Source organism: Procambarus clarkii, chromosome 10 (assembly GCF_040958095.1).
Source record: "Procambarus clarkii isolate CNS0578487 chromosome 10, FALCON_Pclarkii_2.0, whole genome shotgun sequence".
Lineage (NCBI taxonomy): Eukaryota > Metazoa > Arthropoda > Malacostraca > Decapoda > Cambaridae > Procambarus > Procambarus clarkii.
The window spans coordinates 4,279,921-4,352,009 of record NC_091159.1 but is presented as its reverse complement, the minus strand read 5'-3'; positions in this window follow the sequence as shown (position 1 = coordinate 4,352,009).

The following is a 72,089-nucleotide window of genomic DNA, read 5'->3' as shown; positions in this document are numbered from 1 at the left end:
GCATATGTTGGGTATAAAATGTCGTAATTTCAAACCGCGAATACGTGCATAGAGCCAGAATTTTGTTCCAAAATATGGCTCAGGCCTCGAAATTGAGATGTTTGGGATATTTTGATAACTGCACGGGGGATTGAGACAAATGTGACCAAACGCCGATTTCAGTACTTGGCATATGTTTGGTATAAAAAAGTGGTAATTTCGAACTGCGAATAAGTGTAGAGAGCCAGAATTTGGCTCCAAAATATGGCTCAGGCCTCAAAATTGGGATATTTGGGATATTTCGAAAACTGCAGGTGAGTTTGTGCGAAATGTGACTCACTGCCGCTTTCAGGACTTGGCATATGTTGGGTATAAAATGTCGTAATTTCAAACCGCGAATACGTGCATAGAGCCAGAATTTGGCTCCAAAATATTGCTCAGGCCTCGAAATTGGGATGTTTGAGATATTTTGAAAACTGCAGGGAGGGTTTGGGACAAATGTGACCAAACGCCGCTTTCAGTACTTGGCATATGTTGAGCATAAAAAAGTCGTAATTTCAAACTGCGAATACGTGCATAAAGCTAGAATTTGGCTCCAAAATATTGTTCAGGCCTCGAAATTGGGATATTTGGGATATTTGGAAAACTGCAGGGGAGTTTGTGCAAAATGTGACTTACAGCCGCTTTCAGGTCTTGGCATATGTTGGGTATAATATATCGTAATTTCAAACCGCGAATACGTGCATAGAGCCAGAATTTGGCTCCCAAACATGGCTCAAGCCTCGAAGTTGGGATGTTTGGGATATTTTGAAAACTGCAGGGAGGTTTGGGACAAATGTGACCAAATGCCGCTTTTAGTACTTGGCATATGTTGGGTATATAAATTCGTAATTTCAACCTGCGAATACGTGCAGAGAGCCAGAATTTGGCTCCAAAATATGGCTCAGGCCTCGAAATTGGGATGTTTGGGATATTTTTAAAACTGCAAGGGGGGTTTGTGCGAAATGTGACTCACTGCCGCTTTCAGGACTTGGCATATGTTGGGTATAAAATGTTGTAATTTCAAACCGCGAATACGTGCATAGAGCCAGAATTTGGCTCCAAAATATTGCTCAGGCCTCAAAATTGGGATGTTTGAGATATTTTGAAAACTGCAGGGAGGGTTTGGGACAAATGTGACAAAACGCCGCTTTCAGTACTTGGCATATGTTGGGCATAAAAAAGTCGTAATTTCGAACTGCGAATACGTGCAGAGAGCCAGAATTTGGCTCCAAAATATGGCTCAGGCCTCAAAATTGGGATGTTTGGGATATTTTGAAAACTGCAGGGAGGTTTTGGGACAAATGTGACCAAACGCCGCTTACAGTACTTGGCTTATTTTGGGCATAAAAAAGTCGTAATTTCAAACTGCGAATACGTGCAGAAAGCTAGAATTTGGCTCCAAAATATTGTTCAGGCTTCGAAATTGGGATATTTGGGATATTTCGAAAACTGCAGGGGAGTTTGTGCGAAATGTGACTCACTGCCGCTTTCAGGACTTGGCATATGTTGGGTATAAAATGTCGTAATTTCAAACCGCGAATACGTTTATAGAGCCAGAATTTGGCTACAAAATATTGCTCAGGCCTCGAAATTGGGATGTTTGGGATATTTTGAAAACTGCAGGGGGGGTTTGGAACAAATGTGACCAAACACCGCTTTCAGTACTTTGCATATGTTGGGTATAAAAAAGTCGTAATTTCAAACTGCGAATACGTACATAGAGCCAAAATTTGGCTCCAAAATATGGCTCAGGCCTCGAAATTGGGATGTTTGGGATATTTTTAAAACTACAGGGGGGATTTGGGACAAATGTGACCAAACTCCGCTTTCAGTACTTGGCATATATTGGGTATAAAAAAGTTGTTATTTCAAACTGCGAATACGTGCAGAGAGCCAGAATTTGGCTCCAAAATATGGCTCAGGCCTCGAAATTGGGATATTTAGAATATTTTGAAAACTGCAGGGGGGATTGAGACAAATGAGACCAAACGCCACTTTCAGTACTTGGCATATGTTGGGTATAAAAAAGTTGTAATTTCAAACTGCGAATACGTGCAGAGAGCCAGAATTTGGCTCCATAATAAGGCTCAGGCCTCAAAATTGGGATATTTGGGATATTTCGAAAACTGCAGGTGAGTTTGTGCGAAATGTGACTCACGGCCGCTTTCAGGACTTGGCATATGTTGGGTATAAAATGTTGTAATTTCAAACCGCGAATACGTGCATAGAGCCAGAATTTGGCTACAAAATATTGCTCAGGCCTCAAAATTGGGATGTTTGAGATATTTTGAAAATTGCAGGGGGGGGGGGGATTGGGACAAATGTGACCAAAGGCGATTTCAGTACTTGACATATGTTGGGTATAAAATGTCGTAATTTCAAACCGCGAATACGTGCATAGAGCCAGAATTTGGCTCCAAAATATAGCTCGGTCCTCAAAATTGGGATATTTGGGATATTTCGAAAACTGCAGGGGAGTTTGTGCGAAATGTGACTCACTGCCGCTTACAGGACTTGGCATATGTTGGGTATAAAATGTCGTAATTTCAAACCGCGAAAACGTGCATAGAACCAGAATTTGGCTCCAAAATATGGCTCAGGCCTCGAAATTGGGATGTTTGGGATATTTTGAAAACTGCAGGGGGGGGGGTTTTGGACAAATGTGACCAAACGCCGCGTTTAGTACTTTGCATATGTTGGGTATAAAAAAGTCGTAATTTCAAACTGCGAATTCGTGCAGAGAGCCAGAATTTGGCTCCAAAATATGGCTCAGGCCTCGAAATTGGGATGTTTGGGATATTTTTAAAACTGGAAGGGGGGTTTGTGCGAATTGTGACTCACTGCCGCTTTCAGGACTCTGCATATGTTGGGTATAAAATGTTGTAATTTCAAACCGCGAATACGTGTATAGAGCAAGAATTTGGCTCCAAAATATTGCTCAGGCCTCCAAATTGGGATGTTTGAGATATTTTGAAAACTGCAGGGGAGGTTTGGGACAAATGTGACAAAACGCCGCTTTCAGTACCTGGCATATGTTGGGCATAAAAAAGTCGTAATTTCAAACTGTGAATACGTGCAGAGAGCCAGAGTTTGGCTCCAAAATATGGCTCAGGCCTCGAAATTGGGATGTTTGGGATATTTTGAAAACTGCAGAGGGGATTTAGACAAATGTGACCAAACGCCGCTTTCAGTACTTGGCATATGTTGGGTATAAAAAAGTGGTAATTTCAAACTGCGAATACGTTTAGAGAGCCAGAATTTGGCTCCAAAATATGGCTCAGGCCTCAAAATTGGGATATTTGGGATATTTCGAAAACTGCAGGTGAGTTTGTGCGAAATGTGACTCACTGCCGCTTTCAGGACTTGGCATATGTTGGGTATAAAATGTCGTAATTTCAAACCGCGAATACGTGCAAAGAGCCAGAATTTGGCTCCAAAATATTGATCAGGCCTCGAAATTGTGATGTTTAAGATATTTTGAAAACTGCAGGGAGGGTTTTGGACAAATGTGACCAAACGCCGCTTTCAGTACTTGGCATATGTTGGGCATAAAAAAGTCGTAATTTCAAACTGCGAATACGTGTAGAGAGCCATAAATTGGCTCCAATATATGGCTCATTCCTCGATATTGGGATGTTTGGGATATTTTGAAAACTGCAGGGAGGTTTGGGATAAATTTGACCAAATGCCACTTTCAGTACTTGGCATATGTTGGGTATAAAAAGTCGTAATTTCAAACTTCGAATACGTGCAGAGAGCCAGAATTTGGCTCCAAAATATAGCTCAGGCCTCAAAATTGGGATATTTGGGATATTTCGAAAACTGCAGGGGAGTTTGTGCAAAATGTGACTCACTGCTGCTTTCAGGACTTGGCATATGTTGGGTATAAAATATCGTAATTTCAAACCGCGAATACGTGCATAGAGCCAGAATTTGGCTCCAAAATATGGCTCAGGCCTCGAAATTGGGATGTTTGGGATATTTTGAAAACTGCAGGGGGGGTTTTGGACAAATGTGACCAAACGCCGCGTTTAGTACTTTGCATATGTTGGGTATAAAAAAGTCGTAATTTCAAACTGCGAATACGTGCAGAGAGCCAGAATTTGGCTCCAAAATATGGCTCAGGCCTCGAAATTGGGATATTTGGGATATTTCGAAACATGCAGGGGAGTTTGTGCGAAATTTGACTCACTGCCGCTATCAAAACTTGGCATATGTTGGGTATAAAATGTCGTAATTTCAAACCGCGAATACGTGCAAAGAACCAGAATTTGGCTCCAAAATATGGCTCAGGCCTCGAAATTGGGATGTTTAGGATATTTTTAAACCTGCAGGAGGGGTTTGGGACAAATGTGACCAAACTCAGCTTTCAGTACTTGGCATATGTTGAGTATAAAAAAGTGGTAATTTCAAACTGCAAATACGTGCAGAGATCCCGAATTTGGCTCCAAAATATGGCTCAGGCCTCAAAATTGGGATATTTGCGTTATTTCGAAAGCTGCAGATAAGTTTGTGCGAAATGTGACTCACTGCCGATTTCAGGACTTGGCATATGTTGGGTATAAAATGTCGTAATTTCAAACTGCGAATACGTGCATAGAGCCAGAATTTGGCTCCAAAATATTGCTCAGGCCTCGAAATTGGGATGTTTGATATATTTTGAAAACTGCAGGGAGGGATTTGTGACAAATGTGACCAATTGCCGCTTTCAGTACTTAGCATATGTTTTGCATAAAAAAGTCGTAATTTCAAACTGCGAATACGTGCAAAGAGCCAGAATTTGGCTCCAAAATATAGCTCAGGCCTCAAAATTGGGATATTTGGGATATTTCGAAAACTGCCGGGGAGTTTGTGCGAAATGTGAATCACTGCCGCTTTCAGGACTTGGCATATGTTGGGTATAAAATGTCGTAATTTCAAACCGCGAATACGTGCATAGAGCCAGAATTTTGCTCCAAAATATGGCTCAGGCCTCGAAATTGAGATGTTTGGGATATTTTGAAAACTGCAAGGGGGATTGGGACAAATGTGACCAAAGCCGCTTTCAGTACTTAGCATATGTTGGGCATCAAAAAGTCGTAATTTCAAACTGCGAATACGTGCAGAAAGCTAGAATTTGGCTCCAAAATATTGTTCAGGCCCTCGAAATTGGAATATTTGGGATATTTAGAAAACTGCAGGGGAGTTTGTGCGAAATGTGACTCACTGCCGCTTTCAGGACTTGGCATATGTTGGGTATAAAATGTCGTAATTTTAAACCGCGAATACGTGCATAGAGCCAGAATTTGGCTCCAAAATATTGCTCGGGCCTCGAAATTGGGATGTTTGAGATATTTTGAAAACTACAAGGGGGGGTTTGGGACAAATGTGACCAAACGCCGCTTTCAGTACTTGGCATATGTTGGGCATAAAAAAGTCGTAATTTCAAACTGCGAATATGTGCAGGAAGCTAGAATTTGGCTCCAAAATATTGTTCAGGCCTCGAAATGGGGATATTTGGGATATTTAGAAAACTGCAGGCGAGTTTGTGCGAAATGTGACTCACTGCCGCTTTCAGGAGATGGCATATGTTGGGTATAAAATATCGTAATTTCAAACCGCGAATACGTGCAGAGAGCCAGAATTTGGCTCCAAAATATTGCTCAGGCCTCGAAATTGGGATGTTTGGGATATTTTGAAAACTGCAAAGGGGATTGACACAAATGTGACCAAACGCCGCTTTCAGTACTTAGCATATGTTGGGCATAAAAAAGTCGTAATTTCAAACTGCGAATACGTGCAGAAAGATGGAATTTGGCTCCAAAATATTGTTCAGGCCTCGAAATTGGGATATTTGGGATATTTAGAAAACTGCAGGGGAGTTTGTGCAAAATGTGATTCACTGCCGCTTTCAGGACTTGGCATATGTTGGGTATAATATATCGTAATTTCAAACCGAGAAAACGTGCATAGAGCCAGAATTTGGCTCTAAAATATGGCTCAGGCCTCGAAATTGGGATGTTTGGGATATTTTGAAAACTGCAGGGAGGTTTGGGACAAATGTGACGAAACGCGGCTTTCAGTACTTAGCATATGTTGGGCATAAAAAAGTCGTAATTTCAAACTGCGAATACGTGCAGAGAGCCAGAATTTGGCTCCGAAATATTGCTCAGGCCTCGAAATTGGGATGTTTGGGATATTTTGAAAACTGCAGGGGGGATTGAGACAAATGTGACCAAACGCCGCTTTCAGTACTTAGCATATGTTGGGCATAAAAAAGTCGTAATTTCAAACTGCGAATACGTGCAGAAAGCTAGAATTTGGCTCCAAAATTTGGTTCAGGCCTCGAAATTGGGATATTTGTGATATTTAGAAAACTGCAGGGGAGTTTGTACAAAATGTGACTCACTGCCGCTTTCAGGACTTGGCATATGTTGGGTATAATATATCGTAATTTCAAACCGCGAAAACGTGCATAGAGCCTGAAGTTGGCTCCAAAATATTGCTCAGGCCTCGAAATTGGGATGTTTGAGATATTTTGAAAACTGCAAGGGGGGTTTGGGACAAATGTGACCAAACGCCGCTTTCAGTACTTGGCATATGATGGGCATAAAAAAGTCGTAATTTCAAACTGCGTATATGAGCAGAATGCTAGAATTTGGCTCCAAAATATTGTTCAGGCCTCGAAATTGGGATATTTTGGATATTTAGAAAACTGCAGTGGAGTTTGTGCAAAATGTGACTCACTGCCGCTTTCAGGACTTGGCATATGTTGGGTATAAAAGCTAGAATTTGGCTCCAAAATATTGTTCAGGCCTCGAAATTGGGATATTTGGGATATTTAGAAAACTGCAGGCGAGTTTGTGCGAAATGTGATTCACTGCCGCTTTCAGGAGATGGCATATGTTGGGTATAAAATATCGTAATTTCAAACCGCGAATACGTGCATAGAGCCAGAATTTGGCTCCAAAATATTGCTCAGGCCTCGAAATTGGGATGTTAGAGATATTTTGAAAACTGCAGGGGGGGGGGGTGTTTGGGACAAATGTGACCAAACGCTGCTTTCAGTACTTAGCATTGTTGGGCATAAAAAAGTCGTAATTTCAAACTGCGAATACGTGCAGAAAGCTAGAATTTGGCTCCAAAATATTGTTCAGGCCTCGAAATTGGGATATTTTGGATATTTAGAAAACTGCAGGGGAGTTTGTGCAAAATGTGACTCACTGCCGCTTTCAGGAGATGGCATATGTTGGGTATAAAATATCGTAATTTCAAACCGCGAATACGTGCATAGAGCCAGAATTTGGCTCCAAAATATTGCTCAGGCCTCGAAATTGGGATGTTTGAGATATTTTGAAAACTGCAAGGGGGGGTTTGGGACAAATGTGACCAAACGCCGCTTTCAGTACTTGGCATATGTTGGGCATAAAAAAGTCGTAATTTCAAACTGCGAATATGTGCAGGAAGCTAGAATTTGGCTCCAAAATATTGTTCAGGCCTCGAAATTGGGATATTTGGGATATTTAGAAAACTGCAGGCGAGTTTGTGCGAAATGTGACTCACTGCCGCTTTCAGGAGATGGCATATGTTGGGTATAAAATATCGTAATTTCAAACCGCGAATACGTGCATAGAGCCAGAATTTGGCTCCAAAATATTGCTCAGGCCTCGAAATTGGGATGTTTGAGATATTTTGAAAACTGCAAGGGGGGGGGGGTGTTTGGGACAAATGTGACCAAACGCTGCTTTCAGTACTTAGCATATGTTTGGCATAAAAAAGTCGTAATTTCAAACTGCGAATACGTACAGAGAGCCAGAATTTGGCTCTAAAATATTGCTCAGGCCTCGAAATTGGGATGTTTGGGATATTTTGAAAACTGCAGGGGGGATTGAGACAAATGTGACCAAACGCCGCTTTCAGCGCTTGGCATATGTTGGGTATAATATATCGTAATTTCAAACCGCGAAAACGTGCATAGCGCCTGAAGTTGGCTCCAAAATATTGCTCAGGCTTCGAAATTGGGATGTTTGAGATATTTTGAAAACTGCAAGGGGGGTTTGGGACAAATGTGACCAAACGCCGCTTTAAGTACTTGGCATATGTTGGGCATAAAAAAGTCGTAATTTCAAACTGCGTATATGAGCAGAAAGCTAGAATTTGGCTCCAAAATATTGTTCAGGCCTCGAAATTGGGATATTTTGGATATTTAGAAAACTGCAGTGGAGTTTGTGCAAAATGTGACTCACTGCCGCTTCCAGGACTTGGCATATGTTGGGTATAAAATATCGTAATTTCAAAACGCGAATACGTGCATAGAGCCAGAATTTGGCTCCAAAATATGGCTCAGGCCTCGAAATTGGGATGTTTGGGATATTTTGAAAACTGCAGGGAGGTTTGGGACATGTGACCAAATGCCACTTTCAGTACTTGCTATATGATGGGTATAAAAAGTCGTAATTTCAAACTTCGAATACGTGCAGAGAGCCAGAATTTGGCTCCAAAATATAGCTCAGGCCTCAAAATTGGGATATTTGGGATATTTCAAAAACTGCAGGGGAGTTTGTGCGAAATGTGAATCACTGCCGCTTTCAGGACTTGGCATATGTTGGGTATAAAATGTCGTAATTTCAAACCGCGAATACGTGCATAGAGCCAGAATTTTGCTCCAAAATATGGCTCAGGCCTCGAAATTGAGATGTTTGGGATATTTTGAAAACTGCAAGGGGGATTGGGACAAATGTGACCAAAGCCGCTTTTAAAACTTAGCATATGTTTTGCATAAAAAAGTCGTAATTTCAAACTGCGAATACGTGCAGAAAGCTAGAATTTGGCTCCAAAATATAGCTCAGGCCTCAAAATTGGGATATTTGGGATATTTCGAAAACTGCAGGGGAGTTTGTGCGAAATGTGAATCACTGCCGCTTTCAGGACATGGCATATGTTGGGTATAAAATGTCGTAATTTCAAACCGCGAATACGTGCATAGAGCCAGAATTTTGCTCCAAAATATGGCTCAGGCCTCGAAATTGAGATGTTTGGGATATTTTGAAAACTGCAAGGTGGATTGGGACAAATGTGACCAAAGCCGCTTTCAGTACTTAGCATATGTTGGGCTTAAAAAAGTCGTTATTTCAAACTGCGAATACGTGCAGAAAGCTAGAATTTGGCTCCAAAATATTGTTCAGGCCTCGAAATTGGGATATTTGGGATATTTAGAAAACTGCAGGCGAGTTTCTGCAAAATGTGACTCACTGCCGCTTTCAGGAGATGGCATATGTTGGGTATAAAATATCGTAATTTCAAACCGCGAATACGTGCATAGAGCCAGAATTTGGCTCCAAAATAATGCTCAGGCCTCGAAATTGGGATGTTTGGGATATTTTGAAAGCTGCAGGGGGGGGGGGGGTTGGGACAAATGTGACCAAACGCCGCTTTCAGTACTTAGCATATGTTGGGCATAAAAAAGTCGTAATTTCAAACAACGAATACTTGCAGAAAGCTACAATTTGGCTCCAAAATATTGTTCAGGCCTCGAAATTGGGATATTTGGGATATTTAGAAAACTGCAGGGGAGTTTGTGCAAAATGTGACTAACTGCCGCTTTCAGGACTTGGCATATGTTGGGTATAATATATCGTAATTTCAAACCGCGAAAACGTGCATAGAGCCAGAATTTGGCTCCAAAATATGGTTCATGCCTCGAAATTGGGATGTTTGGGATATTTTGAAAGCTGCAGGGAGGTTTGGGACAAATGTGATGAAACGCCGCTTTCAGTACTTGGCATATGTTGGGTATATAAATTCGTAATTTCAAACTGCGAATACGTGCAGAAAGCCAGAATTTGGCTCCAAAATATAGCTCACTCCTCGATATTGTGATGTTTGGGATATTTTGAAAACTGCTGTGAGGTTTGGGACAAATGCAACCAAACGCCGCTTTCAGTACTTGGCATATGTTGGGTTTAAAAAAGTGGAAATTTCAAACTGCGAATACGTGCAGAGAGCCAAAATTTGGCTCCAAAATATTTTTTCTCAGGCCTCGAAATTGGGATGTTTGGGATATTTCGAACACTGCAGGGTAGTTTGTGCGAAATGTGACTCACTGCCGCTTACAGGACTTGGCATATGTTGGGTATAAAATGTCGTAATTTCAAACCGCGAATACGTGCATAGAGCCAGAATTTGGCTCCAAAATATGGGTCAGGCCTCGAAATTGGGATGTTTGAGATATTTTGAAAACTGCAGGGGGGGTTTGGGACAAATGTGACCAAACTCCGCTTTCAGTACTTGGCATATATTGGGTATAAAAAAGTCGTAATTTCAAACTGCAAATACGTGCAGAGAGCCAGAGTTTGGCTCCAAAATATTTTTTCTCAGGCCTCGAAATTGGGATGTTTGGGATATTTCGAACACTGCAGGGGAGTTTGTGCAAAATGTGACTCACTGCCGCTTTCAGTACTTGGCATATGTTGGGTATAAAAATCGTAATATCAAACTGCGAATACGTGCAGAGAGCCAGTATTTGGCTCCAAAATATGGCTCAGGCCTCGATATTGTGATGTTTGGGATATTTTGAAATCTGCTGTGATGTTTGGGACAAATGCAACCAAACGCCGCTTTCAGTACTTGGCATATGTTGGGTTTAAAAAAGTGGAAATTTCAAACTGCGAATACGTGCAGAGAGCCAAAATTTGGCTCCAAAATATGGCTCAGGCCTCAAAATTTTGATATTTTTGGGATATTTCGAAAACTGCAGGTGAGTTTGAGCGAAATGTGACTCACTGCCGCTTTCAGGACTTGGCATATGTTGGGTATAAAATATCGTAATTTTAAACCGCGGATACGTGCATAGAGCCAGAATTTGGCTCCAAAATATTGCTCAGGCCTCAAAATTGGGATGTTTGAGATATTTTGAAAACTTCAGGGAGGCTTGGGACAAATGTGACCCATCGCCGCTTTCAGTACTTGGCATATGTTGGGCATAAAAAAGTCGTAATTTCAAACTGCGAATATGAGCAGAAAGCTAGAATTTGGCTCCAAAATATTGTTCAGGCCTCGAAATTGGGATATTTTAGATATTTAGAAAACTGCAGGGGAGTTTGTGCAAAATGTGACTCACTGCCGCTTTCAGGACTTGGCATATGTTGGGTATAAAATATCGTAATTTCAATACGCGAATACGTGCATAGAGCCAGAATTTGGCTCTAAAATATGGCTCAGGCCTCGAAATTGGGATGTTTTGGATATTTTGAAAACAGCAGGGAGGTTTGGGACAAATGTAACCAAACGCCGCTTTCAGTACTTGGCATAAGTTGGGAATAAAAAAATCGTAATTTCAAAGTGCGAATACGTGCAGAGAGCCAGAATTTTTCTCCAAAATATTGGTCAGGCCTCGATATTGTGATGTTTGGGATATTTTGAAAACTGCAGGGAGGCTTGGGACAAATGTAACCAAACGCTGCTTTCAGTACTTGGCATAAGTTGGGTATAAAAAAGTCGTAATTTCAAAGTGCGAATACGTGCAGAGAGCCAGAATTTGGCTCCAAAATATTGGTCAGGCCTCGAAATTGGGATGTTTGGGATATTTTGAAAATTGCAGGGGGGGTTTGGGACAAATGTGACCAAACGCAGCTCTCAGTACTCGGCATATGTTGGGCATAAAAAAGTCGTAATTTCAAACTGCGAATACGTGCAGAGAGCCAGAGCTTGGCTACAAAATATGGCTCAGGCCTCCAAATTGGGATGTATGGGATAATTCGAAAACTGCAGGGGAGTTTGTGCGAAATGTGACTCACTGCCTCTTTCAGGACCTGGCATATGTTGGGTATAAAATGTCGTAATTTCAAACCGCGAATACGTGCATAGAGCCAGAATTTGGCTCTAAAATATTGCTCAGGCCTCGAAATTGGGATGTTTGGGATATTTTTAAAATTGCAGGGGGGGGTTTGGGACAAATGTGACCAAATGCCGCTCTCAGTACTTGGCATTTGTTGGGCATAAAAAAGTCGTAATATCAAACTGCGAATACGTGCAGAGAGCCAGAATTTGGCTTCAAAATATGTCTCAGGCCTCGATATTGTGATGTTTGGGATATTTTGAAAACTGCAGGGAGGTTAGGGACAAATGTAACCAAACGCCGCTTTCAGTACTTGGCATATTTTGGGTATAAAAAAATCGTATTCTCAAACTGCGAATACGTGCAGAGAGCCAGAATTTTGCTCCAAAATATGGCTCAGGCCTCGAAATTGGGATATTTGGGATATTTCGAAAACTGTAAGGGAGTTTGTGCAAAATTTGACTCACTGCCGCTTTCAGGACTTGGCATATGTTAGGTATAAAAAGTCGTAAATTTCAAACTGCGAATACGTGCATAGAGCCAGAATTTGGCTCCAAAATATGGCTCAGGCCTCGAAATTGGGATGTTTGGGATATTTCGAAAACTGCAGGGGAGTTTGTGCAAAATGTGACTCACTGCCAATTTCAGTACTTGGCATATGTTGGGTATAAAATGTCATAATTTCAAACCGCGAATACGTGCAAAGAGCCAGAATTTGGCTCCAAAATATGGCTAAGGCCTCGAAATTGGGATGTTTGGGACATTTTGAAAACTGCAGGGGGGGTTTGGGACAAATGTGACTAAACGCCGCTTTCAGTACTTTGCATATGTTGGGTATAAAAAAGTGGTAATTTCAAACTGTCAATACGTGCAGAGAGCCAGAGTTTGGCTCCAAAATATGGTTCACGCCTCGAAATTGGGATGTTTGGGACATTTTGAAAACTGCAGGGGGGGTTTGGGACAAATGTGACTAAACGCCGCTTTCAGTACTTTGCATATGTTGGGTATAAAAAAGTGGTAATTTCAAACTGTCAATACGTGCAGAGAGCCAGAGTTTGGCTCCAAAATATGGTTCACGCCTCGAAATTGGGATGTTTGGGATATTTCGAACACTGCAGGGTAGTTTGTGCGAAATGTGACTCACTGCCGCTTACAGGACTTGGCATATGTTGGGTATAAAATGTCGTAATTTCAAACCGCGAATACGTGCATAGAGCCAGAATTTGGCTCCAAAATATGGGTCAGGCCTCGAAATTGGGATGTTTGGGATATTTTGAAAACTGCAGGGGGGGGGGGGGGGTTCGGGAGAAATGTGACCAAACGCCGCGTTCAGTACTTGGCATATGTTGGGTATAAAAAGTCGTAATTTCAAACTTCGAATACGTGCAGAGAGCCAGAATTTGGCTCCAAAATATTGCTCAGGCCTCGAAATTGGGATATTTGGGATATTTCGAAAACTGCAGGGGAGTTTGTGCGAAATGTGACTCACTGCCGCTTTCAGGACTTGGCATATGTTGGGTATAAAATGTCGTAATTTCAAACCGCGAATACGTGCATAGAGCCAGAATTTGGCTCCAAAATATGGCTCAGGCCTCGAAATTGGGATGTTTGGGATATTTCGAAAACTGCAGGGGAGTTTGTGCAAAATGTGACTCACTGCCAATTTCAGTACTTGGCATATGTTGGGTATAAAATGTCATAATTTTAAACCGCGAATACGTGCAAAGAGCCAGAATTTGGCTCCAAAATATGGCTAAGGCCTCGAAATTGGGATGTTTGGGACATTTTGAAAACTGCAGGGGGGGTTTGGGACAAATGTGACTAAACGCCGCTTTCAGTACTTTGCATATGTTGGGTATAAAAAAGTGGTAATTTCAAACTGTCAATACGTGCAGAGAGCCAGAGTTTGGCTCCAAAATATGGTTCACGCCTCGAAATTGGGATGTTTGGGATATTTCGAAAACTGCATGGGAGTTTGTGCAAAATGTGACTCACTGCCTCTTTTAGTACTTGGCATATGTTGGGTATAAAAATCGTAATATTAAACTGCGAATACGTTCAGAGAGCCAGAATTTGGCTCCAAAATATGACTCAGGCCTCGATATTGTGATATTTGGGATATTTTGAAAACTGCAGGGAGGTTTGGGACAAATGTAACCAAACGCTGCTTTCAGTACTTGGCATAAGTTGGGTATAAAAAAGACGTAATTTCAAAGTGTGAATACGTGCAGAGAGCCAGAATTTGGCTCCAAAATATGGGTCAGGCCTCGAAATCGCGATATTTGGTATATTTTGAAAATTGCAGGGGGGGTTTGGGACAAATGTGACCAAACTCCGCTCTCAGTACTTGGCATATGTTGGGCATAAAAAAGTCGTAATTTCAAACTGCGAATACGTGCAGAGAGGTAGAGCTTGGCTACAAAATATGGCTCAGGCCTCCAAATTGGGATGTATGGGATATTTCGAAAACTGCAGGGGAGTTTGTGCGAAATGTGACTGCCTCTTTCAGGACTTGGCATATGTTGGGTATAAAATGTCGTAATTTCAAACCTCGAATACGTGCATAGAGCCAGAATTTGGCTCTAAAATATGGCTCAGGCCTCGAAATTGGGATGTTTGGGATATTTCGAAAACTGCAGGGAGGTTTGGGACAAATGTGACAAAACGCCACTTTCAGTACTTGGCATATGTTGGGTATATAAATTCGTAATTTCAAACTGCGAATACGTGACGAGAGCCAGAATTTGCCTCCAAAATATGGCTCATGTCTCGAAATTGGGATGTTTGGTATATTTTGAAAACTGCAGGGAGGTTAGGGACAAATGTAACCAAACGCCGCTTTCAGTACTTGGCATATTTTGGGTATAAAAAAATCGTATTCTCAAACTGCGAATACGTGCAGAGAGCCAGAATTTTGCTCCAAAATATGGCTCAGGCCTCGAAATTGGGATATTTGGGATATTTCGAAAACTGTAAGGGAGTTTGTGCAAAATTTGACTCACTGCCGCTTTCAGGACTTGGCATATGTTAGGTATAAAAAGTCGTAAATTTCAAACTGCGAATACGTGCATAGAGCCAGAATTTGGCTCCAAAATATTGCTCAGGCCTCGAAATTGGCATGTTTGGGATATTTTGAAAACTGCAGGGGGGGGGGGGGGGTTTGGGAGAAATGTGACCAAACGCCGCGTTCAGTACTTGGCATATGTTGGGTATAAAAAGTCGTAATTTCAAACTTCGAATACGTGCAGAGAGCCAGAATTTGGCTCCAAAATATTGCTCAGGCCTCGAAATTGGGATATTTGGGATATTTCGAAAACTGTAAGGGAGTTTGTGCAAAATTTGACTCACTGCCGCTTTAAGGACTTGGCATGTGTTAGGTATAAAAATTCGTAATTTCAAACTGCGAATACGTGCATAGAGCCAGAATTTGGCTCCAAAATATGGCTCCGGCCTCGAAAGTGGGATGTTTGGGATATTTTGAAAACTGCAGGGGAGTTTGAGCAAAATGTGACTCACTGCCAATTTCAGTACTTGGCATATGTTGGGTATAAAATGTCATAATTTCAAACCGCGAATACGTGCAAAGAGCCAGAATTTGGCTCCAAAATATGGCTAAGGCCTCGAAATTGGGATGTTTGGGACATTTTGAAAACTGCAGGGGGGGTTTGGGACAAATGTGACTAAACGCCGCTTTCAGTACTTAGCATATGTTGGGTATTAAAAAATCGTAATTTCAAACTGCGAATACGTGCAGAGAGCCAGAATTTGGCTCCAAAATATGGCTCTGGCCTCGAAATTGGGATATTTGGGATATTTCGAAAACTCCAGGGGAGTTTGTGCGAAATGTGACTCACTACCGCTTTTAAGACTTGGCATATGTTGGGTATAAAATGTCGTAATTTCAAACTGCGGATACGTGCATAGAGCCAGAATTTGGCTCCAAAATATGACTCAGGCCTCGAAATTGGGATGTTTAGGATATTTTGAAAACTGTAGGGGGGTTTGAGACAAATGTGACCAAACGCCGCTTTCAGTAGTTTTCATATGTTGGGTATAAAAAAGTGGTAATTTCAAACTGCCAATACGTGCAGAGAGCCAGAGTTTGGCTCCAAAATATGGTTCACGCCTCGAAATTGGGATGTTTGGGATATTTCGAAAACTGCATGGGAGTTTGTGCAAAATGTGACTCACTGCCTCTTTTAGTACTTGGCATATGTTGGGTATAAAAATCGTAATATTAAACTGCGAATACGTTCAGAGAGCCAGAATTTGGCTCCAAAATATGACTCAGGCCTCGATATTGTGATATTTGGGATATTTTGAAAACTGCAGGGAGGTTTGGGACAAATGTAACCAAACGCTGCTTTCAGTACTTGGCATAAGTTGGGTATAAAAAAGACGTAATTTCAAAGCGCGAATACGTGCAGAGAGCCAGAATTTGGCTCCAAAATATGGCTCAGGCCTCGAAATTGCGATATTTGGTATATTTTGAAAATTGCAGGGGGGGTTTGGGACAAATGTGACCAAACTCCGCTCTCAGTACTTGGCATATGTTGGGCATAAAAAAGTCGTAATTTCATACTGCGAATACGTGCAGAGAGGTAGAGCTTGGCTCCAAAATATGGCTCAGGCCTCAAAATTGGGATATTTAGGATATTTAGAAAACTGCAGGGGAGTTTGTGCGAAATGTGACTGACTGCCGCTTTCAGGACTTGGCATATGTTGGGTATAAAATGTCGTAATTTCAAACCGCGAATACGTGCATAGAGCCAGAATTTGGCTCCAAAATATGGCTCAGGCCTCGAAATTGGGATGTTTGGGATATTTTGAAAACTGCAGGGGGGGTTTGGGACAAATGTTACCAAACGCCGCTTTCAGTACTTGGCATATGTTGGGTATAAAAATTGTAATATCAAACTGCGAATACGTGCAGAGATATGGCATACGTCCAAAATATGGCTCAGGCCTCGATATTGTGATGTTTGGGATATTTTGAAAACTGCAGGGAGGTTTGGGACAAATGTAACCAAACGCCGCTTTCAGTACTTTGCATATGTTGGGTATAAAGAATTCGTAATTTCAAACTGTGAATACGTGCAGAGAGCCAGAATTTGGCTCCAAAATAGGGCTCAGGCCTCGAACTTGGGATATTTGGGATATTTCGAAAACTGCAGGGAAATTTGTGCGAAATGTGACTCACTGCCGCTTTCAGTACTTGGCATATGTTGGGTATAAAATTCGTAATATCAAACTGCGAATACGTGCAGAGAGCCAGAATTTGGCTTCAAAATATGTCTCAGGCCTCGATATTGTGATGTTTGGGATATTTTGAAAACTGCAGGGAGGTTAGGGACAAATGTAACCAAACGCCGCTTTCAGTACTTGGCATATTTTGGGTATAAAAAAATCGTATTTTCAAACTGAGAATACGTGCAGAGAGCCAGAATTTTGCTCCAAAATATGGCTCAGGCCTCGAAATTGGGATATTTGGGATATTTCGAAAACTGTAAGGGAGTTTGTGCAAAATTTGACTCACTGCCGCTTTCAGGACTTGGCATGTGTTAGGTATAAAAATTCGTAATTTCAAACTGCGAATACGTGCATAGAGCCAGAATTTGGCTCCAAAATATGGCTCCGGCCTCGAAAGTGGGATGTTTGGGATATTTTGAAAACTGCAGGGGAGTTTGAGCAAAATGTGACTCACTGCCACTTTCAGTACTTGGCATATGTTGGGTATAAAAAGTCGTAATTTCAAATTGCGAATACGTGCAGAGAGCCAGAATTTGGCTCCAAAATATGGCTCAGGCCTCAAAATTGGGATATTAGGGATATTTCGAAAACTGCAGGGGAGTTTGTTCGAAATGTGACTCACTGCCGCTCTCAGGACTTAGCATATGTTGGGTATATAAATTCGTAATTTCAAACTGCGAATACATGCAGAGAGCCAGAATTTGGCTCCAAAATATGGCTCATGCCTCGAAATTGGGATGTTTGGGATATTTTGAAAACTGCAGGTAGGTGTGGGACAAATGTCACCAAACGCCACTTTCAGTACTTGGCATATGTTGGGTATAAAAGTCGTAATTTCAATCTTCGAATACGTGCAGAGAGCCAGAATTTGGCTCCAAAATATGGCTAAGGCCTCAAAATTGGGATATTTGGGATATTTCGAAAACTGGAGGGGAGTTTGTGCGAAATGTGACTCACTGCCGCTTTCAGGACTTGGCATATGTTGGGTATAAAATTCGTAATATCAAACTGGGAATACGTGCAGAGAGCCAGAATTTGGCTTCAAAATATGTCTCAGGCCTCGATATTGTGATGTTTGGGATATTTTGAAAACTGCAGGGAGGTTAGGGACAAATGTAACCAAACGCCGCTTTCAGTACTTGGCATATTTTGGGTATAAAAAAATCGTATTTTCAAACTGAGAATACGTGCAGAGAGCCAGAATTTTGCTCCAAAATATGGCTCAGGCCTCGAAATTGGGATATTTGGGATATTTCGAAAACTGTAAGGGAATTTGTGCAAAATTTGACTCACTGCCGCTTTCAGGACTTGGCATGTGTTAGGTATAAAAATTCGTAATTTCAAACTGCGAATACGTGCATAGAGCCAGAATTTGGCTCCAAAATATGGCTCCGGCCTCGAAAGTGGGATGTTTGGGATATTTTGAAAACTGCAGGGGAGTTTGAGCAAAATGTGACTCACTGCCACTTTCAGTACTTGGCATATGTTGGGTATAAAAAGTCGTAATTTCAAATTGCGAATACGTGCAGAGAGCCAGAATTTGGCTCCAAAATATGGCTCAGGCCTCAAAATTGGGATATTAGGGATATTTCGAAAACTGCAGGGGAGTTTGTTCGAAATGTGACTCACTGCCGCTCTCAGGACTTAGCATATGTTGGGTATATAAATTCGTAATTTCAAACTGCGAATACATGCAGAGAGCCAGAATTTGGCTCCAAAATATGGCTCATGCCTCGAAATTGGGATGTTTGGGATATTTTGAAAACTGCAGGTAGGTGTGGGACAAATGTCACCAAACGCCACTTTCAGTACTTGGCATATGTTGGGTATAAAAGTCGTAATTTCAATCTTCGAATACGTGCAGAGAGCCAGAATTTGGCTCCAAAATATGGCTAAGGCCTCAAAATTGGGATATTTGGGATATTTCGAAAACTGGAGGGGAGTTTGTGCGAAATGTGACTCACTGCCGCTTTCAGGACTTGGCATATGTTGGGTATAAAATGTCGTAATTTCATACCGCGAATACGTGCATCGAGCCAGAATTTGGCTCCAAAATATGGCTCAGGCCTCGGAATTGGGATGTTTGGGATATTTTGAAAACTGCAGGGGGAGTTTGGGACAAATGTTACCAAACGCCGCTATCAGTACTTGGCATATATTGATTATAAAAAAGTCGTAATTTCAAACTTCGAATACGTGCAGAGAGCCTGAGTTTGGCTCGAAAATATGGCTCCGCCTCGAAATTGGGATGATTGGGATATTTCGAAAACTGCAGGGGAGTTTGTGCAAAATGTGACTCACTGCCAATTTCAGTACTTGGCATATGTTGGGTATAAAAATCGTAATATCAAACTGCGAATACGTGCAGAGAGCCAGAATTTGGCTCCAAAATATGGCTCAGGCCTCGATATTGTGATGTTTGGAATATTTTGAAAACTGCAGGGAGGTTTGGGACAAATGTAACCAAACACTGCTTTCAGTACTTGGCATAAGTTGGCATAAAAAAAGTCGTAATTTCAAAGTGCGAATACGTGCAGAGAGCCAGAATTTGGCTCCAAAATATTGCTCAGGCCTCGAAATTGGGATGTTTGGGATATTTTGAAAATTGCAGGGGGGGTTTGGGACAAATGTGACCAAACGCTGCTCTCAGTACTTGGCATATATTGGGCATAAAAAAGTCGTAATTTCAAACTGCGAATACGTGCAGAGAGCCAGAGCTTGGCTACAAAATATGGCTCAGGCCTCCAAATTGGGATGTATGGGATATTTCGAAAACTGCAGGGGAGTTTGAGCGAAATGTGATTCACTGCCTCTTTCAGGACTTGGCATATGTTTGGTATAAAATGTCGTAATTTCAAACCGCGAATACGTGCATAGAGCCAGAATTTGGCTCTAAAATATGGCTCAGGCCTCGAAATTGGTATGTTTGGGATATTTCGAAAACTGCAGGGAGGTTTGGGACAAATGTGACGAAACGCCACTTTCAGTACTTGGCATATGTTGGGTATATAAATTCGTAATTTCAAACTGCGAATACGTGAAGAGAGCCAGATTTTGGCTCCAAAATATGGCTCAGGCCTCGGAATTGGGATGTTTGGGATATTTTGAAAACTGCAGGGGGGGGGGGGGGACAAATGTGACCAAACGCCGCGTTCAGTACTTGGCATATGTTGGGTATAAAAAGTCGTAATTTCAAACTTCGAATACGTGCAGAGAGCCAGAATTTGGCTCCAAAATATTGCACAGGCCTTGAAATTGGGATATTTGGGATATTTCGAAAACGGCAGGGAGGTTTGGGACAAATGTGACAAAACGCCCCTTTCAGTACTTGGCATATGTTGGGTATATAAATTCGTAATTTCAAACTGCGAATACGTAAAGAGAGCCAGAATTTGCCTCCAAAATATGGCTCATGTCTCGAAATTGGGATGTTTGGTATATTTTGAAAACTGCAGGGAGGTTTGGGACAAATGTGACCAAACGCCAATTTCAGTACATGGCATATGTTGGGTATAAAAAGTCGTAATTTCAAACTTCGAATACGTGCAAAGAGCCAGAATTTGGCTCCAAAATATGGCTCAGGCCTCAAAATTGGGATATTTAGGATATTTAGAAAACTGCAGGGGAGTTTGTGCGAAATGTGACTGACTGCCGCTTTCAGGACTTGGCATATGTTGGGTATAAAATGTCGTAATTTCAAACCGCGAATACGTGCATAGAGCCAGAATTTGGCTCCAAAATATGGCTCAGGCCTCGAAATTGGGATGTTTGGGATATTTTGAAAACTGCAGGGGGGGTTTGGGACAAATGTTACCAAACGCCGCTTTCAGTACTTGGCATATGTTGGGTATAAAAATTGTAATATCAAACTGCGAATACGTGCGGAGATATGGCATACGTCCAAAATATGGCTCAGGCCTCGATATTGTGATGTTTGGGATATTTTGAAAACTGCAGGGAGGTTTGGGACAAATGTAACCAAACGCTGCTTTCAGTACTTTGCATGTGTTGGGTATAAAGAATTCGTAATTTCAAACTGTGAATAAGTGCAGAGAGCCAGAATTTGGCTCCAAAATAGGGCTCAGGCCTCGAACTTGGGATATTTGGGATATTTCGAAAACTGCAGGGAAATTTGTGCGAAATGTGACTCACTGCCGCTTTCAGTACTTGGCATATGTTGGGTATAAAATTCGTAATATCAAACTGCGAATACGTGCAGAGAGCCAGAATTTGGCTTCAAAATATGTCTCAGGCCTCGATATTGTGATGTTTGGGATATTTTGAAAACTGCAGGGAGGTTAGGGACAAATGTAACCAAACGCCGCTTTCAGTACTTGGCATATTTTGGGTATAAAAAAATCGTATTTTCAAACTGAGAATACGTGCAGAGAGCCAGAATTTTGCTCCAAAATATGGCTCAGGCCTCGAAATTGGGATATTTGGGATATTTCGAAAACTGTAAGGGAGTTTGTGCAAAATTTGACTCACTGCCGCTTTCAGGACTTGGCATGTGTTAGGTATAAAAATTCGTAATTTCAAACTGCGAATACGTGCATAGAGCCAGAATTTGGCTCCAAAATATGGCTCCGGCCTCGAAAGTGGGATGTTTGGGATATTTTGAAAACTGCAGGGGAGTTTGAGCAAAATGTGACTCACTGCCACTTTCAGTACTTGGCATATGTTGGGTATAAAAAGTTGTAATTTCAAATTGCGAATACGTGCAGAGAGCCAGAATTTGGCTCCAAAATATGGCTCAGGCCTCAAAATTGGGATATTAGGGATATTTCGAAAACTGCAGGGGAGTTTGTTCGAAATGTGACTCACTGCCGCTCTCAGGACTTAGCATATGTTGGGTATATAAATTCGTAATTTCAAACTGCGAACACATGCAGAGAGCCAGAATTTGGCTCCAAAATATGGCTCATGCCTCGAAATTGGGATGTTTGGGATATTTTGAAAACTGCAGGTAGGTGTGGGACAAATGTCACCAAACGCCACTTTCAGTACTTGGCATATGTTGGGTATAAAAGTCGTAATTTCAATCTTCGAATACGTGCAGAGAGCCAGAATTCGGCTCCAAAATATGGCTAAGGCCTCAAAATTGGGATATTTGGGATATTTCGAAAACTGGAGGGGAGTTTGTGCGAAATGTGACTCACTGCCGCTTTCAGGACTTGGCATATGTTGGGTATAAAATGTCGTAATTTCAAACCGCGAATACGTGCATCGAGCCAGAATTTGGCTCCAAAATATGGCTCAGGCCTCGGAATTGGGATGTTTGTGATTTTTTGAAAACTGCAGGGGGAGTTTGGGACAAATGTTACCAAACGCCGCTATCAGTACTTGGCATATATTGATTATAAAAAAGTCGTAATTTCAAACTTCGAATACGTGCAGAGAGCCTGAGTTTGGCTCGAAAATATGGCTCACGCCTCGAAATTGGGATGATTGGGATATTTCGAAAACTGCAGGGGAGTTTGTGCAAAATGTGACTCACTGCCAATTTCAGTACTTGGCATATGTTGGGTATAAAAATCGTAATATCAAACTGCGAATACGTGCAGAGAGCCAGAATTTGGCTCCAAAATATGGCTCAGGCCTCGATATTGTGATGTTTGGAATATTTTGAAAACTGCAGGGAGGTTTGGGACAAATGTAACCAAACACTGCTTTCAGTACTTGGCATAAGTTGGCTATAAAAAAGTCGTAATTTCAAAGTGCGAATACGTGCAGAGAGCCGGAATTTGGCTCCAAAATATTGCTCAGGCCTCGAAATTGGGATGTTTGGGATATTTTGAAAATTGCAGGGGGGGTTTGGGACAAATGTGACCAAACGCTGCTCTCAGTACTTGGCATATGTTGGGCATAAAAAAGTCGTAATTTCAAACTGCGAATACGTGCAGAGAGCCAGAGCTTGGCTACAAAATATGGCTCAGGCCTCCAAATTGGGATGTATTGGATATTTCGAAAACTGCAGGGGAGTTTGAGCGAAATGTGATTCACTGCCTCTTTCAGGACTTGGCATATGTTTGGTATAAAATGTCGTAATTTCAAACCGCGAATACGTGCATAGAGCCAGAATTTGGCTCTAAAATATGGCTCAGGCCTCGAAATTGGGATGTTTGGGATATTTCGAAAACTGCAGGGAGGTTTGGGACAAATGTGACGAAACGCCACTTTCAGTACTTGGCATATGTTGGGTATATAAATTCGTAATTTCAAACTGCGAATACGTGAAGAGAGGCAGAATTTGGCTCCAAAATATGGCTCAGGCCTCGGAATTGGGATGTTTGGGATATTTTGAAAACTGCAGGGGGGGGGGGGGTTTGGGACAAATGTGACCAAACGCCGCGTTCAGTACTTGGCATATGTTGGGTATAAAAAGTCGTAATTTCAAACTTCGAATACGTGCAGAGAGCCAGAATTTGGCTCCAAAATATTGCACAGGCCTTGAAATTGGGATATTTGGGATATTTCGAAAACGGCAGGGGAGTTTGTGCGAAATGTGACTCATTGCCGCTTTCAGGACTTGGCATATGTTGGGTATAAAATGTCGTAATTTCAAACCGCGAATACGTGCATAGAGCCAGAATTTGGCTCCAAAATATGGCTCAGGCCTCGTAATTGGGATGTTTTGGATTTTTTGAAAACTGCAGGGGGGGTTTGGGACAAATGTTACCAAACGCCGCTATCAGTACTTGGCATATATTGGGTATAAAAAAGTCGTAATTTCAAACTTCGAATACGTGCAGAGAGCCTGAGTTTGGCTCGAAAATATGGCTCACGCCTCGAAATTGGGATGATTGGGATATTTCGAAAACTGCAGGGGAGTTTGTGCAAAATGTGACTCACTGCCAATTTCAGTACTTGGCATATGTTGGGTATAAAAATCGTAATATCAAATTGCGAATACGTGCAGAGAGCCAGAATTTGGCTAGAAAATATGGCTCAGGCCTCGATATTGTGATGCTTGGGATATTTTGAAAGCTGCAGGGGGGTTTTGGACAAATGTAACCAAACGCCGCTTTCAGTACTTGGCATATGTTGGGTATAAAAATATCGGAATTTCATACTGCGAATACGTGCAGAGAGCCAGAATTTGGCTCCAAAATATGGCTCAGGCCTCGAAATTTATATATTTGGGATATTTCGAAAACTGCAGGGGAGTTTGTGCGAAATGTGACTCACTGCCACTTTCAGTACTTGGCATATGTTGGGTATAAAATGTCGTAATTTCCAACCGCGAATACGTGCATAGAGCCAGAATTTGGCTCCAAAATATGGCTCAGGCCTCGGAATTGGGATGTTTGGGATATTTTGAAAACTGCATGGGGGGTTTGGGACAAATGTGACCAAACGCCGCTTTCAGTACTTGGCATATGTTGGGTATAAAAAAGTCTTAATTTCAAACTGCGAATACGTGCAGAGAGCCAGAATATGGCTGCAAAATATGGCTCAGGCCTCGAAATTGGGATATTTGGGATATTTCGAAAACTCCAGGGGAGTTTGTGCGAAATGTGACTCACTGCAGCTTTCAGTACTTGGCATATGTTGGGTATAAAAATCGGAATTTCAAACTGCGAATATGTGCAGAGAGCTTGATTTTGGCTCGAAAATATAGCTCCGGCCACGAAAGTGGGATGTTTGGGATATTTTAAAAACTGCAGGGGAGTTTGAGCAAAATGTGACTCACTGCCGCTTTCAGTACTTGGCATATGTTGGGTATAAAAATTCGTAAATTCAAATTGCGAATACGTGCAGAGAGCCAGAATTTGGCTCCAAAATATGGCTCAGGCCTCAAAATTGGGATATTTGGGATATTTCGAAAACTGCAGGGGAGTTTGTGCGAAATGTGACTCACTGCTGCTTTCAGGACTTGGCATATGTTGGGTATAAAATGTCGTAATTTCAAACCGCGAATACGTGCATAGAGCCAGAATTTGGCTCCAAAATATGGCTCAGGCCTCGGAATTGGGATGTTTTGGATATTTTGAAAACTGCAGGGAGGTTTGGGACAAATGTAACCAAACGCCGCTTTCAGTACTTGGCATATGTTGGGTATAAAAAGTCGTAATTTCAAACTTCGAATACGTGCAGAGAGCCAGAATTTGGCTCCAAAATATTGCTCAGGCCTCGAAATTGGGATATTTGGGATATTTCGAAAACTGCAGGGGAGTTTGTGCGAAATGTGACTCACTGCCGCTTTCAAGACTTGGCATATGTTAGGTATAAAAATCGAAATATCAAACTGCGAATGCGTGTAGAGAGCCAGAATTTGGCTCCAAAATATTGCTCAGGCCTCGAAATTGGGATATTTGGGATATTTTGAAAATTGCAGGGGGGGTTTGTGACAAATGTGACCAAACGTTGCTCTCAGTACTTGGCATATGTTGGGCATAGAAAAGTCGTAATTTCAAACTGGGAATACGTGCAGAGAGCCAGAGCTTGGCTACAAAATATGGCTCAGGCCTCCAAATTGGGATGTATGGGATATTTCGAAAACTGCAGGGGAGTTTGTGCGAAATGTGACTCACTGCCTCTTTCAGGACTTGGCATATGTTGGGTATAAAATGTCGTAATTTCAAACCGCGAATACGTGCATAGAGCCAGAATTTGGCTCCAAAATATGGCTCAGGCCTCGAAACTGGGATGTTTGGGATATTTTGAAAACTGCAGGGGGGGTTTGGGACAAATGTTACCAAACGCCGCTTTCAGTACTTGTCATATGTTGTGTATAAAAATTGTAATATCAAAGTGCGAATACGTGCAGAGATATGGCATACGTCCAAAATATGGCTCAGGCCTCGATATTGTGATGTTTGGGATATTTTGAAAACTGCAGGGAGGTTTGGGACAAATGTAACCAAACGCCGCTTCAGTACTTGGCATATGTTGGGTATAAAAATTGTAATATCATACTGCGAATACGTGCAGAGAGCCAGAATTTGGCTTCAAAATATGTCTCAGGCCTAGATATTGTGATGTTTGGGATATTTTGAAAACTGCAGGGAGGTTAGGGACAAATGTAACCAAACGCCGCTTTCAGTACTTGGCATATTTTAGGGATAAAAAAATCGTGTTTTCAAACTGCGAATACGTGCAGAGAGCCAGAATTTGGCTCCAAAATATGGCTAAGGCCTCGAAATTGGGATGTTTGGGACATTTTGAAAACTGCAGGGGGGGTTTGGGACAAATGTGACTAAACGCCGCTTTCAGTACTTGGCATATGTTGGGTATTAAAAAATCGTAATTTCAAACTGCGAATACGTGCAGAGAGCCAGAATTTGGCTCCAAAATATAGCTCTGGCCTCGAAATTGGGATATTTGGGATATTTCGAAAACTCCAGGGGAGTTTGTGCAAAATGTGACACACTGCCGCTTTCAAGACTTGGCATATGTTGGGTATAAAATGTCGTAATTTCAAACTGCGAATACGTGCATAGAGCCAGAATTTGGCTCCAAAATATGGCTCAGGCCTCGAAATTGGGATGTTTTGGATATTTTGAAAACTGCAGGGGGGTTTGCGACAAATGTGACCAAAAGCCGCTTTCAGTACTTGGTAAATGTTGGGTAAAAAAAAGTCGTAATTTCAAACTGCGAATACGTGCAGAGAGCCAGAATTTGGCTCCAAAATATGGCTAAGGCCTCGAAATTATGATGTTTGGGATATTTCGAAAACTGCAGGGGGTTTGAGACAAATGTGACCAAACACCGCTTTCAGTACTTTGCATATGTTGGGTATAAAAAAGTGGTAATTTCAAACTGCGAAAACATGCAGAGAGCCAGAATTTGGCTCCAAAATATGGCTCAGGCCTCAAAATTGGGGTATTTGGATTATTTCGAAAACTGCAGGGGAGTTTGTGCGAAATGTGACGTACTGCCACTTACAGGACTTGGCATATGTTGGGTATAAAATGTCGTAATTTCAAACCGCGAATACGTGTATAGAGCAAAAATTTGGCTCCAAAATATTGCTCAGGCCTCGAAATTGGGATGTTTGGGATATTTTGAAAACTGCAGGGACGGTTTGGGACAAATGTGACCAAACGCCGCATTCAGTACTTGGCAAATGTTGGGCATAAAAAAGTCGTAATTTCAAACTGCGAATACGTGCAGAGAGCCAGAATTTGGCTGCAAAATATTGCTCAAGCCTCGAAATTGGGATATTTGGGATATTTCGAAAACTGCAGGGGAGTTTGTTCGAAATGTGACTCACTGCCGCTTTCAGTACTTTGCATATGTTAGGTATAAAAAAGTGGAAATTTCAAACTGCGAAAACGTGCAGAGAGCCAGAATTTGGCTCCAAAATATGGCTCACGCATCAAAATTGGGGTATTTGGAATATTTCGAAAACTACAGGGGAGTTTGTACGAAATGTGACTCACTGCCGCTTTCAGTACTTTGCATATGTTGGGTATAAAATAGTGGTAATTTCAAACAGCAAAAACGTGCAAAGAGCCAGAATTTAGCTCCAAAATATGGTTCAGGCCTCGAAATTGGGAAGTTTGGAATATCTTGAAAACTGCAGGGGAGTTTGTGCAAAATATGACTCACTACCGCTTTCAGGAATTGGCATATGTTGGGTATAAAAATCGTAACATCAAATTGCGAATACGTGCAGAGAGCCAGAATTTGGCTAGAAAATATGGCTCAGGCCTCGATATTGTGATGCTTGGGATATTTTGAAAGCTGCAGGGGGGTTTTGGACAAATGTAACCAAACGCCGCTTTCAGTACTTGGCATATTTTGGGTATAAAAATATCGGAATTTCATACTGCGAATACGTGCAGAGAGCCAGAATTTGGCTCAAAAATATGGCTCTGGCCTCAAAATTGGGATATTTGGGATATTTCGAAAACTGCAGGGGAGTTTGTGCGAAATGTGACTCACTGCTGCTTTCAGGACTTGGCATATGTTGGGTATAAAATGTCGTAATTTCAAACCGCGAATACGTGCATAGAGCCAGAATTTGGCTCCAAAATATGGCTCAGGCCTCGAAATTGGGATATTTGGGATATTTCGAAAACTGCAGGGGAGTTTGTGCGAAATGTGACTCACTGCCGCTTTCAAGACTTGGCATATGTTAGGTATAAAAATCGAAATATCAAACTGCGAATGCGTGCAGAGAGCCAGAATTTGGCTCCAAAATATTGCTCAGGCCTCGAAATTGGGATATTTGGGATATTTTGAAAATTGCAGGGGGGGTTTGTGACAAATGTGACCAAACGTTGCTCTCAGTACTTGGCATATGTTGGGCATAAAAAAGTCGTAATTTCAAACTGCGAATACGTGCAGAGAGCCAGAGCTTGGCTACAAAATATGGCTCAGGCCTCCAAATTGGGATGTATGAGATATTTCGAAAACTGCAGGGGAGTTTGTGCGAAATGTGACTCACTGCCTCTTTCAGGACTTTGCATATGTTGGGTATAGAATGTCGTAATTTCAAACCGCGAATACGTGCATAGAGCCAGAATTTGGCTCCAAAATATGGCTTAGGCCTCGAAATTGGGATGTTTGGGATATTTTGAAAACTGCAGGGGGGGTTTGGGACAAATGTTACCAAACGCCGCTTTCAGTACTTGTCATATGTTGGGTATAAAAATTGTAATATCAAAGTGCGAATACGTGCAGAGATATGGCATACGTCCAAAATATGGCTCAGGCCTCGATATTGTGATGTTTGGGTTATTTTGAAAACTGCAGGGAGGTTTGGGACAAATGTAACCAAACGCCGCATCAGTACTTGGCATATGTTGGGTATAAAAATCGTAATATCATACTGCGAATACGTGCAGAGAGCCAGAATTTGGCTTCAAAATATGTCTCAGGCCTAGATATTGTGATGTTTGGGATATTTTGAAAACTGCAGGGAGGTTAGGGACAAATGTAACCAAACGCCGCTTTCAGTACTTGGCATATTTTGGGGATAAAAAAATCGTATTTTCAAACTGCGAATACGTGCAGAGAGCCAGAATTTGGCTCCAAAATATGGCTAAGGCCTCGAAATTGGGATGTTTGGGACATTTTGAAAACTGCAGGGGGGGTTTGGGACAAATGTGACTAAATGCCGCTTTCAGTACTTGGCATATGTTGGGTATTAAAAAATCGTAATTTCAAACTGCGAATACGTGCAGAGAGCCAGAATTTGGCTCCAAAATATAGCTCTGGCCTCGAAATTGGGATATTTGGGATATTTCGAAAACTCCAGGGGAGTTTGTGCAAAATGTGACTCACTGCCGCTTTCAAGACTTGGCATATGTTGGGTATAAAATGTCGTAATTTCAAACTGCGAATACGTGCATAGAGCCAGAATTTGGCTCCAAAATATGGCTCAGGCCTCGAAATTGGGATGTTTTGGATAGTTTGAAAACTGCAGGGGGGTTTGCGACAAATGTGACCAAAAGCCGCTTTCAGTACTTGGTATATGTTGGGTAAAAAAAAGTCGTAATTTCAAACTGCGAATACGTGCAGAGAGCCAGAATTTGGCTCCAAAATATGGCTAAGGCCTCGAAATTATGATGTTTGGGATATTTCGAAAACTGCAGGGGGTTTGAGACAAATGTGACCAAACACTGCTTTCAGTACTTTGCATATGTTGGGTATAAAAAGTGGTAATTTCAAACTGCGAAAACATGCAGAGAGCCAGAATTTGGCTCCAAAATATGGCTCAGGCCTCAAAATTGGGGTATTTGGATTATTTCGAAAACTGCAGGGGAGTTTGTGCGAAATGTGACTCACTGCCACTTTCAGGACTTGGCATATGTTGGGTATAAAATGTCGTAATTTCAAACCGCGAATACGTGTATAGAGCAAAAATTTGGCTCCAAAATATTGCTCAGGCCTCGAAATTGGGATGTTTGGGATATTTTGAAAACTGCAGGGACGGTTTGGGACAAATGTGACCAAACGCCGCATTCAGTACTTGGCATATGTTGGGCAGAAAAAAGTCGTAATTTCAAACTGTGAATACGTGCAGAGAGCCAGAATTTGGCTGCAAAATATTGCTCAAGCCTCGAAATTGGGATATTTGGGATATTTCGAAAACTGCAGGGGAGTTTGTTCGAAATGTGACTCACTGCCGCTTTCAGTACTTTGCATATGTTGGGTATAAAAAAGTGGTAATTTCAAACTGCGAAAACGTGCAGAGAGCCAGAATTTGGCTCCAAAATATGGCTAAGGCATCAAAATTGGGGTATTTGGAATATTTCGAAAACTACAGGGGAGTTTGTACGAAATGTGACTCACTGCCGCTTTCAGTACTTTGCATATGTTGGGTATAAAATAGTGGTAATTTCAAACAGCAAAAACGTGCAAAGAGCCAGAATTTAGCTCCAAAATATGGTTCAGGCCTCGAAATTGGGAAGTTTGGAATATCTTGAAAACTGCAGGGGAGTTTGTGCAAAATATGACTCACTACCGCTTTCAGGAATTGGCATATGTTGGGTATAAAAAGAAGTAATTTCAAACTGCGAATACGTGCAGAGAGCCAGAATTTGGCTCCAAAATATGGCTCAGGCCTCGAAATTGATATATTTGGGATATTTTGAAAACTGCAGGGGAGTTTGTGCAAAATGTGACTCACTGCCGCTTTCAGGAATTGGCATATTTTGGGTATAAAAAGTAGTAATTTCAAACTGCGAATACGTGCAGAGAGCCTGAATTTGGCTCCAAAATATGGTTCATGCCTCGAAATTGGGATGTTTGGGATATTTTGAAAACTGCAGGTAGGTGTGGGACAAATGTGACCAAACGCCACTTTCAGTACTTAGCATATGTTGGGTATAAAAAGTCATAATATCAAACTGCGAATACGTGCAGAGAGCCAGAATTTGACTCCAAAATATGGCTCAGGGCTCGATATTGGGATGTTTGGGATATTTTGAAAACTGCAGGGAGGTTTGGGACAATTGTGACCAAACGCCACATTCAGTACTTCGAATATGTTGGGTATAAAAAATTCGTAATTTCAAACTGCAAATACGTGCAGAGAGCCAGAATTTGGCTCCAAAATATGGCTCAGGCCTCGAAATTGGGATGTTTGGGATATTTTGAAAACTGCAGAGGAGTTTGTGCAAAATGTGACTCACTGCCACGTCCAGTACTTAACATATGTTGGGTATAAAAAGTCGTAATATCAAACTGCGAATACGTGCAGAGAGCCAGAATTTGGCTCCAAAATATGGCTCAGGCCTTGAAATTGGGATATTTGGAATATTTCGAAAACTGTAGGGGAGTTTGTGCAAAATATGACTCACTGCCGTTTTCAGGAATTGGCATATGTTGGGTATAAAAAGTTGTAATTTCAAACTACGAATACGTGCAGAGAGCCAGAATTTGGCTCCAAAATATGGCTCAGGCCTTGAAATTGGGATATTTGGGATATTTTCAAAACTTCAGGGGAGTTGGTGCAAAATGTGACTCACTGCCGCTTTCAGGAATTGGCATATGTTGGGTATAAAAAGTAGTAATTTCAAACTGCGAATACGTGCAGAGAGCCAGAATTTAGCTCCAAAATATGGTTCAGGCCTCGAAATTGGGAAGTTTGGGATATTTTGAAAACTGCAGAGGAGTTTGTGCAAAATGTGACTCGCTGCCGCTTTCAATACTGGGCATATGTTGGGTATAAAAAGTCGTAATATCAAACTGCAAATACGTGCAGAGAGCCAGAATTTGGCTCCAAAATATGGCTCAGGCCTCGAAATTGGTATATTTAGGATATTTTAAAAACTGCAGTGAGGTTTGGGACAAATGTGACCAAACGCCGCTTTCAGTACTTGGCATATGTTGGGTATAAAAAAGTCGCAATTTCAAACTGCGAATACGTGCAGAGAGCTAGATTTTGGCTCCAAAATATGGCTCAGGCCTCGAAATTGGGATATTTGGGATATTTCGAAAACTGTAGGGGAGTTTGTGCAAAATTTGACTAACTGCCACTTTCAGGAATTGGCATATGTTGTGTATAAAAATTAGTAATTTCAAACTGCGAATACGTGCAGAGAGCCAGAATTTAGCTCCAAAATATGGTTCAGGCCTAGAAATTGGGAAGTTTGGGATATTTTAAAAACTGCAGGGGAGTTTGTGCAAAATGATACTCACTTCCGCTCTCAGTACTTGGCATATGTTGGGTATAAAATGTCGTAATATCAAACTGCGAATACGTGGAGAGAGCCAGAATTTGGCTCCAAAATATAGCTCAGGCCTCGATATTGGGATGTTTGGGATATTTTGAAAATTGCAGGGAGGTTTGGGACAAATGTGACCAAACGAAATATATAGTACTTCGCATATGTTGGGTATAAAAAAATCGTAATTTCAAACTGCGAATACGTGCAGAGAGCCAGAATTTGGCTCCAAAATATGGCTCAGGCCTCGAAATTGGGATGTTTGGGATATTTTGAAAACTGCAGAGGAGTTTGTGCAAAATGTGACTCACTGCCGCTTTCAATACTGGGCATATGTTGAGTATAAAAAGTTGTAATATCAAACTGCGAATACGTGCAGAGAGCCAGAATTTAGCTGAAATATTTATCTCAGGCATCGATATTGGGATGTTTGGGATATTTTGAAAATTGCAGGGAGGTTTGGGACAAATGTGACCAAACACCACATCATCAGTACTTCGCATATGTTGGGTAATAAAAAAATAGTAATTTCACACTGCGAATACGTGCAGAGAGCCAGAATTTGGCTCCATAATATGGTTCAGGCCTCGAAATTGGGAAGTTTGGGATATTTTGAAAACTGCAGGGGAGTTTGTGCAAAATGTGACTCACCGCCGCTTTCAGTACTTGGCATATGTTGGGTATAAAAAGTCGTAATATCAAACTGCGAATACGTGCAGAGAGCCAGAATTTGTCTCCAAAATATGGCTCAGGTTTCGATATTGGGATGTTTGGGATATTCTCAAAACTGCAGGGAGGTTTGGGACAAATGTGACCAAACGCCACTTTCAGTACTTCGCATATGTTGGGTATAAAAAATTCGTAATTCAAACTGCGAATACGTGCAGAGAGCCAGAATTTGGCTCCAAAATATGGCTCAGGCCTCGAAATTGGGGTATCTGGGATATTTTGAAAACTACAGGGAGGTTTGGGACAAATGTGACCAAACGGCGCTTTCAGTACTTGGCATATGTTGGGTATAAAAAGTCGTAATTTCAAACTGCGAATACTTGTAGAGAGCCTGAATTTGGCTCCAAAATATGGCCCATGCCTCGAAATTGAGATGTTTGAGATTTTTTGAAAACTGCAGAGGAGTTTGTGCAAAATATGACTCATTGCCGCTTTCTGTACTTAGCATATGTTGGGTATAATAAGTCGTAATTTCAAAATGCGAATACGTGCAGAGAGCCAGAATTTGGCTCCAAAATATGGCTCACGCCTCGATATTGGGATGTTTCGGATATTTTGAAAACTGCAGGGAGGATTGGGAGAAATGTGTCCAAACGCCACTTTCAGTACTTGGCATATGTTGGGTATAAAAAAGTCGCAATTTCAAACTGCGAATACGTGCAGAGAGCCAGAATTTGGCTCCAAAATATGGCTGAGGCCTCGATATTGGGATGTTTGGGATATTTTCAAAATTGCAGGGAGGTTTGGGACAAATGTGACCAAACGCCACATTCAGTACTTTGCATATGTTGGGTATAAAAAAATCGTAATTTCAAACTGCGAATACGTGCTGAGAGCCAGAATTTGGCTCCAAAATATGGCCCATGCCTCGAAAAGGGATGTTTGAGATTTTTTGAAAACTGCAGAGGAGTTTGTGCAAAATGTGACTCACTGCCACGTCCTGTACTTGACATATGTTGGGTATAACAAGTCGTAATATCAAACTGCGAATACGTGCAGAGAGCCAGAATTTGGCTCCAAAATATGGCTCAGGCCTCGAAATGGGGATATTTGGGATATTTTGAAAACTGCAGGGAGGTTTAGGACAAATGTGACCAAACGCCGCTTTCAGTACCTGGCATATGTTGGGTATAAAAAATTCGCAATTTCAAACTGAGAATACGTGCAGAGAGCCAGAATTTGGCTTCAAAATATGGCTCAGGCCTCGATATTGGGATGTTTGGGATATTTTCAAAACTGCAGGGAGGTTTGGGACAAATGTGACCAAACGCCGCTTTCAGTACTTCGCATATGTTGGGTATAAAAAATTCGTAATTTCAAACTGCGAATACGTGCAGAGAGCCAGAATTTGGCTCCAAAATATGGCTCAGGCCTCGAAATTGGGGTATTTGGGATATTTTGAAAACTACAGGGAGGTTTGGGACAAATGTGACCAAATGCCACGTTCAGTACTTGGCATATGTTGGGTATAAAAAAGTCCTAATTTCAAACTGCGAATACTTGTAGAGAGCCTGAATTTGGCTCCAAAATATGGCCCATGCCTCGAAATTGGGATGTTTGAGATTTTTTGAAAACTGCAGAGGAGTTTGTGCAAAATATGACTCATTGCCGCTTTTAGTACTTGGCATATGTTGGGTATAAGAAGTCGTAATTTCAAACTGCGAATACGTGCAGAGAGCCAGAATTTGGCTTCAAAATATGGCTCAGGCCTCGATATTGGGATGTTTGGGATATTTTGAAAACTGCAGGGAGGATTGGGAGAAATGTGTCCAAACGCCACTTTCAGTACTTGGCATATGTTGGGTATAAAAAAGTCGCAATTTCAAACTGCGAATACGTGCAGAGAGCCAGAATTTGGCTCCAAAATAAGGCCCATGCCTCGAAATTGGGATGTTTGAGATTTTTTGAAAACTGCAGAGGAGTTTGTGCAAAATGTGACTCACTGCCACGTCCAGTACTTGACATATGTTGGGTATAAAAAGTCGTAATATCAAACTGCGAATACGTGCAGAGAGCCAGAATTTGGCTCCAAAATATGGCTCAGGCCTCGAAATTGGGATATTTGGGATATTTTGAAAACTGCAGGGAGGTTTTGGACAAATGTGACCAAACGTCGCTTTCAGTACCTGGCATAGGTTGGGTATAAAAAATTCGCAATTTCAAACTGAGAATACGTGCAGAGAGCCAGAATTTGGCTTCAAAATATGGCTCAGGCCTTGAAATTGGGATATTTGGGATATTTCGAAAACTGTAGGGGAGTTTGTGCAAAATATGACTCGCTGCCGCTTTCAGGAATTGGCATATGTTGGGTATAAAAAGTAGTAATTTCAAACTGCGAATACGTGCAGAGAGCCAGAATTTGGCTCCAAAATATGGCTCAGGCCTCGAAATTGGGATATTTGGGAAATTTTGAAAACTGCAGGGGAGTTTGTGCAAAATGTGACTCACTGCCGCTTTCAATACTGGGCACATGTTGGGTATAAAAAGTCGTAATATCAAACTGTGAATACGTGCATAGAGCCAGAATTTAGCTCAAATATTTGGCTAAGGCCTCGATATTGGGATGTTTGGGATATTTTTAAAATTGCAGGGAGGTTTGGGACAAATGTGACCAAACTCCCAATTCAGTACTTCGCATATGTTGGGTATAAAAAAATCGTAATTTCACACTGCGAATACGTGCAGAGACCCAGAATTTGGCTCCAAAATATGGCTCAGGCCTTGAAATTGGGATATTTGGGATATTTCGAAAACTGTAGTGGAGTTTGTGCAAAATATGACTCACTGCCGCTTTCAAGAATTGGCATATGTTGGGTATAAAAAATTCGTAATTTCAAACTGCGAATACGTGCAGAGAGCCAGAATTTGTCTCCAAAATATGGCTAAGGCCTTGAAATTGGGGTATTTGGGATATTTTGAAAACTACAGGGAGGTTTGGGACAAATGTGACCAAACGCCGCTTTCAGTACTTGGCATATGTTGGGTATAAAAAGTCGTAATTTCAAACTGCGAATACGTGTAGAGAGTCTGAATTTGGCTCCCAAATATTGCCCAGGCCTAGAAATTGAGATGTTTGAGATTTTTTGAAAACTGCAGAGGAGTTTGTGCAAAATATGACTCATTACCGCTTTCAGTACTTGGCATATGTTGGGTATAAAAAGTCGTAATTTCAAACTGCGAATACGTGCAGAGAGCCAGAATTTGGCTCCAAAATATGGCTCAGGCCTCGATATTGGGATGTTTGGGATATTTTGAAAACTGCAGGAAGGTATGGGACAAATGTGACCAAACGCCGCTTTCAGTACTTCGCATATGTTGGGTATAAAAAAGTCGTAATTTCAAACTGCGAATACGTGCAGAGAGCCAGAATTTGACTCCAAAATATGGCTCAGGCCTCGAAATTGGGATGTTTGGGATATTTTGAAAATTGCAGGGGAGTTTGTGCAAAATGTGACTCATTGCCGCTTTCAGTACTTGGCATATGTTGGGTATAATAAGTTGCAATTTTAAACTGCGAATATGTGCAGAGAGCCAGAATTTGGCTCTAAAATATGGCTCAGGCCTCGAAATTGGGATGTTTGGAATATTTTGAAAACTGCAGGGGAGTTTGTGCAAAATGTGTATCACTTTTGCGTCCAGTACTTGGCATATGTTGGGTATTAAAAGTCGTAATATCAAACTGCGAATACGTGCATAGAGCCAGAATTTGGCTCCAAAATATGGCTCAGGCCTCGAAATTGGGATGTTTGGGATATTTTGAAAACTGCAGGGGGGATTGGGACAAAAGTGACCAAACGCCGCATTCTGTACTTGGCATATGTTGGGTATGAAAAGTCATAATTTCAAACTGCGAATACGTGCAGAGAGCCTGAATTTGGCTCCAAAATATGGCTCAGGCCTCGAAAATGGGATATTTGGGATATTTTGAAAACTGCAGGGAGGTTTGTGACAAATGTGACCAAACGCCGCTTTCAGTACCTGGCATATGTTGGGTATAAAAAAGCCGCAATTTCAAACGGCGAATACGTGCAGAGAGCCAGAATTTGGCTCCAAAATATGGATCAGGAATCGAAATTAAGATGTTTGGGATATTTTGAAAACTGCAGGGAGGTTTGGGCCAAATGTGACCAAAAGCCGCTTTCAGTACTTCGCATATGTTGGGTATAAAAAGTCATAATTTCATACTGCGAATACGTGCAGAGAGGCAGAATTTGTCTCCAAAATATGGCTCAGGCCTCGAAATTATGATATTTGTTATATTTCGAAAGCTGCAGGGGAGTTTGTGCAAAATATCACTCACTGCCGCTTTCAGGAATTGGCATATGTTGGGAATAAAAAGTCGTAATTTCAAACTGCGAATATGTGCATAGAGCCAGAATTTGGCTCCAAAATATGGCTCAGGCCTCGAAATTGGGATGTTTGGGATATTTTGAAAACTGCAGGGGGGGTTTTGGACAAATGTGACTGCGCCGCATTCAGTACTTGGCATATGTTGGGCATGAAAAGTCGTAATTACAAACTGCGAATACGTGCAGAGAGCCTGAATTTGGCTCCAAAATATGGCTCAGGCCTCGAAATTGGGATTTTTGGGATATTTTGAAAACTGCAGGGGAGTTTGTGCAAAATGTCACACACTGCCGCTTTCAGGTCTTAACATATGTTGGGTAAAAAAAGTCGTAATTTCAAACTGCGAATACGTGCAGAGAGCTAGAATTTGGCTCCAAAATATGACTGAGGTCTCGAAATTGGGATGTTTGGGATATTTTGAAAACTGCAGGGGAGTTTGGGACAAATATGACCAAACGCCGCTTTCAGTACTTGGCATATGTTGGGTATAAAAAGTCGTAATTTCAAACTGCGAATACGTGCAGAGAGCCTGAATTTGGCTCCAAAATATGACTCAGGCCTGGAAATTGGAAAGTTTGGGATATTTTTAAAACTGCAGGGGAGTTTGGGACAAATATGACCAAACGCCGCTTTCAGTACTTGGCATATGTTGGGTATAAAAAAGTCGTAATTTCAAACTGCGAATACGTGCAGAGAGCCAGAATTTGGCTCCAAAATATGGCTGAGGCCTCGATATTGGGATGTTTGGGATATTTTTAAAATTGCAGGGAGGTTTGGGACAAATGTGACCAAACGCCACATTCAGTACTTTGCATATGTTGGGTATAAAAAAAATCGTAATTTCAAACTGCGAATACGTGCAGAGAGCCAGAATTTGGCTCCAAAATATGGCTCAGGCCTTGAAATTGGGATATTTGGGATATTTTCAAAACTTCAGGGGAGTTGGTGCAAAATGTGACTCACTGCCGCTTTCAGGAATTGGCATATGTTGGGTATAAAAAGTAGTAATTTCAAACTGCGAATACGTGCAGAGAGCCAGAATTTAGCTCCAAAATATGGTTCAGGCCTCGAAATTGGGAAGTTTGGGATATTTTGAAAACTGCAGAGGAGTTTGTGCAAAATGTGACTCGCTGCCGCTTTCAATACTGGGCATATGTTGGGTATAAAAAGTCGTAATATCAAACTGCAAATACGTGCAGAGAGCCAGAATTTGGCTCCAAAATATGGCTCAGGCCTCGAAATTGGTATATTTAGGATATTTTAAAAACTGCAGTGAGGTTTGGGACAAATGTGACCAAACGCCGCTTTCAGTACTTGGCATATGTTGGGTATAAAAAAGTCGCAATTTCAAACTGCGAATACGTGCAGAGAGCTAGATTTTGGCTCCAAAATATGGCTCAGGCCTCGAAATTGGGATATTTGGGATATTTCGAAAACTGTAGGGGAGTTTGTGCAAAATTTGACTAACTGCCACTTTCAGGAATTGGCATATGTTGTGTATAAAAATTAGTAATTTCAAACTGCGAATACGTGCAGAGAGCCAGAATTTAGCTCCAAAATATGGTTCAGGCCTAGAAATTGGGAAGTTTGGGATATTTTAAAAACTGCAGGGGAGTTTGTGCAAAATGATACTCACTTCCGCTCTCAGTACTTGGCATATGTTGGGTATAAAATGTCGTAATATCAAACTGCGAATACGTGGAGAGAGCCAGAATTTGGCTCCAAAATATAGCTCAGGCCTCGATATTGGGATGTTTGGGATATTTTGAAAATTGCAGGGAGGTTTGGGACAAATGTGACCAAACGAAATATATAGTACTTCGCATATGTTGGGTATAAAAAAATCGTAATTTCAAACTGCGAATACGTGCAGAGAGCCAGAATTTGGCTCCAAAATATGGCTCAGGCCTCGAAATTGGGATGTTTGGGATATTTTGAAAACTGCAGAGGAGTTTGTGCAAAATGTGACTCACTGCCGCTTTCAATACTGGGCATATGTTGAGTATAAAAAGTTGTAATATCAAACTGCGAATACGTGCAGAGAGCCAGAATTTAGCTGAAATATTTATCTCAGGCATCGATATTGGGATGTTTGGGATATTTTGAAAATTGCAGGGAGGTTTGGGACAAATGTGACCAAACACCACATCATCAGTACTTCGCATATGTTGGGTAATAAAAAAATAGTAATTTCACACTGCGAATACGTGCAGAGAGCCAGAATTTGGCTCCATAATATGGTTCAGGCCTCGAAATTGGGAAGTTTGGGATATTTTGAAAACTGCAGGGGAGTTTGTGCAAAATGTGACTCACCGCCGCTTTCAGTACTTGGCATATGTTGGGTATAAAAAGTCGTAATATCAAACTGCGAATACGTGCAGAGAGCCAGAATTTGTCTCCAAAATATGGCTCAGGTTTCGATATTGGGATGTTTGGGATATTCTCAAAACTGCAGGGAGGTTTGGGACAAATGTGACCAAACGCCACTTTCAGTACTTCGCATATGTTGGGTATAAAAAATTCGTAATTTCAAACTGCGAATACGTGCAGAGAGCCAGAATTTGGCTCCAAAATATGGCTCAGGCCTCGAAATTGGGGTATCTGGGATATTTTGAAAACTACAGGGAGGTTTGGGACAAATGTGACCAAACGCCGCTTTCAGTACTTGGCATATGTTGGGTATAAAAAGTCGTAATTTCAAACTGCGAATACTTGTAGAGAGCCTGAATTTGGCTCCAAAATATGGCCCATGCCTCGAAATTGAGATGTTTGAGATTTTTTGAAAACTGCAGAGGAGTTTGTGCAAAATATGACTCATTGCCGCTTTCTGTACTTAGCATATGTTGGGTATAATAAGTCGTAATTTCCAAATGCGAATACGTGCAGAGAGCCAGAATTTGGCTCCAAAATATGGCTCACGCCTCGATATTGGGATGTTTCGGATATTTTGAAAACTGCAGGGAGGATTGGGAGAAATGTGTCCAAACGCCACTTTCAGTACTTGGCATATGTTGGGTATAAAAAAGTCGCAATTTCAAACTGCGAATACGTGCAGAGAGCCAGAATTTGGCTCCAAAATATGGCTGAGGCCTCGATATTGGGATGTTTGGGATATTTTCAAAATTGCAGGGAGGTTTGGGACAAATGTGACCAAACGCCACATTCAGTACTTTGCATATGTTGGGTATAAAAAAATCGTAATTTCAAACTGCGAATACGTGCTGAGAGCCAGAATTTGGCTCCAAAATATGGCCCATGCCTCGAAAAGGGATGTTTGAGATTTTTTGAAAACTGCAGAGGAGTTTGTGCAAAATGTGACTCACTGCCACGTCCTGTACTTGACATATGTTGGGTATAACAAGTCGTAATATCAAACTGCGAATACGTGCAGAGAGCCAGAATTTGGCTCCAAAATATGGCTCAGGCCTCGAAATGGGGATATTTGGGATATTTTGAAAACTGCAGGGAGGTTTAGGACAAATGTGACCAAACGCCGCTTTCAGTACCTGGCATATGTTGGGTATAAAAAATTCGCAATTTCAAACTGAGAATACGTGCAGAGAGCCAGAATTTGGCTTCAAAATATGGCTCAGGCCTCGATATTGGGATGTTTGGGATATTTTCAAAACTGCAGGGAGGTTTGGGACAAATGTGACCAAACGCCGCTTTCAGTACTTCGCATATGTTGGGTATAAAAAATTCGTAATTTCAAACTGCGAATACGTGCAGAGAGCCAGAATTTGGCTCCAAAATATGGCTCAGGCCTCGAAATTGGGGTATTTGGGATATTTTGAAAACTACAGGGAGGTTTGGGACAAATGTGACCAAATGCCACTTTCAGTACTTGGCATATGTTGGGTATAAAAAAGTCCTAATTTCAAACTGCGAATACTTGTAGAGAGCCTGAATTTGGCTCCAAAATATGGCCCATGCCTCGAAATTGGGATGTTTGAGATTTTTTGAAAACTGCAGAGGAGTTTGTGCAAAATATGACTCATTGCCGCTTTTAGTACTTGGCATATGTTGGGTATAAGAAGTCGTAATTTTAAACTGCGAATACGTGCAGAGAGCCAGAATTTGGCTTCAAAATATGGCTCAGGCCTCGATATTGGGATGTTTGGGATATTTTGAAAACTGCAGGGAGGATTGGGAGAAATGTGTCCAAACGCCACTTTCAGTACTTGGCATATGTTGGGTATAAAAAAGTCGCAATTTCAAACTGCGAATACGTGCAGAGAGCCAGAATTTGGCTCCAAAATAAGGCCCATGCCTCGAAATTGGGATGTTTGAGATTTTTTGAAAACTGCAGAGGAGTTTGTGCAAAATGTGACTCACTGCCACGTCCAGTACTTGACATATGTTGGGTATAAAAAGTCGTAATATCAAACTGCGAATACGTGCAGAGAGCCAGAATTTGGCTCCAAAATATGGCTCAGGCCTCGAAATTGGGATATTTGGGATATTTTGAAAACTGCAGGGAGGTTTTGGACAAATGTGACCAAACGTCGCTTTCAGTACCTGGCATAGGTTGGGTATAAAAAATTCGCAATTTCAAACTGAGAATACGTGCAGAGAGCCAGAATTTGGCTTCAAAATATGGCTCAGGCCTTGAAATTGGGATATTTGGGATATTTCGAAAACTGTAGGGGAGTTTGTGCAAAATATGACTCGCTGCCGCTTTCAGGAATTGGCATATGTTGGGTATAAAAAGTAGTAATTTCAAACTGCGAATACGTGCAGAGAGCCAGAATTTGGCTCCAAAATATGGCTCAGGCCTCGAAATTGGGATATTTGGGAAATTTTGAAAACTGCAGGGGAGTTTGTGCAAAATGTGACTCACTGCCGCTTTCAATACTGGGCACATGTTGGGTATAAAAAGTCGTAATATCAAACTGTGAATACGTGCATAGAGCCAGAATTTAGCTCAAATATTTGGCTAAGGCCTCGATATTGGGATGTTTGGGATATTTTTAAAATTGCAGGGAGGTTTGGGACAAATGTGACCAAACTCCCAATTCAGTACTTCGCATATGTTGGGTATAAAAAAATCGTAATTTCACACTGCGAATACGTGCTGAGACCCAGAATTTGGCTCCAAAATATGGCTCAGGCCTTGAAATTGGGATATTTGGGATATTTCGAAAACTGTAGTGGAGTTTGTGCAAAATATGACTCACTGCCGCTTTCAAGAATTGGCATATGTTGGGTATAAAAAATTCGTAATTTCAAACTGCGAATACGTGCAGAGAGCCAGAATTTGTCTCCAAAATATGGCTAAGGCCTTGAAATTGGGGTATTTGGGATATTTTGAAAACTACAGGGAGGTTTGGGACAAATGTGACCAAACGCCGCTTTCAGTACTTGGCATATGTTGGGTATAAAAAGTCGTAATTTCAAACTGGGAATACGTGTAGAGAGTCTGAATTTGGCTCCCAAATATTGCCCAGGCCTAGAAATTGAGATGTTTGAGATTTTTTGAAAACTGCAGAGGAGTTTGTGCAAAATATGACTCATTACCGCTTTCAGTACTTGGCATATGTTGGGTATAAAAAGTCGTAATTTCAAACTGCGAATACGTGCAGAGAGCCAGAATTTGGCTCCAAAATATGGCTCAGGCCTCGATATTGGGATGTTTGGGATATTTTGAAAACTGCAGGAAGGTATGGGACAAATGTGACCAAACGCCGCTTTCAGTACTTCGCATATGTTGGGTATAAAAAAGTCGTAATTTCAAACTGCGAATACGTGCAGAGAGCCAGAATTTGACTCCAAAATATGGCTCAGGCCTCGAAATTGGGATGTTTGGGATATTTTGAAAATTGCAGGGGAGTTTGTGCAAAATGTGACTCATTGCCGCTTTCAGTACTTGGCATATGTTGGGTATAATAAGTTGCAATTTTAAACTGCGAATATGTGCAGAGAGCCAGAATTTGGCTCTAAAATATGGCTCAGGCCTCGAAATTGGGATGTTTGGAATATTTTGAAAACTGCAGGGGAGTTTGTGCAAAATGTGTATCACTTTTGCGTCCAGTACTTGGCATATGTTGGGTATTAAAAGTCGTAATATCAAACTGCGAATACGTGCATAGAGCCAGAATTTGGCTCCAAAATATGGCTCAGGCCTCGAAATTGGGATGTTTGGGATATTTTGAAAACTGCAGGGGGGATTGGGACAAAAGTGACCAAACGCCGCATTCTGTACTTGGCATATGTTGGGTATGAAAAGTCATAATTTCAAACTGCGAATACGTGCAGAGAGCCTGAATTTGGCTCCAAAATATGGCTCAGGCCTCGAAAATGGGATATTTGGGATATTTTGAAAACTGCAGGGAGGTTTGTGACAAATGTGACCAAACGCCGCTTTCAGTACCTGGCATATGTTGGGTATAAAAAAGCCGCAATTTCAAACGGCGAATACGTGCAGAGAGCCAGAATTTGGCTCCAAAATATGGATCAGGAATCGAAATTAAGATGTTTGGGATATTTTGAAAACTGCAGGGGAGTTTGTGACATATATGACCAAACGCCGATTTCAGTACTTGGCATATGTTGGGTATAAATAGTCGTAAATTCAAACTCCGAATACGTGCAGAGAGCCTAAATTTGGCTCCAAAATATAGCTCAGGCCTCGAAATTGGGATGTTTGGGATATTTTGAAAACTGCAGGGAGGTTTGGGCCAAATGTGACCAAAAGCCGCTTTCAGTACTTCGCATATGTTGGGTATAAAAAGTCATAATTTCATACTGCGAATACGTGCAGAGAGGCAGAATTTGTCTCCAAAATATGGCTCAGGCCTCGAAATTATGATATTTGTTATATTTCGAAAGCTGCAGGGGAGTTTGTGCAAAATATCACTCACTGCCGCTTTCAGGAATTGGCATATGTTGGGAATAAAAAGTCGTAATTTCAAACTGCGAATATGTGCATAGAGCCAGAATTTGGCTCCAAAATATGGCTCAGGCCTCGAAATTGGGATGTTTGGGATATTTTGAAAACTGCAGGGGGGGTTTTGGACAAATGTGACTGCGCCGCATTCAGTACTTGGCATATGTTGGGTATAAAAAGTCGTAATATCAAACTGCGAATACGTGCAGAGAGCCAGAATTTGGCTCCAAAATATGGCTCAGGCCTCGAAATTGGGATATTTGGGATATTTTGAAAACTGCAGGGAGGTTTTGGACAAATGTGACCAAACGTCGCTTTCAGTACCTGGCATAGGTTGGGTATAAAAAATTCGCAATTTCAAACTGAGAATACGTGCAGAGAGCCAGAATTTGGCTTCAAAATATGGCTCAGGCCTTGAAATTGGGATATTTGGGATATTTCGAAAACTGTAGGGGAGTTTGTGCAAAATATGACTCGCTGCCGCTTTCAGGAATTGGCATATGTTGGGTATATAAAGTAGTAATTTCAAACTGCGAATACGTGCAGAGAGCCAGAATTTGGCTCCAAAATATGGCTCAGGCCTCGAAATTGGGATATTTGGGAAATTTTGAAAACTGCAGGGGAGTTTGTGCAAAATGTGACTCACTGCCGCTTTCAATACTGGGCACATGTTGGGTATAAAAAGTCGTAATATCAAACTGTGAATACGTGCATAGAGCCAGAATTTAGCTCAAATATTTGGCTAAGGCCTCGATATTGGGATGTTTGGGATATTTTTAAAATTGCAGGGAGGTTTGGGACAAATGTGACCAAACTCCCAATTCAGTACTTCGCATATGTTGGGTATAAAAAAATCGTAATTTCACACTGCGAATACGTGCAGAGACCCAGAATTTGGCTCCAAAATATGGCTCAGGCCTTGAAATTGGGATATTTGGGATATTTCGAAAACTGTAGTGGAGTTTGTGCAAAATATGACTCACTGCCGCTTTCAAGAATTGGCATATGTTGGGTATAAAAAATTCGTAATTTCAAACTGCGAATACGTGCAGAGAGCCAGAATTTGTCTCCAAAATATGGCTAAGGCCTTGAAATTGGGGTATTTGGGATATTTTGAAAACTACAGGGAGGTTTGGGACAAATGTGACCAAACGCCGCTTTCAGTACTTGGCATATGTTGGGTATAAAAAGTCGTAATTTCAAACTGCGAATACGTGTAGAGAGTCTGAATTTGGCTCCCAAATATTGCCCAGGCCTAGAAATTGAGATGTTTGAGATTTTTTGAAAACTGCAGAGGAGTTTGTGCAAAATATGACTCATTACCGCTTTCAGTACTTGGCATATGTTGGGTATAAAAAGTCGTAATTTCAAACTGCGAATACGTGCAGAGAGCCAGAATTTGGCTCCAAAATATGGCTCAGGCCTCGATATTGGGATGTTTGGGATATTTTGAAAACTGCAGGAAGGTATGGGACAAATGTGACCAAACGCCGCTTTCAGTACTTCGCATATGTTGGGTATAAAAAAGTCGTAATTTCAAACTGCGAATACGTGCAGAGAGCCAGAATTTGACTCCAAAATATGGCTCAGGCCTCGAAATTGGGATGTTTGGGATATTTTGAAAATTGCAGGGGAGTTTGTGCAAAATGTGACTCATTGCCGCTTTCAGTACTTGGCATATGTTGGGTATAATAAGTTGCAATTTTAAACTGCGAATATGTGCAGAGAGCCAGAATTTGGCTCTAAAATATGGCTCAGGCCTCGAAATTGGGATGTTTGGAATATTTTGAAAACTGCAGGGGAGTTTGTGCAAAATGTGTATCACTTTTGCGTCCAGTACTTGGCATATGTTGGGTATTAAAAGTCGTAATATCAAACTGCGAATACGTGCATAGAGCCAGAATTTGGCTCCAAAATATGGCTCAGGCCTCGAAATTGGGATGTTTGGGATATTTTGGAAACTGCAGGGGGGATTGGGACAAAAGTGACCAAACGCCGCATTCTGTACTTGGCATATGTTGGGTATGAAAAGTCATAATTTCAAACTGCGAATACGTGCAGAGAGCCTGAATTTGGCTCCAAAATATGGCTCAGGCCTCGAAAATGGGATATTTGGGATATTTTGAAAACTGCAGGGAGGTTTGTGACAAATGTGACCAAACGCCGCTTTCAGTACCTGGCATATGTTGGGTATAAAAAAGCCGCAATTTCAAACGGCGAATACGTGCAGAGAGCCAGAATTTGGCTCCAAAATATGGATCAGGAATCGAAATTAAGATGTTTGGGATATTTTGAAAACTGCAGGGGAGTTTGTGACATATATGACCAAACGCCGATTTCAGTACTTGGCATATGTTGGGTATAAATAGTCGTAAATTCAAACTCCGAATACGTGCAGAGAGCCTAAATTTGGCTCCAAAATATAGCTCAGGCCTCGAAATTGGGATGTTTGGGATATTTTGAAAACTGCAGGGAGGTTTGGGCCAAATGTGACCAAAAGCCGCTTTCAGTACTTCGCATATGTTGGGTATAAAAAGTCATAATTTCATACTGCGAATACGTGCAGAGAGGCAGAATTTGTCTCCAAAATATGGCTCAGGCCTCGAAATTATGATATTTGTTATATTTCGAAAGCTGCAGGGGAGTTTGTGCAAAATATCACTCACTGCCGCTTTCAGGAATTGGCATATGTTGGGAATAAAAAGTCGTAATTTCAAACTGCGAATATGTGCATAGAGCCAGAATTTGGCTCCAAAATATGGCTCAGGCCTCGAAATTGGGATGTTTGGGATATTTTGAAAACTGCAGGGGGGGTTTTGGACAAATGTGACTGCGCCGCATTCAGTACTTGGCATATGTTGGGCATGAAAAGTCGTAATTACAAACTGCGAATACGTGCAGAGAGCCTGAATTTGGCTCCAAAATATGGCTCAGGCCTCGAAATTGGGATTTTTGGGATATTTTGAAAACTGCAGGGGAGTTTGTGCAAAATGTCACACACTGCCGCTTTCAGGTCTTAACATATGTTGGGTAAAAAAAGTCGTAATTTCAAACTGCGAATACGTGCAGAGAGCCAGAATTTGGCTCCAAAATATGACTGAGGTCTCGAAATTGGGATGTTTGGGATATTTTGAAAACTGCAGGGGAGTTTGGGACAAATATGACCAAACGCCGCTTTCAGTACTTGGCATATGTTGGGTATAAAAAGTCGTAATTTCAAACTGCGAATACGTGCAGAGAGCCTGAATTTGGCTCCAAAATATGACTCAGGCCTGGAAATTGGAAAGTTTGGGATATTTTTAAAACTGCAGGGGAGTTTGGGACAAATATGACCAAACGCCGCTTTCAGTACTTGGCATATGTTGGGTATAAAAAAGTCGTAATTTCAAACTGCGAATACGTGCAGAGAGCCAGAATTTGGCTCCAAAATATGGCTGAGGCCTCGATATTGGGATGTTTGGGATATTTTTAAAATTGCAGGGAGGTTTGGGACAAATGTGACCAAACGCCACATTCAGTACTTTGCATATGTTGGGTATAAAAAAAATCGTAATTTCAAACTGCGAATACGTGCAGAGAGCCAGAATTTGGCTCCAAAATATGGCTCAGGCCTTGAAATTGGGATATTTGGGATATTTTCAAAACTTCAGGGGAGTTGGTGCAAAATGTGACTCACTGCCGCTTTCAGGAATTGGCATATGTTGGGTATAAAAAGTAGTAATTTCAAACTGCGAATACGTGCAGAGAGCCAGAATTTAGCTCCAAAATATGGTTCAGGCCTCGAAATTGGGAAGTTTGGGATATTTTGAAAACTGCAGAGGAGTTTGTGCAAAATGTGACTCGCTGCCGCTTTCAATACTGGGCATATGTTGGGTATAAAAAGTCGTAATATCAAACTGCAAATACGTGCAGAGAGCCAGAATTTGGCTCCAAAATATGGCTCAGGCCTCGAAATTGGTATATTTAGGATATTTTAAAAACTGCAGTGAGGTTTGGGACAAATGTGACCAAACGCCGCTTTCAGTACTTGGCATATGTTGGGTATAAAAAAGTCGCAATTTCAAACTGCGAATACGTGCAGAGAGCTAGATTTTGGCTCCAAAATATGGCTCAGGCCTCGAAATTGGGATATTTGGGATATTTCGAAAACTGTAGGGGAGTTTGTGCAAAATTTGACTAACTGCCACTTTCAGGAATTGGCATATGTTGTGTATAAAAATTAGTAATTTCAAACTGCGAATACGTGCAGAGAGCCAGAATTTAGCTCCAAAATATGGTTCAGGCCTAGAAATTGGGAAGTTTGGGATATTTTAAAAACTGCAGGGGAGTTTGTGCAAAATGATACTCACTTCCGCTCTCAGTACTTGGCATATGTTGGGTATAAAATGTCGTAATATCAAACTGCGAATACGTGGAGAGAGCCAGAATTTGGCTCCAAAATATAGCTCAGGCCTCGATATTGGGATGTTTGGGATATTTTGAAAATTGCAGGGAGGTTTGGGACAAATGTGACCAAACGAAATATATAGTACTTCGCATATGTTGGGTATAAAAAAATCGTAATTTCAAACTGCGAATACGTGCAGAGAGCCAGAATTTGGCTCCAAAATATGGCTCAGGCCTCGAAATTGGGATGTTTGGGATATTTTGAAAACTGCAGAGGAGTTTGTGCAAAATGTGACTCACTGCCGCTTTCAATACTGGGCATATGTTGAGTATAAAAAGTTGTAATATCAAACTGCGAATACGTGCAGAGAGCCAGAATTTAGCTGAAATATTTATCTCAGGCATCGATATTGGGATGTTTGGGATATTTTGAAAATTGCAGGGAGGTTTGGGACAAATGTGACCAAACACCACATCATCAGTACTTCGCATATGTTGGGTAATAAAAAAATAGTAATTTCACACTGCGAATACGTGCAGAGAGCCAGAATTTGGCTCCATAATATGGTTCAGGCCTCGAAATTGGGAAGTTTGGGATATTTTGAAAACTGCAGGGGAGTTTGTGCAAAATGTGACTCACCGCCGCTTTCAGTACTTGGCATATGTTGGGTATAAAAAGTCGTAATATCAAACTGCGAATACGTGCAGAGAGCCAGAATTTGTCTCCAAAATATGGCTCAGGTTTCGATATTGGGATGTTTGGGATATTCTCAAAACTGCAGGGAGGTTTGGGACAAATGTGACCAAACGCCACTTTCAGTACTTCGCATATGTTGGGTATAAAAAATTCGTAATTTCAAACTGCGAATACGTGCAGAGAGCCAGAATTTGGCTCCAAAATATGGCTCAGGCCTCGAAATTGGGGTATCTGGGATATTTTGAAAACTACAGGGAGGTTTGGGACAAATGTGACCAAACGCCGCTTTCAGTACTTGGCATATGTTGGGTATAAAAAGTCGTAATTTCAAACTGCGAATACTTGTAGAGAGCCTGAATTTGGCTCCAAAATATGGCCCATGCCTCGAAATTGAGATGTTTGAGATTTTTTGAAAACTGCAGAGGAGTTTGTGCAAAATATGACTCATTGCCGCTTTCTGTACTTAGCATATGTTGGGTATAATAAGTCGTAATTTCCAAATGCGAATACGTGCAGAGAGCCAGAATTTGGCTCCAAAATATGGCTCACGCCTCGATATTGGGATGTTTCGGATATTTTGAAAACTGCAGGGAGGATTGGGAGAAATGTGTCCAAACGCCACTTTCAGTACTTGGCATATGTTGGGTATAAAAAAGTCGCAATTTCAAACTGCGAATACGTGCAGAGAGCCAGAATTTGGCTCCAAAATATGGCTGAGGCCTCGATATTGGGATGTTTGGGATATTTTCAAAATTGCAGGGAGGTTTGGGACAAATGTGACCAAACGCCACATTCAGTACTTTGCATATGTTGGGTATAAAAAAATCGTAATTTCAAACTGCGAATACGTGCTGAGAGCCAGAATTTGGCTCCAAAATATGGCCCATGCCTCGAAAAGGGATGTTTGAGATTTTTTGAAAACTGCAGAGGAGTTTGTGCAAAATGTGACTCACTGCCACGTCCTGTACTTGACATATGTTGGGTATAACAAGTCGTAATATCAAACTGCGAATACGTGCAGAGAGCCAGAATTTGGCTCCAAAATATGGCTCAGGCCTCGAAATGGGGATATTTGGGATATTTTGAAAACTGCAGGGAGGTTTAGGACAAATGTGACCAAACGCCGCTTTCAGTACCTGGCATATGTTGGGTATAAAAAATTCGCAATTTCAAACTGAGAATACGTGCAGAGAGCCAGAATTTGGCTTCAAAATATGGCTCAGGCCTCGATATTGGGATGTTTGGGATATTTTCAAAACTGCAGGGAGGTTTGGGACAAATGTGACCAAACGCCGCTTTCAGTACTTCGCATATGTTGGGTATAAAAAATTCGTAATTTCAAACTGCGAATACGTGCAGAGAGCCAGAATTTGGCTCCAAAATATGGCTCAGGCCTCGAAATTGGGGTATTTGGGATATTTTGAAAACTACAGGGAGGTTTGGGACAAATGTGACCAAATGCCACTTTCAGTACTTGGCATATGTTGGGTATAAAAAAGTCCTAATTTCAAACTGCGAATACTTGTAGAGAGCCTGAATTTGGCTCCAAAATATGGCCCATGCCTCGAAATTGGGATGTTTGAGATTTTTTGAAAACTGCAGAGGAGTTTGTGCAAAATATGACTCATTGCCGCTTTTAGTACTTGGCATATGTTGGGTATAAGAAGTCGTAATTTCAAACTGCGAATACGTGCAGAGAGCCAGAATTTGGCTTCAAAATATGGCTCAGGCCTCGATATTGGGATGTTTGGGATATTTTGAAAACTGCAGGGAGGATTGGGAGAAATGTGTCCAAACGCCACTTTCAGTACTTGGCATATGTTGGGTATAAAAAAGTCGCAATTTCAAACTGCGAATACGTGCAGAGAGCCAGAATTTGGCTCCAAAATAAGGCCCATGCCTCGAAATTGGGATGTTTGAGATTTTTTGAAAACTGCAGAGGAGTTTGTGCAAAATGTGACTCACTGCCACGTCCAGTACTTGACATATGTTTGGTATAAAAAGTCGTAATATCAAACTGCGAATACGTGCAGAGAGCCAGAATTTGGCTCCAAAATATGGCTCAGGCCTCGAAATTGGGATATTTGGGATATTTTGAAAACTGCAGGGAGGTTTTGGACAAATGTGACCAAACGTCGCTTTCAGTACCTGGCATAGGTTGGGTATAAAAAATTCGCAATTTCAAACTGAGAATACGTGCAGAGAGCCAGAATTTGGCTTCAAAATATGGCTCAGGCCTTGAAATTGGGATATTTGGGATATTTCGAAAACTGTAGGGGAGTTTGTGCAAAATATGACTCGCTGCCGCTTTCAGGAATTGGCATATGTTGGGTATAAAAAGTAGTAATTTCAAACTGCGAATACGTGCAGAGAGCCAGAATTTGGCTCCAAAATATGGCTCAGGCCTCGAAATTGGGATATTTGGGAAATTTTGAAAACTGCAGGGGAGTTTGTGCAAAATGTGACTCACTGCCGCTTTCAATACTGGGCACATGTTGGGTATAAAAAGTCGTAATATCAAACTGTGAATACGTGCATAGAGCCAGAATTTAGCTCAAATATTTGGCTAAGGCCTCGATATTGGGATGTTTGGGATATTTTTAAAATTGCAGGGAGGTTTGGGACAAATGTGACCAAACTCCCAATTCAGTACTTCGCATATGTTGGGTATAAAAAAATCGTAATTTCACACTGCGAATACGTGCAGAGACCCAGAATTTGGCTCCAAAATATGGCTCAGGCCTTGAAATTGGGATATTTGGGATATTTCGAAAACTGTAGTGGAGTTTGTGCAAAATATGACTCACTGCCGCTTTCAAGAATTGGCATATGTTGGGTATAAAAAATTCGTAATTTCAAACTGCGAATACGTGCAGAGAGCCAGAATTTGTCTCCAAAATATGGCTAAGGCCTTGAAATTGGGGTATTTGGGATATTTTGAAAACTACAGGGAGGTTTGGGACAAATGTGACCAAACGCCGCTTTCAGTACTTGGCATATGTTGGGTATAAAAAGTCGTAATTTCAAACTGCGAATACGTGTAGAGAGTCTGAATTTGGCTCCCAAATATTGCCCAGGCCTAGAAATTGAGATGTTTGAGATTTTTTGAAAACTGCAGAGGAGTTTGTGCAAAATATGACTCATTACCGCTCTCAGTACTTGGCATATGTTGGGTATAAAAAGTCGTAATTTCAAACTGCGAATACGTGCAGAGAGCCAGAATTTGGCTCCAAAATATGGCTCAGGCCTCGATATTGGGATGTTTGGGATATTTTGAAAACTGCAGGAAGGTATGGGACAAATGTGACCAAACGCCGCTTTCAGTACTTCGCATATGTTGGGTATAAAAAAGTCGTAATTTCAAACTGCGAATACGTGCAGAGAGCCAGAATTTGACTCCAAAATATGGCTCAGGCCTCGAAATTGGGATGTTTGGGATATTTTGAAAATTGCAGGGGAGTTTGTGCAAAATGTGACTCATTGCCGCTTTCAGTACTTGGCATATGTTGGGTATAATAAGTTGCAATTTTAAACTGCGAATATGTGCAGAGAGCCAGAATTTGGCTCTAAAATATGGCTCAGGCCTCGAAATTGGGATGTTTGGAATATTTTGAAAACTGCAGGGGAGTTTGTGCAAAATGTGTATCACTTTTGCGTCCAGTACTTGGCATATGTTGGGTATTAAAAGTCGTAATATCAAACTGCGAATACGTGCATAGAGCCAGAATTTGGCTCCAAAATATGGCTCAGGCCTCGAAATTGGGATGTTTGGGATATTTTGAAAACTGCAGGGGGGATTGGGACAAAAGTGACCAAACGCCGCATTCTGTACTTGGCATATGTTGGGTATGAAAAGTCATAATTTCAAACTGCGAATACGTGCAGAGAGCCTGAATTTGGCTCCAAAATATGGCTCAGGCCTCGAAAATGGGATATTTGGGATATTTTGAAAACTGCAGGGAGGTTTGTGACAAATGTGACCAAACGCCGCTTTCAGTACCTGGCATATGTTGGGTATAAAAAAGCCGCAATTTCAAACGGCGAATACGTGCAGAGAGCCAGAATTTGGCTCCAAAATATGGATCAGGAATCGAAATTAAGATGTTTGGGATATTTTGAAAACTGCAGGGGAGTTTGTGACATATATGACCAAACGCCGATTTCAGTACTTGGCATATGTTGGGTATAAATAGTCGTAAATTCAAACTCCGAATACGTGCAGAGAGCCTAAATTTGGCTCCAAAATATAGCTCAGGCCTCGAAATTGGGATGTTTGGGATATTTTGAAAACTGCAGGGAGGTTTGGGCCAAATGTGACCAAAAGCCGCTTTCAGTACTTCGCATATGTTGGGTATAAAAAGTCATAATTTCATACTGCGAATACGTGCAGAGAGGCAGAATTTGTCTCCAAAATATGGCTCAGGCCTCGAAATTATGATATTTGTTATATTTCGAAAGCTGCAGGGGAGTTTGTGCAAAATATCACTCACTGCCGCTTTCAGGAATTGGCATATGTTGGGAATAAAAAGTCGTAATTTCAAACTGCGAATATGTGCATAGAGCCAGAATTTGGCTCCAAAATATGGCTCAGGCCTCGAAATTGGGATGTTTGGGATATTTTGAAAACTGCAGGGGGGGTTTTGGACAAATGTGACTGCGCCGCATTCAGTACTTGGCATATGTTGGGTATAAAAAGTCGTAATATCAAACTGCGAATACGTGCAGAGAGCCAGAATTTGGCTCCAAAATATGGCTCAGGCCTCGAAATTGGGATATTTGGGATATTTTGAAAACTGCAGGGAGGTTTTGGACAAATGTGACCAAACGTCGCTTTCAGTACCTGGCATAGGTTGGGTATAAAAAATTCGCAATTTCAAACTGAGAATACGTGCAGAGAGCCAGAATTTGGCTTCAAAATATGGCTCAGGCCTTGAAATTGGGATATTTGGGATATTTCGAAAACTGTAGGGGAGTTTGTGCAAAATATGACTCGCTGCCGCTTTCAGGAATTGGCATATGTTGGGTATAAAAAGTAGTAATTTCAAACTGCGAATACGTGCAGAGAGCCAGAATTTGGCTCCAAAATATGGCTCAGGCCTCGAAATTGGGATATTTGGGAAATTTTGAAAACTGCAGGGGAGTTTGTGCAAAATGTGACTCACTGCCGCTTTCAATACTGGGCACATGTTGGGTATAAAAAGTCGTAATATCAAACTGTGAATACGTGCATAGAGCCAGAATTTAGCTCAAATATTTGGCTAAGGCCTCGATATTGGGATGTTTGGGATATTTTTAAAATTGCAGGGAGGTTTGGGACAAATGTGACCAAACTCCCAATTCAGTACTTCGCATATGTTGGGTATAAAAAAATCGTAATTTCACACTGCGAATACGTGCAGAGACCCAGAATTTGGCTCCAAAATATGGCTCAGGCCTTGAAATTGGGATATTTGGGATATTTCGAAAACTGTAGTGGAGTTTGTGCAAAATATGACTCACTGCCGCTTTCAAGAATTGGCATATGTTGGGTATAAAAAATTCGTAATTTCAAACTGCGAATACGTGCAGAGAGCCAGAATTTGTCTCCAAAATATGGCTAAGGCCTTGAAATTGGGGTATTTGGGATATTTTGAAAACTACAGGGAGGTTTGGGACAAATGTGACCAAACGCCGCTTTCAGTACTTGGCATATGTTGGGTATAAAAAGTCGTAATTTCAAACTGCGAATACGTGTAGAGAGTCTGAATTTGGCTCCCAAATATTGCCCAGGCCTAGAAATTGAGATGTTTGAGATTTTTTGAAAACTGCAGAGGAGTTTGTGCAAAATATGACTCATTACCGCTTTCAGTACTTGGCATATGTTGGGTATAAAAAGTCGTAATTTCAAACTGCGAATACGTGCAGAGAGCCAGAATTTGGCTCCAAAATATGGCTCAGGCCTCGATATTGGGATGTTTGGGATATTTTGAAAACTGCAGGAAGGTATGGGACAAATGTGACCAAACGCCGCTTTCAGTACTTCGCATATGTTGGGTATAAAAAAGTCGTAATTTCAAACTGCGAATACGTGCAGAGAGCCAGAATTTGACTCCAAAATATGGCTCAGGCCTCGAAATTGGGATGTTTGGGATATTTTGAAAATTGCAGGGGAGTTTGTGCAAAATGTGACTCATTGCCGCTTTCAGTACTTGGCATATGTTGGGTATAATAAGTTGCAATTTTAAACTGCGAATATGTGCAGAGAGCCAGAATTTGGCTCTAAAATATGGCTCAGGCCTCGAAATTGGGATGTTTGGAATATTTTGAAAACTGCAGGGGAGTTTGTGCAAAATGTGTATCACTTTTGCGTCCAGTACTTGGCATATGTTGGGTATTAAAAGTCGTAATATCAAACTGCGAATACGTGCATAGAGCCAGAATTTGGCTCCAAAATATGGCTCAGGCCTCGAAATTGGGATGTTTGGGATATTTTGGAAACTGCAGGGGGGATTGGGACAAAAGTGACCAAACGCCGCATTCTGTACTTGGCATATGTTGGGTATGAAAAGTCATAATTTCAAACTGCGAATACGTGCAGAGAGCCTGAATTTGGCTCCAAAATATGGCTCAGGCCTCGAAAATGGGATATTTGGGATATTTTGAAAACTGCAGGGAGGTTTGTGACAAATGTGACCAAACGCCGCTTTCAGTACCTGGCATATGTTGGGTATAAAAAAGCCGCAATTTCAAACGGCGAATACGTGCAGAGAGCCAGAATTTGGCTCCAAAATATGGATCAGGAATCGAAATTAAGATGTTTGGGATATTTTGAAAACTGCAGGGGAGTTTGTGACATATATGACCAAACGCCGATTTCAGTACTTGGCATATGTTGGGTATAAATAGTCGTAAATTCAAACTCCGAATACGTGCAGAGAGCCTAAATTTGGCTCCAAAATATAGCTCAGGCCTCGAAATTGGGATGTTTGGGATATTTTGAAAACTGCAGGGAGGTTTGGGCCAAATGTGACCAAAAGCCGCTTTCAGTACTTCGCATATGTTGGGTATAAAAAGTCATAATTTCATACTGCGAATACGTGCAGAGAGGCAGAATTTGTCTCCAAAATATGGCTCAGGCCTCGAAATTATGATATTTGTTATATTTCGAAAGCTGCAGGGGAGTTTGTGCAAAATATCACTCACTGCCGCTTTCAGGAATTGGCATATGTTGGGAATAAAAAGTCGTAATTTCAAACTGCGAATATGTGCATAGAGCCAGAATTTGGCTCCAAAATATGGCTCAGGCCTCGAAATTGGGATGTTTGGGATATTTTGAAAACTGCAGGGGGGGTTTTGGACAAATGTGACTGCGCCGCATTCAGTACTTGGCATATGTTGGGCATGAAAAGTCGTAATTACAAACTGCGAATACGTGCAGAGAGCCTGAATTTGGCTCCAAAATATGGCTCAGGCCTCGAAATTGGGATTTTTGGGATATTTTGAAAACTGCAGGGGAGTTTGTGCAAAATGTCACACCCTGCCGCTTTCAGGTCTTAACATATGTTGGGTAAAAAAAGTCGTAATTTCAAACTGCGAATACGTGCAGAGAGCCAGAATTTGGCTCCAAAATATGACTGAGGTCTCGAAATTGGGATGTTTGGGATATTTTGAAAACTGCAGGGGAGTTTGGGACAAATATGACCAAACGCCGCTTTCAGTACTTGGCATATGTTGGGTATAAAAAGTCGTAATTTCAAACTGCGAATACGTGCAGAGAGCCTGAATTTGGCTCCAAAATATGACTCAGGCCTGGAAATTGGAAAGTTTGGGATATTTTTAAAACTGCAGGGGAGTTTGGGACAAATATGACCAAACGCCGCTTTCAGTACTTGGCATATGTTGGGTATAAAAAAGTCGTAATTTCAAACTGCGAATACGTGCAGAGAGCCAGAATTTGGCTCCAAAATATGGCTGAGGCCTCGATATTGGGATGTTTGGGATATTTTTAAAATTGCAGGGAGGTTTGGGACAAATGTGACCAAACGCCACATTCAGTACTTTGCATATGTTGGGTATAAAAAAAATCGTAATTTCAAACTGCGAATACGTGCTGAGAGCCAGAATTTGGCTCCAAAATATGGCCCATGCCTCGAAAAGGGATGTTTGAGATTTTTTGAAAACTGCAGAGGAGTTTGTGCAAAATGTGACTCACTGCCACGTCCTGTACTTGACATATGTTGGGTATAACAAGTCGTAATATCAAACTGCGAATACGTGCAGAGAGCCAGAATTTGGCTCCAAAATATGGCTCAGGCCTCGAAATGGGGATATTTGGGATATTTTGAAAACTGCAGGGAGGTTTAGGACAAATGTGACCAAACGCCGCTTTCAGTACCTGGCATATGTTGGGTATAAAAAAATCGCAATTTCAAACTGAGAATACGTGCAGAGAGCCAGAATTTGGCTTCAAAATATGGCTCAGGCCTCGATATTGGGATGTTTGGGATATTTTCAAAACTGCAGGGAGGTTTGGGACAAATGTGACCAAACGCCGCTTTCAGTACTTCGCATATGTTGGGTATAAAAAATTCGTAATTTCAAACTGCGAATACGTGCAGAGAGCCAGAATTTGGCTCCAAAATATGGCTCAGGCCTCGAAATTGGGGTATTTGGGATATTTTGAAAACTACAGGGAGGTTTGGGACAAATGTGACCAAATGCCACTTTCAGTACTTGGCATATGTTGGGTATAAAAAAGTCCTAATTTCAAACTGCGAATACTTGTAGAGAGCCAGAATTTGGCTCCAAAATATGGCCCATGCCTCGAAATTGGGATGTTTGAGATTTTTTGAAAACTGCAGAGGAGTTTGTGCAAAATATGACTCATTGCCGCTTTTAGTACTTGGCATATGTTGGGTATAAGAAGTCGTAATTTCAAACTGCGAATACGTGCAGAGAGCCAGAATTTGGCTTCAAAATATGGCTCAGGCCTCGATATTGGGATGTTGGGGATATTTTGAAAACTGCAGGGAGGATTGGGAGAAATGTGTCCAAACGCCACTTTCAGTACTTGGCATATGTTGGGTATAAAAAAGTCGCAATTTCAAACTGCGAATACGTGCAGAGAGCCAGAATTTGGCTCCAAAATATGGCCCATGCCTCGAAATTGGGATGTTTGAGATTTTTTAAAAACTGCAGAGGAGTTTGTGCAAAATGTGACTCACTGCCACGTCCAGTACTTGACATATGTTGGGTATTAAAAGTCGTAATATCAAACTGCGAATACGTGCAGAGAGCCAGAATTTGGCTCCAAAATATGGCTCAGGCCTCGAAATTGGGATATTTGGGATATTTTGAAAACTGCAGGGAGGTTTTGGACAAATGTGACCAAACGTCGCTTTCAGTACCTGGCATAGGTTGGGTATAAAAAAATCGCAATTTCAAACAGAGAATACGTGCAGAGAGCCAGAATTTGGCTTCAAAATATGGCTCAGGCCTTGAAATTGGGATATTTGGGATATTTCGAAAACTGTAGGGGAGTTTGTGCAAAATATGACTCGCTGCCGCTTTCAGGAATTGGCATATGTTGGGTATAAAAAGTAGTAATTTCAAACTGCGAATACGTGCAGAGAGCCAGAATTTGGCTCCAAAATATGGCTCAGGCCTCGAAATTGGGATATTTGGGAAATTTTGAAAACTGCAGGGGAGTTTGTGCAAAATGTGACTCACTGCCGCTTTCAATACTGGGCACATGTTGGGTATAAAAAGTCGTAATATCAAACTGTGAATACGTGCATAGAGCCAGAATTTAGCTCAAATATTTGGCTAAGGCCTCGATATTGGGATGTTTGGGATATTTTTAAAATTGCAGGGAGGTTTGGGACAAATGTGACCAAACTCCCAATTCAGTACTTCGCATATGTTGGGTATAAAAAAAATCGTAATTTCACACTGCGAATACGTGCAGAGACCCAGAATTTGGCTCCAAAATATGGCTCAGGCCTTGAAATTGGGATATTTGGGATATTTCGAAAACTGTAGTGGAGTTTGTGCAAAATATGACTCACTGCCGCTTTCAAGAATTGGCATATGTTGGGTATAAAAAATTCGTAATTTCAAACTGCGAATACGTGCAGAGAGCCAGAATTTGTCTCCAAAATATGGCTAAGGCCTTGAAATTGGGGTATTTGGGATATTTTGAAAACTACAGGGAGGTTTGGGACAAATGTGACCAAACGCCGCTTTCAGTACTTGGCATATGTTGGGTATAAAAAGTCGTAATTTCAAACTGCGAATACGTGTAGAGAGTCTGAATTTGGCTCCCAAATATTGCCCAGGCCTAGAAATTGAGATGTTTGAGATTTTTTGAAAACTGCAGAGGAGTTTGTGCAAAATATGACTCATTACCGCTTTCAGTACTTGGCATATGTTGGGTATAAAAAAGTCGTAATTTCAAACTGCGAATACGTGCAGAGAGCCAGAATTTGACTCCAAAATATGGCTCAGGCCTCGAAATTGGGATGTTTGGGATATTTTGAAAATTGCAGGGGAGTTTGTGCAAAATGTGACTCATTGCCGCTTTCAGTACTTGGCATATGTTGGGTATAATAAGTTGCAATTTTAAACTGCGAATATGTGCAGAGAGCCAGAATTTGGCTCCAAAATATGGCTCAGGCCTCAAAATTGGGATGTTTCGGATATTTTGAAAACTGCTGGGGAGCTTGGGACAAATATGACCAAACGCCGCTTTCAGTACTTGGCATATGTTGGCTATAAAAAAGTCGTAATTTCAAACTGCTAATACGTGCAGAGAGCCAGAATTTGGCTCTAAAATATGGCTCAGGCCTCGAAATTGGGATGTTTGGAATATTTTGAAAACTGCAGGGGAGTTTGTGCAAAATGTGTATCACTTTTGCGTCCAGTACTTGGCATATGTTGGGTATTAAAAGTCGTAATATCAAACTGCGAATACGTGCATAGAGCCAGAATTTGGCTCCAAAATATGGCTCAGGCCTCGAAATTGGGATGTTTGGGATATTTTGAAAACTGCAGGGGGGATTGGGACAAAAGTGACCAAACGCCGCATTCTGTACTTGGCATATGTTGGGTATGAAAAGTCATAATTTCAAACTGCGAATACGTGCAGAGAGCCTGAATTTGGCTCCAAAATATGGCTCAGGCCTCGAAAATGGGATATTTGGTATATTTTGAAAACTGCAGGGAGGTTTGTGACAAATGTGACCAAACGCCGCTTTCAGTACCTGGCATATGTTGGGTATAAAAAAGCCGCAATTTCAAACGGCGAATACGTGCAGAGAGCCAGAATTTGGCTCCAAAATATGGATCAGGAATCGAAATTAAGATGTTTGGGATATTTTGAAAACTGCAGGGGAGTTTGTGACATATATGACCAAACGCCGATTTCAGTACTTGGCATATGTTGGGTATAAAAAGTCGTAAATTCAAACTCCGAATACGTGCAGAGAGCCTAAATTTGGCTCCAAAATATAGCTCAGGCCTCGAAATTGGGATGTTTGGGATATTTTGAAAACTGCAGGGAGGTTTGGGCCAAATGTGACCAAAAGCCGCTTTCAGTACTTCGCATATGTTGGATATAAAAAGTCATAATTTCATACTGCGAATACGTGCAGAGAGGCAGAATTTGTCTCCAAAATATGGCTCAGGCCTCGAAATTATGATATTTGTTATATTTCGAAAGCTGCAGGGGAGTTTGTGCAAAATATCACTCACTGCCGCTTTCAGGAATTGGCATATGTTGGGAATAAAAAGTCGTAATTTCAAACTGCGAATATGTGCATAGAGCCAGAATTTGGCTCCAAAATATGGCTCAGGCCTCGAAATTGGGATGTTTGGGATATTTTGAAAACTGCAGGGGGGGTTTTGGACAAATGTGACTGCGCCGCATTCAGTACTTGGCATATGTTGGGCATGAAAAGTCGTAATTACAAACTGCGAATACGTGCAGAGAGCCTGAATTTGGCTCCAAAATATGGCTCAGGCCTCGAAATTGGGATTTTTGGGATATTTTGAAAACTGCAGGGGAGTTTGTGCAAAATGTCACACACTGCCGCTTTCAGGTCTTAACATATGTTGGGTAAAAAAAGTCGTAATTTCAAACTGCGAATACGTGCAGAGAGCCAGAATTTGGCTCCAAAATATGACTGAGGCCTCGAAATTGGGATGTTTGGGATATTTTGAAAACTGCAGGGGAGTTTGGGACAAATATGACCAAACGCCGCTTTCAGTACTTGGCATATGTTGGGTATAAAAAGTCGTAATTTCAAACTGCGAATACGTGCAGAGAGCCTGAATTTGGCTCCAAAATATGACTCAGTCCTGGAAATTGGAAAGTTTGGGATATTTTTAAAACTGCAGGGGAGTTTGGGACAAATATGACCAAACGCCGCTTTCAGTACTTGGCATATGTTGGGTATAAAAAAGTCGTAATTTCAAACTGCGAATACGTGCATAGAGCCAGAATTTAGCTCCAAAATATGGCTCAGGCCTCGAAACTGGGATGTTTGGGATATTTTGAAAACTGCAGGGGGGTTTGGGTCAAATGTGACCAAACGCCGCTTTCAGTACTTGGCATATATTGGGTATGAAAAGTCGTAATTTCAAACTGCGAATACGTGCAGAGAGCCTGAATTTGGCTCCAAAATATGGCTCAGGCCTTGAAATTTGGATATTTGGGATATTTTGAAAACTGTATGGGAGTTTGTGCAAAATGTCACACACTGCCGCTTTCAGGTCTTAACATATGTTGGGTATAAAAAGTCGTAATTTCAATCTGCGAATACGTGCAGAGAGCCAGAATTTGGCTCCAAAATATGACTGAGGCCTCGAAATTGGGAAGTTTGGGATATTTTGAAAACTGCAGGGGAGTTTGGGACATATATGACCAAACGCCAATTCAGTAATTGGCATATGTTGAGTATAAAAAGTCGTATTTTCAAACTGCGAATACGTGCAGAGAGCCTGAATTTGGCTCCAAAATATGATTCAGGCCTGGAAATTGGGAAGTTTGGGATATTTTCAAAACTGCAGGGGAGTTTGGGACAAATATGACCAAATGCCGCTTTCAGTACTTGGCATATGTTGGGTATAAAAAATTCGTAATTTCAAGCTGCGAATACATGCAGAGAGCCAGAATTTGGCTCCAAAATATGGCTCATGTCTCGAAATTGGGATGTTTGGGATATTTTGAAATTGCTAGGAGGATTGGGACAAATGTGACCAAACGCCGCTTTTAGTACTTGCCATATGTTGGGTATAAAAAAAAGTCGTAATTTCAAACAACGAATACTTGCAGAGAGCCATAATTTGGCTCGAAAATGTGGCTCAGAATTCGAAATTGGAATATTTAGGATATTTCGAAAACCGCAGGGGAGTTTGTGCAAAATGTGACTCATTGCCGCTTTCAGTACTTGGCATATGTTGGGTATATTAAGTCGCAATTTCAAACTGCGAATACGTGCAGAGAGCCAGAATTTGGCTCCAAAATATGGCTCAGGCCTCGAAATTGAGATGTTTGGGATATTTTGAAAACTGCAGGGGAGTTTGGGATAAATATGACCAAACGCCGCTTTCAGTACTTGGCATATGTTGGGTATAAAAAGTCATAAATTCAAACTGCGAATACGTGCAAAGAGCCTGAATTTTGCTCCAAAATATAGCTCAGGCCTCGAAATTGGGATGTTTGGGATATTTTGAAAACTGCAGTGAGGTTTTGGCCAAATGTGACCAAAAGCCGCTCTGAGTACTTCGCATATATTGGGTATAAAAAGTCGTAATTTCATACTGCGAATACGTGCAGAGAGGCAGAATTTGGCTCCAAAATATGGCTCACGCCTCGAAATTGGGATATTTGGGATATTTCGAAAGCTGCAGGGGAGTTTGTGCAAAATATCACTCACTGCCGCTTTCAGGAATTGGCATATGTTGGGAATAAAAAGTCGTATTTTCAAACTGCGAATACGTGCATAGAGCCAGAATTTGGCTCCTAAATATGGCTCAGGTCTCGAAATTGGGAGGTTTGGGATATTTTGAAAACTGAAGGGAGGTTTGGGACAAATGTGACCAAACGCCGCTTTCAGTACTTGGCATATGTTGGGTATAAAAAGTCGTAATTTCAAACTGCGAATATGTGTAGAGAGCCTGAATTTGGCTCCCAAATATTGCCCAGGCCTCGAAATTGGGATTTTTGGGATATTTTGAAAACTGCAGGGGAGTTTGTGCAAAATGTCACACACTGCCGCTTTCAGGTCTTAACATATGTTGGGTATAAAAAGTCGTAATTTCAAAATGCGAATACGTGCAGAGAGCCAGAATTTGGCACCAAAATATGACTCAGGCCTCGAAATTGGGATGTTTGGGATATTTTGAAAACTGCAGGGGAGTTTGGGACAAATATGACCAAACGCCGCTTTCAGTACTTGGCATATGTTGGGTATAAAAAGTCGTAATTTCAAGCTGCGAATACGTGCAGAGAGCCTGAATTTGGCTCCAAAATATGACTCAGGCCTGGAAATTGGAAAGTTTGGGATATTTTTAAAACTGCAGGGGAGTTTGGGACAAATATGACCAAACGCCGCTTTCAGTACTTGGCATATGTTGGGTATAAAAAAGTCGTAATTTCAAACTGCGAATACGTGCAGAGAGCCAGAATTTGGCTCCAAAATATGGCTCATGCCTCGAAATTGGGATGTTTGGGATATTTTGAAAATTGCTGGGGGGATTGGGGCAAATGTGACCAAACGCCGCCTTTAGTACTTGCCATATGTTGGGTATAAAAATAGTCGTAATTTCAAACAACGAATACGTGCAGAGAGCCAGAATTTGGCTCGAAAATATTGCTCAGGCCTCGAAGTTGGAATATTTGGGATATTTCGCAAACTGCAGGGGATTTTGTGCAAAATGTGACTCAATGCCGCTTTCAGTACTTGGCATATGTTGGGTATAATAAGTCGCAATTTCATACTGCGAATACGTGCAGAGAGCCAGAATTTGGCTCCAAAATATGGATCAGGCCTCGAAACTGGGATGTTTGGGATATTTTGAAAACTGCAGGGGGGGTTTGGGACAAATGTGACCAAACGCCGCTTTCAGTACTTGGCATATATTGGGTATGAAAAGTCGTAATTTCAAACTGTGAATACGTGCAGAGAGCCTGAATTTGGCTCCAAAATTTGGCTCAGGCCTTGAAATTTGGATATTTGGGATATTTTGAAAACTGTATGGGAGTTTGTGAAAAATGTCACACACTGCCGCTTTCAGGTCTTAACATATGTTGGGTATAAAAAGTCGTAATTTCAAACTGCGAATACGTGCAGAGAGCCAGAATTTGGCTCCAAAATATGACTGAGGCCTCGAAATTGGGAAGTTTGGGATATTTTGAAAACTGCAGGGGAGTTTGGGACATATATGACCAAACGCCAATTCAGTAATTGGCGTATGTTGAGTATAAAAAGTCGTATTTTCAAACTGCGAATACGTGCAGAGAGCCTGAATTTGGCTCCAAAATATGATTCAGGCCTGGAAATTGGGAAGTTTGGGATATTTTGAAAACTGCAGGGGAGTTTGGGACAAATATGACCAAACGCCGCTTTCAGTACTTGGCATATGTTGGGTATAAAAAATTCGTAATTTCAAGCTGCGAATACATGCAGAGAGCCAGAATTTGGCTCCAAAATATGGCTCATGTCTCGAAATTGGGATGTTTGGGATATTTTGAAATTGCTAGGAGGATTGGGACAAATGTGACCAAACGCCGCTTTTAGTACTTGCCATATGTTGGGTATAAAAAAAAGTCGTAATTTCAAACAACGAATACTTGCAGAGAGCCATAATTTGGCTCGAAAATGTGGCTCAGGATTCGAAATTGGAATATTTGGGATATTTCGAAAACCGCAGGGGAGTTTGTGCAAAATGTGACTCATTGCCGCTTTCAGTACTTGGCATATGTTGGGTATATTAAGTCGCAATTTCAAACTGCGAATACGTGCAGAGAGCCAGAATTTGGCTCCAAAATATGACTCAGGCCTCGAAATTGTGATGTTTGGGATATTTTGAAAACTGCAGGGGAGTTTGGGATAAATATGACCAAACGCCGCTTTCAGTACTTGGCATATGTTGGGTATAAAAAGTCGTAAATTCATACTGCGAATACGTGCAAAGAGCCTGAATTTTGCTCCAAAATATAGCTCAGGCCTCGAAATTGGGATGTTTGGGATATTTTGAAAACTGCAGTGAGGTTTGGCCAAATGTGACCAAAAGCCGCTCTGAGTACTTCGCATATATTGGGTATAAAAAGTCGTAATTTCATACTGCGAATATTTTCAGAGAGGCAGAATTTGGCTCCAAAATATGGCTCAGGCCTCGAAATTGGGATATTTGGGATATTTCGAAAGCTGCAGGGGAGTTTGTGCAAAATATCACTCACTGCCGCTTTCAGGAATTGGCATATGTTGGGAATAAAAAGTCGTATTTTCAAACTGCGAATACGTGCATAGAGCCAGAATTTGGCTCCTAAATATGGCTCAGGCCTAGAAATTGGGAGGTTTGGGATATTTTGAAAACTGAAGGGGGGTTTGGGACAAATGTGACCAAACGCCGCTTTCAGTACTTGGCATATATTGGGTATGAAATTCGTAATTTCAAACTGCGAATACGTGCAGAGAGCCTGAATTTGGCTTGAAAATATGGCTCAGGCTTCGAAATTTGGTTATTTGGGATATTTTGAAAACTGTAGGGGAGTTTGTGCAAAATGTCACACACACAGCTGCTTTTAGGTCTTAACATATGTTGGGTATAAAAAAGTGGTAATTTCAAACTGCGAATACGTGCAGAGAGCCAGAATTTGGCTCCAAAATATAGCTCAGGCCTCAAAATTGGGATATTTGGGTTATTTTGAAAGCTGCAGATAAGTTTGTGCGAAATGTGACTCACTGCCGCTTTCAGGACTTGGCATATGTTGGGTATAAAATGTCGTAATTTCAAACTGCGAATACGTGCATAGAGCCAGAATTTGGCTCCAAAATATTTTTTCACAGGCCTCGAAATTGGGATGTTTGGGATGTTTCGAAAACTGCAGGGGAGTTTGTGCAAAATGTGACTCACTGCCGCTTTCAGTACTTGGCATATGTTGGGTATAAAAATCGTAATATCAAACTGCGAATACGTGCAGAGAGCCAGTATTTGGCTCCAAAATATGGCTCAGGCCTCGATATTGTGATGTTTGAAATATTTTGAAAACTGCAAGGGGGGTTGTGGAAAAATGTGACCAAACGCCACTTTCAGTACTTGGCAGATATTGGGCATAAAAAAGTCGTAATTTCAAAATGTGAATACGTGTAGAGAGCTAGAATTTGGCTCCAAAATATGGCTCAGGCCTCGAAATTGGGATGTTTGGAATATTTTGAAAACTGCAGGGGGGATTGAGACAAATGAGACCAAACGCCGCTTTCAGTACTTGGCATATGTTGGGTATAAAAAAGTTGTAATTTCAAACTGCGAATACGTGCAGAGAGCCAGAATTTGGCTCCAAAATATGGCTCATGCCTCGATATTGGGATGTTTGGGATCTCTTGAAAACTGCAGGGAGGTTTGGGATAAATGTGACCAAATGGCACTTTCAGTACTTGGCATATGTTGGGTATAAAAAGTCGTAATTTCAAACTTCGAATACGTGCAGAGAGCCAGAATTTGGCTTCAAAATATAGCTCAGGCCTCAAAATTGGGATATTTGGGATATTTCGATAACTGCAGGGGAGTTTGTGCGAAATGTGACTCACTGCCGCTTACAGGACTTGGCATATGTTGGGTATAAAATGTCGTAATTTCAAACCGCGAATAAGTGCATAGAGCCAGAATTTGGCTCCAAAATATGGCTCAGGCCTCGAAATTGGGATGTTTGGGATATTTTGAAAACTGCAGGGGGGGGGGGGGTTTGGACAAATGTGACCAAACGCCGCGTTTAGTACTTTGCATATGTTGGGTGTAAAAAAGTCGTAATTTCAAACTGCGAATAAGTGCAGAGAGCCAGAATTTGGCTCCAAAATATGGCTCAGGCCTCGAAATTGGGATGTTTGGGATATTTTGAAAACTGCAATGAGGTTTGGCCAAATGTGACCAAAAGCCGCTCTGAGTACTTCGCATATATTGGGTATAAAAAGTCGTAATTTCATACTGCGAATACGTGCAGAGAGGCAGAATTTGGCTCCAAAATATGGCTCAGGCCTCGAAATTGGGATATTTGGGATATTTCGAAAGCTGCAGGGGAGTTTGTGCAAAATATCACTCACTGCCGCTTTCAGGAATTGGCATATGTTGGGAATAAAAAGTCGTATTTTCAAACTGCGAATACGTGCATAGAGCCAGAATTTGGCTCCTAAATATGGCTCAGGCCTAAAAATTGGGAGGTTTGGGATATTTTGAAAACTGAAGGGGGGTTTGGGACAAATGTGACCAAACGCCGCTTTCAGTACTTGGCATATATTGGGTATGAAATTCGTAATTTCAAACTGCGAATACGTGCAGAGAGCCTGAATTTGGCTTGAAAATATGGCTCAGGCTTCGAAATTTGGTTATTTGGGATATTTTGAAAACTGTAGGGGAGTTTGTGCAAAATGTCACACACACAGCTGCTTTTAGGTCTTAACATATGTTGGGTATAAAAAAGTGGTAATTTCAAACTGCGAATACGTGCAGAGAGCCAGAATTTGGCTCCAAAATATAGCTCAGGCCTCAAAATTGGGATATTTGGGTTATTTTGAAAGCTGCAGATAAGTTTGTGCGAAATGTGACTCACTGCCGCTTTCAGGACTTGGCATATGTTGGGTATAAAATGTCGTAATTTCAAACTGCGAATACGTGCATAGAGCCAGAATTTGGCTCCAAAATATTTTTTTACAGGCCTCGAAATTGGGATGTTTGGGATATTTCGAAAACTGCAGGGGAGTTTGTGCAAAATGTGACTCACTGCCGCTTTCAGTACTTGGCATATGTTGGGTATAAAAATCGTAATATCAAACTGCGAATACGTGCAGAGAGCCAGTATTTGGCTCCAAAATATGGCTCAGGCCTCGATATTGTGATGTTTGAAATATTTTGAAAACTGCAAGGGGGGTTGTGGAAAAATGTGACCAAACGCCACTTTCAGTACTTGGCAGATATTGGGCATAAAAAAGTCGTAATTTCAAAATGTGAATACGTGTAGAGAGCTAGAATTTAGCTCCAAAATATGGCTCATGCCTCGATATTGGGATGTTTGGGATCTCTTGAAAACTGCTGGGAGGTTTGGGATAAATGTGACCAAATGGCACTTTCAGTACTTGGCATATGTTGGGTATAAAAAGTCGTAATTTCAAACTTCGAATACATGCAGAGAGCCAGAATTTGGCTTCAAAATATAGCTCAGGCCTCAAAATTGGGATATTTGGGATATTTCGATAACTGCAGGGGAGTTTGTGCGAAATGTGACTCACTGCCGCTTACAGGACTTGGCATATGTTGGGTATAAAATGTCGCAATTTCAAACCGCGAATACGTGCATAGAGCCAGAATTTGGCTCCAAAATATGGCTCAGGCCTCGAAATTGGGATGTTTGGGATATTTTGAAAACTGCAGGGGGGGGGGGGGTTTGGACAAATGTGACCAAACGCCGCGTTTAGTACTTTGCATATGTTGGGTGTAAAAAAGTCGTAATTTCAAACTGCGAATAAGTGCAGAGAGCCAGAATTTGGCTCCAAAATATGGCTCAGGCCTCGAAATTGGGATATTTGGGATATTTCGAAAACTGCAGGGGAGGTTTTGCGAAATTTGACTCACTTCGGCTATCAAGACTTTGCATATGTTGGGTATAAAATGTCGTAATTTCAAACCGCGAATACGTGCCTAGAGCCAGAATTTGGCTCCAAAATATGGCTCAGGCCTCGAAATTGGGATGTTTGGGATATTTTTAAAACTGCAAGGGGGGTTTGTGCGAAATGTGACTCACTGCCGCTTTCAGGACTTGGCATATGTTGGGTATAAAATGTCGTAATTTCAAACCGCGAATACGTGCATAGAGCCAGAATTTGGCTCAAAAATATTGCTCAGGCCTAGAAATTGGGATGTTTGGAATATTTTGAAAACTGCGTAGGGGATTGAGACAAATGTGACCAAACGCCGCTTTCAGTACTTGGCATATGTTGGGCATAAAAAAGTCGTAATTTCAAACAACGAATACGTGCAGAAAGCTAGAATTTGGCTCCAAAATATTGTTCAGGCCTCGAAATTGGGATATTTGGGATATTTAGAAAACTGCAGGGGAGTTTGTGCAAAATGTGACTCACAGCCGCTTTCTGGACTTAGCATATGTTGGGTATAATATATCGTAATTTTAAACCGCGAATACGTGCATAGAGGCAGAATTTGGCTCCAAAATATGGCTCAGGCCTCGAAATTGGGATGTTTGGGATATTTTGAAAACTGCATAGGGGGTTTTGGACAAATGTGACCAAACGCCGCGTTCAGTACTTGGCATATGTTGGGTATAAAAAAGTCGTAATTTCAAAATGCGAATAAGTGCAGAGAGCCAGATTTTGGCTCCAAAATATGGCTCATGCCTCGAAATTGGGATGTTTGGTATATTTTGAAAACTGCAGGGAGGTTTGGGACAAATTTGACCAAATGCCACTTTCAGTACTTGGCATATGTTGGGTATAAAAAGTCGTAATTTCAAACTTCGAATACGTGCAGAGAGCCAGAATTTGGCTCCAAAATATTGCTCAAGCCTCGAAATTGGGATATTTGGGATATTTCGAAAATTGCAGCGGAGTTTGTGCGAAATGTGACTCTCTGCCGCTTTCAGGACTTGACATATGTTGGGTATAAAAAATCGTAACTTCAAACTACGAATACGTACATAGAGCCAGAATTTGGCTCCAAAATATGGCTAAGGCTTCGAAATTGGGATGTTTGGTATATTTTGAAAACTCCAGGAAAATTTTGGACAAATGTGACCAAACGCCGCGTTCAGTACTTGGCATATGTTGGGTATAAAAAAGTCGTAATTTCAAACTGCGAATACGTGCAGAGAGCCAGAATTTGGCTCCAAAATATGACTCAGGCCTCAAAATTGGGATATTTGGGATATTTCGAAAACTGCAGGGGGGGTTTGGGACAAATGTGACAAAACGCCGCTTTCAGTACTTGGCATATGTTGGGCATAAAAAAGTCGTAATTTCAAACTGCGAATACGTGCAGAGAGCCTGAATTTGGCTACAAAATATGGCTTAGGCCTCGAAATTGGGATATTTGGGATATTTCGAAAACTGCAGGGGGGGTTTGGGACAAATGTGACAAAACGCCGCTTTCAGTACTTGGCATATGTTGGGTATAAAAATCGTAATATCAAACTGCGAATTTGTGCAGAGAGCCATAATTTGGCTCCAAAATATGGCTCAGGCATAAATATTGTGATGTTTGGGATATTTTGAAAACTGCTGGGGGGTTTGCGACAATTGCAACCAAACACCGCTTTCAGTACTTGGCATATGTTGGGTATAAAAAAGTCGTAATTTCAAACTGCGAATACGTGCAGAGAGCCAGAATTTGGCTCCAAATTATGGCTCCGGCCTCGAAATTGGGATGTTTGGAATATTTTGAAAACTGCAGGGGGGATTGAGACAAATGTGACCAAACGCCGCTTTCAGTACTTGGCATATGTTGGGTATAAAAAAGTTGTAATTTCAAACTGCGAATACGTACATAGTGCCAGAATTTGGCTCCAAAATATTGCTCAGACCTCAAAATTGGGATGTTTGAGATATTTTGAAAACTGCAGGGGGGGTTTGGGACAAATGTGACAAAACGCCGCTTTCAGTACTTGGCATATGTTGGGCATAAAAAAGTCGTAATTTCAAACTGCGAATACGTGCAGAGAGCCTGAATTTGGCTACAAAATATGGCTTAGGCCTCGAAATTGGGATGTTTGGGATATTTTGAAAACTGCACGGGGGATTGAGACAAATGTGACCAAACACCGCTTTCAGTACTTGGCATATGTTGGGTAAAAAAAAGTGGTAATTTCAAACTGCGAATACGTGCAGAAAGCTAGAATTTAGCTCCAAAATATAGATCAGGCCTCAAAATTGGGATATTTGGGATATTTCGAAAACTGCAGGGGAGTTTGTGCGAAATGTGACTCACTGCCGCTTTCAGGACTTGGCATATGTTGGGTATAAAATGTCGTAATTTCAAACCGCGAATACGTGCATAGAGTCAGAATTTGGCTACAAAATATTGCTCAGGCCTCGAAATTGGGACGTTTGGGATATTTTGAAAACTGCAGGGGGGGGTTTGGGACAAATGTGACCAAACGCCGCGTTCAGTACTTTGCATATGTTGGGTATAAAAAAGTCGTAATTTCAAACTGCGAATACGTGCAAAGAGCCAAAATTTGGCTCCAAAATATGGCTCAGGCCTCGAAATTGGGATGTTTGGGATACTTTTAAAACTACAGGGGGGATTTGTGACAAATGTGACCAAACTCCGCTTTCAGTACTTGGCATATATTGGGTTTAAAAAAGTTGTAATTTCAAACTGCGAATACGTGCAGAGAGCCAGAATTTGGCTCCAAAATATGGCTCAGGCCTCGAAATTGGGATGTTTGGAATATTTTGAAAACTGCAGGGGGGATTGAGACAAATGAGACCAAACGCCGCTTTCAGTACTTGGCATATGTTGGGTATAAAAAAGTTGTAATTTCAAACTGCGAATACGTGCAGAGAGCCAGAATTTGGCTCCAAAATATTACTCATGCCTCGATATTGGGATGTTTGGGATCTCTTGAAA